The 60,948-nt window shown below is 28.1% G+C and overlaps 2 protein-coding genes across 5 annotated transcripts; one reads left to right on the top strand and one right to left on the bottom strand.

Annotated features, from left to right (window-relative positions):
• Window positions 1-954: 954 nt before the first annotated feature.
• On the bottom strand, window positions 955-11,924 carry EMC6 (ER membrane protein complex subunit 6). Of its 2 annotated transcripts, XM_075370463.1 has the most exons (5): window positions 11,787-11,924; window positions 10,972-11,132; window positions 9,268-9,360; window positions 6,908-6,927; window positions 955-1,134 (listed from the first exon to the last, which is right to left on the bottom strand). In XM_075370463.1, exons 1-5 carry the CDS (start codon window positions 11,821-11,823, stop codon window positions 1,104-1,106), a joined length of 342 nt encoding a protein of 113 aa, XP_075226578.1. In that variant the 5' UTR covers window positions 11,824-11,924; the 3' UTR covers window positions 955-1,103. The 2 variants fall into 2 exon arrangements, with proteins under 2 accessions (XP_075226578.1, XP_075226579.1); XM_075370464.1 differs by lacking the exon at window positions 6,908-6,927.
• A 92-nt stretch (window positions 11,925-12,016) lies between these two features.
• LOC142327421 (NADPH-dependent diflavin oxidoreductase 1) lies at window positions 12,017-45,601 on the top strand. 3 transcript variants are annotated; one of them, XR_012756983.1, is made up of 10 exons: window positions 12,017-12,244; window positions 14,664-14,846; window positions 22,240-22,491; window positions 26,062-26,209; window positions 28,471-28,725; window positions 31,429-31,683; window positions 35,146-35,307; window positions 39,059-39,285; window positions 41,403-41,699; window positions 44,920-45,601. XR_012756983.1 is itself a non-coding variant. In XM_075370461.1 (9 exons), the coding sequence occupies exons 1-9, from the start codon at window positions 12,156-12,158 to the stop codon at window positions 41,629-41,631; spliced, it is 1,800 nt and encodes a 599-aa protein (XP_075226576.1). In that variant the 5' UTR covers window positions 12,017-12,155; the 3' UTR covers window positions 41,632-41,735. The 3 variants fall into 3 exon arrangements, 2 of the variants coding, with proteins under 2 accessions (XP_075226576.1, XP_075226577.1); XM_075370461.1 differs by lacking the exon at window positions 44,920-45,601 and having other exon boundaries at window positions 41,403-41,735; XM_075370462.1 differs by lacking the exons at window positions 12,017-12,244; window positions 44,920-45,601 and adding an exon at window positions 14,501-14,539 and having other exon boundaries at window positions 41,403-41,735.
• The last annotated feature ends 15,347 nt before the right edge of the window (window positions 45,602-60,948 follow it).

Raw genomic sequence — 60,948 nt, 5'->3', positions numbered from 1 at the left:
CAGTCACACTCAGTTTTATAATATAATAAGTTTATAATATTAAGCTGTTTTCATACTTCTCTAATACTGTATAATAAAGGTTAAATTTAAAGAGACCAATTATCAAAGGTCTACTTAACCTTTAAAGAATCCAGTAAGATGGCAGGTACTGTATGTAAATAAACTTCTTTAACATCTTAAATTTTTAGAGAAAGTATACAGAGAGAATCAAAAGTATGGAAACCCTCTCAACTTTAAAACCATTCCAGATTGTTAACTTTCAAGATAAGGTTAACTACTTTAGATGAGAAATAGAATTTCAGCCCCTTCTTGGGGATTGGCCCAGAGGTTGTAACTCAAATATTTTAAATATTAACACCCTTTGTGTGATATATTATTTTAAGGTCTCTTTAAGACAAGAAAAATTCTATAAATAAAAGGTTTATTCGATGTTTGTAGCCAAAATGGCTGCATGATAATCTTCATTAAAAAAAAATATGAAGTATTTTGATATTCTGAGTCTGTTACAATGTCTACTTCTGTTAGCTAATATTTTTTCTTGTCGTATTAGAACAACAGAAACAAGGTATGGAGATTTATTAGTTAAGCATTAATCATTATTAAATTAAATCATGAATAAATATAATTTTGTTGAGTAGGATTCATTTCAGCATTTTTTTTGCATTATTTTTCGCTTTTGCATTATCATCGTCCGAAATAAAAAGGCTTTAAATAAAAATAAAAAAATTAACTAACTACAAACAGTCTTTTCAGCATACCATTTCACCAGAAATAGTCATTTCACCAGAAATAGTCATTTCACCAGAAATTTCAATTGAAAAATCCTTTTTAATTTTTTTTCATTGAAATTATTCTTTAGATGCACATAAACTATCATGATAGTTCTCGAAGGACTGCACTCTTGGGGAATAGTGACAACAGGATTTAAGGAAGGAAGAGTAACATTTTTCATAATTTAAAGTAGTAAATATTTTATTTGATATTCAATTTTACCCTAAATATAAGTAATATTAACATAATTTAATAAATTCAAATAACAATCTGATACAAAGTACATGAAACAATATTTACATATTTTTGGTGTATTTAATATAAAAGAAATGTTAATAAACATGTACCATACCATAAAGGAATCTGAAATTTAAATTAAGGAATTTTGTTACTACAATAATAATGTAATAAAAAAAAAATACTCTGCACAACCTTCTTCTAGGAAGGTATACAGTCTAAAATTTTGTTACTAATTACTCTTCTTGTGATTAATGAAGTCAGAGCTGCTATCTTTTTTCTTTTTACTAAGTACATGATTACTGATTAGGATTCATTTCAGCATTTTTTTTTTCTTGGAGGGCAAAAAACGCTTTCGCGTTGTCATTGTCTGGAATAAAAAGGTTTTATATATATATATATATATAAAAAATAATTAACTACAAAGTATTTTCAGCATACACAGTCATTTCACCAAAAATTTCAATTGAAATATCCTTTTAATTTTTTTTCATTGAAATTATTCTTTAGATGCAGATAAAACATCTAAAGAATTTTTTTTTGTTAAACAAAAAAACCCTAAATAAACTAATATATGAAAATTCATTATCACTAAATATATTCATCCCACACTAAATATACACCATACATTTCTCACAGTGAGGCGATCCATTCATTGCTGTTTATAGAGCTAAATTTAAAAAAAAGCTTTAAATTCTTCCATATTTAGCATAGATATAGCCAGATTATTCAGGTATTGTATTTGATCAAATTAAATCATCTGTATGTAGTAAACTTTACACAAGAACAAATTCTGTTTTTTCAAGAACAAGGGAGTAACAATGAGTTAATTCAAAGTGGTCCACAAACATTAAGAAAATTCTCTCATCGGGTAGAGTGGAATTAAGAGGCCCAACTCAGCATGTATATTGCCAAAAATATAAGGCACATTCAAAAAATAATGTTAGGCTATTGAAAAATTGCAATTTATTTCTTAATGCTGTTATTTAAAGAAAGATCACAAAAATTAAACAACTTTCTCTACATTGTTTCTTCTGATATTAAGAAACTGGTTGTAGAACTAAACCACTTTTTGTATACTCTATAAAATAATACTCATGTAAAGATAGGCTACGTTGTACACCATCTGATATTATGAACATCATCATTATACTGTTCATTGGCAATGAAATGCTTCAAATGCAGTAAAAGATTAAAGTTATTGTTAACTCTGGGTTACAGGGGGTATAGTTTTGTTCCAGCGAATTATACATCTTTAAGGTTTCAAAATAGAATGTAGCATTTATTTCTTTACTATGTGTCACAAAGGAAAATCAGAGGGAGTCTGATTTAACAAAAAATTAAATTCACACAATCTTGAAGGTTGAAATTCTTCGCTTATATTTCTACTTTTTTAGTAAATATTAAAGAAATTGTGCTCAAAAATATTTATATTTATGTGCTGTACCAAATTATCATTATCAATAGTAGCTGCTCACTGTTGGTCACACATCTTCATCACACATGTATTCCTGTCAATAAAATTGTCCACTCTCTTTTTTATCATGCAATCACTCAAGATTTTCATTTATATCCTAGAATTCATAAATCTGTGGATGAATCTTTTGCTGATTTCATATTTCTTTATTTCAGAAAGGCAGATAACAGACTGTATTTCACACTGTAGCCAAGTGGCTACATGTGAACATTCCATTAGCTTTTCAATAGTGCTTCATATAAAAATAGCTCTTCCATTCTTTTTAAACAATGCATCAGGAAATTTACAGAGTAAAAAAATTCAGTGCCATCTTTGTAAATTATTCTGTTTATTTAGATGTGTACAGAATATATCTTCACATTTATGTTAATAATATTATTATCTTAATTTTAGTTTTATCTCAGTATTTAATAGAAAAACTTTCTACCAATTAACAGTGTAAAAACTATGATCTCTGCTTCTTTTGCTTTCCTAAATGTGTGTATTTTTATTACAGACAAAGAGACATACCTTAACAATGACCCTTTTAGTAGGATTTTGTATTTTACTACATCTATTTCGTTATTGCTCTATATTTAATTTCATAATGTATAGATAAAATTTATTGTTCATATAAGATAGTTAAATATATGACAGTTATAACATATTTTTACTAAGAAATAACTTTTAAACCTCCACACATACTCACAAACAAAATCATTTTTTTTTTTATATCCCCTAAGCTTCAATATTATACACAACATAGGAGAATAGAAGATTTTCATATTTAAGGTCTTAATTAATCTGAAATTTTTGCTTATCATAAGTTTACAGTTTAATATAAATTAAACTTAAATTGATACGAGCAGTTGGACCAATCAAGAAATGAAAAATGAATCTGTTAACATACAAACTATAGACAGTGCATCTTACGAGGAATCTGACATACTTCACTCCTTTTATCAAAATAATAAAAAAAGTTCACATAGATCTGGAAACATTTCATTAGCGAGTTATGGCTAGCAAAAGATTTCACCTGGAATTCAGCTTCCCTGGTGAGATGAGATCATACTGAAATTTTTAGGGCATTAATTAAGGGGCAAAATGAATAATTTCCTATGGTTCTTGACCTGAAAAATTGAATAAAATAGGTTCCAGAACTGTATCTCCATTAGTTTTCATGATATTCAAAGTAAAACTAAAAAATTTGCTGTCAAAAAGCGTTTTTTTTTTTAGATTTGCAAAACAATAACTTTGTTAAATGACTAATAAATGTATAAAATTTATTAACAAAACTTATAGAGAATTTAATTCTAAAAATAGTGATAAATCCAATAAAAATCAAATAAACATTAAAAAAAATCATATTTTACTTTTCTGGGGTGAAAAACGCATGTTTAAATACGATGTATTTGTTTTAAAAAACTAAATGTTAAAAATTAACTAAAAATAAAACAATCTTTAAAAATAATTAAAATATATCTTAAAATAAGAAAATTAAGATAATAAAATTACCATTTGCTTTATGGAAAATGCTATAAATAGCTTAAACACAGTAATTTAGATATAAACAGATAGCTCTAAAAAATCGTAAAGCATAAGATAACTTTGTTTCATTATCCCCTAAAATTGTTTGTATGTTAGCCCCTAGGTGAAACTTGTGATGTATTCTGCATAACAGGTACAATCCACAAGCATGTGATGCACTGTTAGTTGGCAGTCACAGCAAGCACAAACGGGTGTATCTGTTCCTCATCCATGAGTGAGCCTCATATTTTATTTAAGAAGGAATAGAATAAAAATAAATGAAATTACTTATTTTGAAAATCTTTGCAATCTATTAATTTGTTTAAAAAAGACGGTTAACAATAAACACAGTATATATTTTGTTAATTAAATACGTACAAAACCGTTTTAAAATATTCTACAAAAACAGGATTTCAAGAATACTGTATTAATTGAAGTTCTTTAAGTTTACTGAAAACCTAAAGTTGGCAACACTGTTCTTTTCAGAAACAAAATTTGAATTGAAGTTATTGTACAGTTGTTCAACAATTAACTATTAATCATAACAAATCTCTTATCTGATTTGTGTAGTGTACATGCATTTTTTATGAATTTGTATAAAGTATTTGTCCTTTTTTTAAAAATTGAGATGCTATTCAAATTTTGAAATCAAGAATATGCAGATAATATTTTCATTTATGGTTTTACTAATGGAAATACAGGCTGCAAAACGTGAATATGAACAAAGATTACCAAATAGCAGAATACCTACTCACGAAAAATTTTCCTTAGTTCAATAACTTATGAACTAATGGATCTTTCTCAGTGGTTGCTTGTTCCATTGAACATCTTGTAGAACATCCTATAATTGAACAAGAAAATGTCATTCAAATAGTACAGCAAAGTCCTCAACTCAGTACTCGCCAAATTTCAAATTGAACAGGCATATCTCGTACACTCTGGAGAACACTAAAGAAAGAGAACTTTTATCTTTATCATTTGGAAACTGTTTGAAATCTTCAATTGGGTGACAGTGAATTAAGATTAAATTTTTGTCGATTGGTACAAGAAAATTAAACTATTGCCCATTACATTTTATTCACCGATGTATCTATTTTTACAAGAAACAGAATACAAAATCTGAAGAATAGTCAAGGTGGTCAATTGAAAATCCAAATCCAATTAAAAAGTCAAACTTTCAAACTTGATTTTTGATAAATATATAATATGGTATGATTGGAGACCAGTTAATTGGACCACTTATTTTTTTAAACCGGATTTCTGGTATTGTGTATAAAGATTTTTTATAAAATCATTTTCCAGTTCTGCTAGAAGAACTCTTGAAAAACGGCAGCAAATGATATTCCAACCTGACGATGCACCAACTCATTATTCTATAGATGTTAAGACAGCATTTAAACTTAAGTTTTCCAAGTGAATGGATTGGTCAAGGTGGACCAATTAACTGGCTTCCTATTCTCCGATTTTAATACCTTGGACTGTTACCTTTGGGATCATTTAAAGGAACTTTTTTATGCAAAAAAAGTAAATTCAAATGAAAAATTATTGAACTGAATTTTAAACGTTTTTGAATATCTTCAGAACGACCATAATACTATTAAAAAAGCTTCCTTTGATGTTATACGTCACACTAGATTTTGCATAAACTATCAAGGAGATCATTTTGAACAGTATCTATAAGATATGATAATTAAATTTAAAAAAATTAAATACAACAATTTTTTTTTAATATACTGAAAAATAAGCCATTTCCAACATGTAAGTCATTTCATTTATTTTTTATTGTTTCTTCTTCAATAAAATATGATTTTTAGAAAACATTTATTTGATTTATTTACATCACTATTTTTAGCGTTAAATTCGCTATAAATTTTACACATTTAAAAATAAAAAAGTTATTGTATTGCAAACCTAAAAAAAAAAACAATTTTTAGAGTTTGTTTCATTTTTACTATAGATACCATGAAAACTACAGGAGACAGAGTTCTGGAATCTATTTTATTCAATCTTTCAGGTCAAAAACCAAACAAAACCATTAATTTCACCCCTAATTAATGTCCTAAAAATTTCAGGACGAGCTCATTTCACCGGGGGAAGCTGAATTCCAGGCAAAATTTTTCGCTAGCCATAACGAAGCGTTTCCAGAACTATGCTTATGTGAACTTTTTTCATTATTTTTATGAGAGGAATATACCTGTGAAGTATGTCAGTTTCCTCGTGGGCCATTCTGTATATATCAGTTATATTAAATAGAACATTTCTAACATTTTATTAGTGTATTTTCTAACAGCTTTTGCATTTGACATCAGCTGCTGACTGGTTCAAGGGATGTGCGTTGCGGTTATCACACTTTGTGTTACATTTTTGCAATTTACTAAAATAAAGAATGCTCTGTGGCAATCAAAGTGAAAAAAATTAAATAAATATATGTTTGTAAGATCCATTATACTGATGCTATCACACCAGATAAAGTTTATTGCTATTTGTTAACTTCATTAGTATATTATGTTCCTGAGAAAAGAAAAGCAACACATTACAGTACAAATTGCTTTGTAGCAAAATAGTATATGCAGAAAGAGAAAATGTTCTTATTTATCACTAACATAATTAAATTCTGCTTTAACCAGAGAGAAAGAACTGCTATGTTTGTGCTGTTACATGACACCAACTAAATAATCTTCTTAAATGAAAAACATACTGTTTGGAAGTAACATGTTTTACTCATTACAGTTTTTGTTTTAATCCAAGAAGATATTTAAATAAATTATTACTAACAGCATCATGAAACAGCCAGAAAGTAATCATACATTTTTGGTATTGTAAAAAATAATTTTTGTCAGTTTTAATTTTTACAGCTGGAAAAGTAATGTGAAATACATATATTATGACCCAATGAAAGCATATAAAAAAGGATACGTCCAAAATAAAACAAATGTCTGAAGCAAGTATATTAAGGAAAAGTATTAAATTAAATATTATAAGTAACAAAATTAAACTACACTTTAAATTAATAATACTTATCTATATTATATAACTTATTAAAAATAATATTACTTTAATTTTCCAAATCTCTTTTCTTCTATGTGATTCCTTATTTGTGTTTCATTAAGACGGTTCTTCATGCAGGAAAGATGTATTTACATTAAAACAAGTAAAATATCTTTTCTTAACTGGACATACAAATCATTCTAAGTCTCCAATAATCCATTCTCTATATATAATTAATTGAGTTTGCTTCTGAAGCTTACATAATTCTCATTTAATTGTATAAAATTTAATTTTATACAATTTTTTCAACTTTGAGATACAATTCCTCTCATCTTAAGTAGGTGTCCTTGCTTTCTTCCAAAACACAACTGTTTCTTTTAATTCTAACCATGCACTCTTTTATCACAAATAAAATACGAGGTGTGATCAAAAAATACGGTGAATAATTTTTTATTAAAAAAAGTAATAGGGTTACATAGAATTCGATTTAATCTCCTTCAAAGTACTGTCCTTGGCTAGCAATGCACTTATCCCAATGTTGACTCCATGACTGGAGGCATTTCTGGAAGGCGTCTTTCAGCTGCTCGGTCATGGCCCTCTCAATGTCAGCAGTGGTGTCAAAACGTTTTCCTTTAAGCACAGTTTTAAATTTTGGAAAGAGCCAAAAGTCACATGGTGCTAAATCCGGTGAGTATGGTGGATGTGGACAGACAGGAACACTTTTTTCGGCCAAAAATTCACAAATGAGAAGCGAGGTGTGACACGGTGCGTTGTCGTGGTGAAGAACTCACCACTCAAGAGAAGCTCATTTTCGTTTATAAATCGGTCATACCACTTGTGGGCAGTCTTCAAAGTTACCTCATTATCGCCGTACACTGATTCTAACATTTTGTGATATTCTTTGGCATTGGCACTCTTTTGCAACTTAAAACAAAACTTAATGTTAATGCGTTGTTCAAAATCCATGTTGTGCGACAGACACGATAAACACAACCTCACTCTAGCGGCTCTGGCAGCTGACCGGCAAGCTCGAACGTGTTACAACTTGTCCCTGCCTGTCTCAGTTGATCACGCTATTGGACAAATTACAGTATATGGATGTAGCGTCGGCAGTTGCCGCTATAAAAATTCATTCACCGTATTTTTTGATCACACCTCGTGTATATATATATATATATATATATATATATGTACAGTATATGGATGTAGCGTCAGCAGTTGCCGCTATAAAAATTCATTCACCATATTTTTTGATCACATCTCGTATATATATGAGGTCTGTAAATAAAGTATTGGAACTGGTGTTCAGAAAAACTTTTTATTTACTATCCAATTATTATACATGGACTCTACTACCTTCAAAATAGTTCCTGTTGGAAGGCACGCAATGCTTCAAATGGTTTTCCCACTCTTCATAGCACGGTTGGAACTCAGAAACTGGAATACCCTTCATATGGTCATTGTACATTTTTTTTGTATGTTTTCTACTGTTCCAAAATGGTGTCCTTTGAGATGTTTTTTTGAAGTCAGGAACAGGAAAAAGTCACACGGACTCAATTCAGATGAATAAGGTGGTTGAGGAACTACAGGAACGTTTTTCTTTGCCAAAAACTCATTAATTGAGAGTGACAAGGTGCATTGACATGATGCAGCATCCAGTTGTTTTTGATGGCTGGTCTTATGTAGGCAAATCTTTTCTGCAGTCTTTCAAAAATTTCTCAGAGGAAGGGAAAATTTTTTCACTTTATTCTTTCATGGTAGAAAATCTTCCTAAGGACAGTACAGATAAAATTCTGACTAAATAAGGGCCACCCTAAAACATATTTTTAAATAACAAAATGTAAAATATGTTTTAATTATATTTAAAATCTGGTTCTAGATTTGTGTTTTGTTTACTATGATCATTCTAAAATATTTTCAAATAGCCTTCTTTTCTGTTTGATATTGGCGACAGTAATTTTTATAGAATTTAATTTTAAATTTGATTCAGTTATTCATTTATAAAAGATAAAAATTCAAATATCCATAATCAAAATTGTTTGAATTAATTAATATGGTACAGATTTTTATATTTGTCTAAATAATCCATAAATAATAATGATACTGAGATAAATTTATCCTTATAAGGTTACAGTAGTACTGTACTACTTCTAAGAGGTCCTGTCTGTAGATCTTACCCTTAGCATACATATATTCTATATGATCATTAGCCCTGTTGATAAAACAATGTGATAAAGCAGGTTTCTTTACAACTTTTTTCATCAAAATTTAATTATGATAAAGGATACAAATAAACCACCAAAGAATCCATTAGTAAGAAGTGTTTTCCGACTTATAAAATATTTCTTCCACTGTGGCCCTGCTTTCATCAAAAGAAGTCCCTAAAACAAAACAATATCTGCAATTATATAATTGTATAATGGCTATAAGTAGTTAAAATGTAAATTCAAATATAATTTATTACTTACCTACCATCCAAAATTTATTATCTTCTTTAAGATAGAATGTGTATTTAAATTTCAAATAACAAGTTTATTAAGCAGATACCAGATAACTCTTGAACAATAATATAATGAACGATACCTATTCCTTTAAAACTTATTATAATCATCTCATAAACTAATATTTTTAAATAGTGGAATTTGGTGCAAATTTATTAAATGTGAATTGAAATTTAACAGTTTTGATAAAAACCCTTTTGAAATACATTCATTGTCAGTAGTTTTATTTAATCTGATATTGACTTTTGAAAGTTAAAATTTAAATAACTGAAAAAAGGGTTATTTTTTATGGCTTTGAAGCAAGTTTCATTTTTTTTCAAAGTTTATCTTATTTTAACTTTTTTAATTTTTTTTAACAGAAAATATAAACAACATAAAAAAAACCGGAATGCTCCCGGTACAGAAAAAATGCTAATGCCAAAGTCTCTTAATGGGTTAATAAAAATAAAAAAGGGAATGCTGTAGTGTGTATTTGTGAAATATGGTTACAGAAAAATTAAATCAGGTTAATTTTATAATTATACTGTACTATAAAAATCCAATATTATTTAATTATTAAAAAAGAAAACTATCTAAAACATATGCTAAAAAAAATCCATTTATTCTTAAAAAATAAAAATAAATAAATGTCCATCTCATCAAATTAATCAATGAAATTCTTTCTGTATAATTCAACACAACACTCAGCTTACGAGAAAGAATCCTATATACTTTTGATGCAATTTTTAATAAATTACCAAACCATTTCAAAAACCTTCCCATCAATTTGTTAAAAATATAATTACAAAAATTTTCTTAAAATTAAAATCTGTAGATGTATTTTTAAACAATAATAATAATAATTAAAAAAAGGTGATATTTTCCAGTATTCATTTCATCATGTATGTAAATATGTGCTCAAAATAATTTCTAATAGCGTCTTCTAAACTGTGAATTATTTTATAGTCAATTTTAATATATTTATGTTATCTATTTAATATTTATTTATTTACTATTTATTTATCTAACTTATATATTTATCCTACTTTTTTTAAGTAAATAATATGCACTTTAATCATATCAAATCTTTATCTTATAATATATGTTTTTATCATTTTTCTGATTAATGATGTGAACTCTCAATATACTGATCAGAATAAAAGATTTATTTTATTTATTTATCTTCAGATTGTTTAGGCAGGCAACATAATTTATAAAATTATAACAGTATTATTGAAGCAACCCCTTTGTAAAATAAAACATAAATTAACAGAGAATACTACGTTTTAGGAGAATAAGGGTTACATAAAAGAAAAATAAGGGTTGAATTGAAAACTCTATTTTTGGGGCTTAGTTAAAAGCTATTAAATTCTATATATATATGTAGGTGGTAATTTTATTATAAGAAAAAGAAAACATTGTTGCTTTATTGCAAAAAACTGTTACCATTACCACATTATTACTAAAAAAAAATTATTATTACAGAACCTATGAATAATATTATAGACTTACCCATAAACCAATTACAGCAAACACATAAAACCCGAATCCATAAAACCCAGTAAATCCAAGTAATCCAGCTGTTCCTCCAGATAGTGCTGCCATTGATGTTCTACAGTATTCAACCACTGCTGCATTATTGCGTACTGCACTTTCACTGTAAGCCACTAATTCTGTAAATTAATTCACAAATTGATGACAATAAAATGTTATTTAGTTCACACTAATTTATACAAAACCATTGTATTAATAATTGAAGTAAACCATAAACTTAACGGTAATTAGTTACGAAATTTTTTCGATATGCATTTCCAAGGAAGACAACTTTTTAAAGACTTTAAATATTTCCACACCCAACATAAAACTACAAGATTAATTAAATCACACAGTACTTTGAGGAGAAAGTTATTTGTACTGTTTTGATACAGTTATTTCAGTTCAATCAAAAGTCAAATACTAATAAAACTGGATAACAATTCAATAATACTTACAAGTTCAGCATAAATAGAAACTGGCTTACCCTATGCTGTCAGTTATTAAACTGTTAGCTAAAATTAATAATTGCAGGCATATAGACTCAGATTATTTTAGTAATTTGGACATTTAAATTTATAATACTGTTGGATATTTCTAATGAAAATTCAAAATTTTGTTGATAATGGCCTCTAATTAGCCTCTAATCAAAACAAATTGATTATAACCTCAAAAACTGAATAGATTTACCAAAGGATCTTTCGATTAATTTTCTTTCTTCTTTAGGATTTAAAATTCCCATAGTTTCTAACATTATCTGAATAAAGGAAATTAATAAAAAATATGAAGCATACCTCCTGATTTTTCCAGTTTCGTTTTAACCCTTCCCATTTTCGTAAAGAGAATTAAGCAATCGAATACAGACTATAGAGTTAATGACATGACAGTTGCAACTAGATGGTTTGGATAATCGTTTGCATAGATATCGTTTTTCCGTTTATCGACATATACAGACAGTAGTGTTTCGATAATTATTGGGTCGACTGTTACGAAAAGTGTTTGGTGATGTAGGTTTAAAATTTTCAACTATTGCTGGCACTGTATGGTTATGTGTTATTTTACTGAGTTTTATTTCGTAAAGGTTTTATTATTTACATTACTGTGTTTTTTGTCAAACATTTTCAGTTCTCTCCGTTAGTGGTGTTCTCGAGTAGATAAGTAAAATGCAAGAAAGGAAATTTTTGATATTGTATGGAAGCCAAACGGGAACTGCACAGGAAATAGCCGAAAAGATATGGAGAGAAGCAAAGTGGTACATATATGTTAATGACGTGCATTGCTTCTTAAGTTTTTTTTATCTTAACCGATTATAACTAGTTTATTTAAGATACCACCCAGTACAGTTAAGATATTTGAGTTATTTTATATCTAATCACCTAAAACATATTACCCTAGTTGCAAGGGTAATTTTCATGACTGTACAGCTTATTGTGTAGGCATTCTGTTTTAAATCTTTGGCAGGAAGTTGTTATTAAAACATTCTGTTATGATATTTTTTTAGTTTTCTAAGCAATAGGGATTTTTTGGAAATTCCTTCTTATGGGAGCCCAGAAACTGGTTTTCTATTTTGTTTTATCTTGTTATTTAATTGTATAGATAATGAGTTACTAATATAATATTTATGATGTGAAAGTACACAATAACTTGTCTTTTTTACTGCATAATATTTTTCTGCATACCTGATCAAGTTAATTCACCAGAGCTTTTCATGAACACCTATTGATAAGAGACATTTTATACTTTTTATGTAAAACCTCATCATTTACTGGTAAAATAAACAATTACATTTATGTAATTTCTGAATAATTAAGAAAGAAAGCATCTAAAACTAAAGTAATTTTCAAGTATATCACCAATATTCAAGAAAAATACTAGTCATTGTTACTGCAAAGCCAAATTGTGTATAGTTGTCAAAAGAAACTGCAAATAAAAAAGTAGCCAGAGTATTACAAGACAAAAACTTGGGTAGAGGGTAACAAATGTTTTGTAGTTTACAGTGTGACTTAACTGCAAATGTCAACAGCTGAAGTTCGCTAAAACCGGACTAGTGGTGGAGGGGAGCAAATGAATAAATGTCAAATTTATTATTCTTTTATGGTGAAATTCTGTTTATTTAGTATGCTACACTATCTGTACAGAAAAAAATCACTGATCATTGCATGTTAAGGATTTTTTTAACTTTTAAGTGGTTAGACACTATTATCTTTGAGTTTTGGATCGGTAGATGAAGAGAACAGGCTGTAACTCTCCAAGTTGCCACTTAACTGTGCCAACTAACATTTGTTAGAATGTTGCAGGCCTACTGATTTCTTTCAACATAAAATATAAGTCTTCATATATACTTCTATGTGTTTTTATATTTATTTATGATTGTAAAAATAAATAAATATATATATATATATATATATACACAAAAATTTAATTATTCTAATTTATACTAATTTTTAATTTTACTTTAGTAATAACTTATAGTTAAAATAAAATAGTTGGAAAATTAAATTAAAAATTTTGATTGAATTATTACAAGTAAAAAATTAAAAGTATTACCTGGGTATAATTTGCCACTATATGATTTGTTTAACATCATTTAAACACTTATTCAATCAAGGTTATATATTATAATGCAATTGTTTGTGATATGTCTAACTGACATGATATAAATTATTTAAGTTAACAAAAAATCACAAAAAATACCACATAATTCTACTGCACTCTTAATTGCATATCTTCATCATCATCTTCTGAGAAGCATGAAGTATCACCTCCCAAATTGATGATGAAATTTGTTCATCTATAGGCCCATGCATCTCTTGATACTCATCGTAGGTTTTTTATCACATTTGCAACATTTTTTTTTTAACGTCGATCAAAGATTTTACGTACTGCTTTTCAATTGTTAGTTGTCATGAAATTCAGATTGCAGCTGTACCCAGTTTTTCACTTGTGTCCCTATCTTCTCAATTGGATTCAAGTCAAGATGATGTCATGTTAAATGAATATAATAGGGCTTTCCATTAGTGTTTTATCTTTCTTAATGGTTTTCAAGTGTTTTTTTTTTGTTTTATTATTTTATATTTGTGTTGATGATGAATTTGGTGCGTTATTTTCTTTAGCATTGTGATAACATGCATTATCCAATATTACTACACTATTTTCTGGAAAATTAGGCATTCATATTTCTCTTATTCACTTTGAAACTACACTGTTATGTTCACCTGTTCTAACAACTCTTTATTCATGTGGAAACTTAAAATTTCTTACTCTTGTCTTTCAATATATTTCCACCTAGACATTGTGTATAAATTGATGAAAATTAGTAGTTTGTTTTTTAAAAAAAAACAACATAATTCATTATTAGTAATTGTTTTATAAGAGGGATTACATAACAATAGTAAAATAAAATCACTATATGAGAAATTAAATTTTGCATGATGCACAAGCTAGGCTAACATTTAAAGATGCTCATGGTTGTAAGTGTCCTTGCAGGTTGAGCAGTAAAGAGCGGTGTACGACATTCATCTGCATGCCAGTTCTCCTTGTACAAGGTGTATGTATCTCATTTTATCAAAAGTCTTAGCTAACAGTATATTTTCTTTTCTTTTTTGGTGATTAATCTACCAACAGTATTATTAGATGTTTTCACTAAGTACTTTTGTTCATTTTCTTTTCAGCTATCACTTTAATGCTAGAGTAAGAGCAATGGATGAGTATCCAATAACAGAATTGCTATTTGAACGCTTAGTTATTTTTGTTTGTTCTACGACTGGACAAGGAGACCAGCCAGACAATATGAAAAAATTTTGGAAGTTTTTATTAAGAAAAAATTTACCTTCTAATTCCCTACAGAATGTAAAGTATGATCAGATATTGATGTTTATATACTTATTATTATACATTATTTAATAATTTAAGAAATTGCATTCTAATAGCAGGTTTTATTAATTTATCAAGCATTAATAAAAAAAAAAATTATTAGTTATTGCTTTTGTCCTTCGTTTCTGTTCATAGAATTCTTCTTTTTCAGAATATCTTATTTTTGTTTTTTATTTGATAAATTAATAAATAAAATAAAAAACATCAGAATAACTGATATCTACACTTATAGTTATATGTAATAACTGTATATGTGGTAAAACTGTTGAGATAGTTGTTTTCTGTCTCAGTCACTGAAGTAAAATCAATTATTCTGCTATTATTATCTGATGGTAGATAATGAAACTGTTTTTTTAAGTACAATACATTATTTTGTAATATAGTATATTTTAAAATAAAAATTGTAAAAATTGAACAGTGAAAGTTATTATGAAGCCAAATTTTATTTGTTCATTATTATTTATACCTTTTCCATCACTGGTTTTTATTACACATATTTTTTGAGTGTGTTAAATTTTTCACTATTGATTCTTAAATTGAATTGTTTTCTTGTCTAGAAAATATACACTTATTTTTTCTGATTGTTTAGCAAAATTAAATTTTTGTTGATGTTCTGTTGATTGTATGTCACCCAATTTTCATATTGTTGGTTATTTGTTGAATTATCTATATGTACTTGTTTTTCATTGCTAATTTTTGAGTTATTTATAAAATAAAGCTATTGCCATCATTAATTTTATATTATCATGTTGAGATTAGATAACACTGTTATGTATTATATCTGGTTTCTTGTTATTATTAACAACACTCGTTATTATTATGGCTACCACACTCTATAATAAACAAATCAGTTTTGAGCACATTATAATAATTAACAGAATTAAATAGTTTTCATAGAAATCTTATACATATTTTGGAAATAGAAGATAATAATACATTTTACATTTTGGATTTCATAAAAAAAAAAATAATTAAAAGCAAATAAATACTGGGCATTTATGAAAAATCAATATTGCCAGTAGTAATGTTAAGCATTAAATCAATATGTCTGTACCAGGAAAAAACAACTTAGTATAATATATGATTTATAGAGCCTTAAACTGTGCAGATTGCAGTACTAAGTTAAATGCAGAATCTTATTTAATAAAATACATAGTAAATTAAAATGGTTGTAATTTTAATATATAAATATAAAAGTAAATAAAACAAAAATTAATAAATTCCCAGTCATTTTTACATATCCCTTTAAATGAAAACACCAACATATAATAAAAAAATTAACTAAAAAAAAAACTAATGAGAGAAGTAATAATTATAAATCTAATTATAATATTTATAATAAAGCAGGCTTATATAAATAGAATATGAGGAGTAAGATTTTGAAAAAGAATGACAACTGGAACTAGAAAAAACACATTGAATTTTGATGATCAAATGACAGAAAATAAATTTCCATTCTAGAAAGTGTGACTAGAACGGAAAATTAGTGAAAAATTTAAATCCCATACATCAGATAACATACATATAATAAAAAATAGTGATGAAAAAAATTAATGAACAAATTAATTTTGAAATGATGACTAACTTAGGAGGAAAATAAATTGAACTATTTACATTTAGAATTATATTTTATTTTGATAGTATATAGTTTCAAAGAATAGGTCCATTTTCTAATACCAGATTATAATAGTAGCAGAATAATCCATTCTACTATAGCTACCCTAAAGAAGCAAATATATCTATAAAAGTGCTTGATGAAATGAAAGATAAAAAGGTTGCTGTTATTATTATTATTATTATTATTATTTTCTTTTTTATATATACTATTTTTGCATGCAAATTAATCTGAACATAGATGTTATTCAATAAAGAGTAATTATATTTAGAAAAAAATCATACCTGTACAATCTGTGAATACCAAGTAAATTAATATGTCCTGAAGATAATAATTATTATTATATTTTCTGCTAAGAACACTATGACTTCTATGTAAAGTACTCTTTCCCTTTCTTAGCTTCATTCTTTTATTATATGTTGATGAATTTTGGAATAACTCCATTGTTAAAACTTATTGTACTGGTACTTACTTTTGCAAACACATGAGGTCTTTTAAATCAAAAACAAGATTCTAATTATGCAACGCATTTAGTAAAAGAACTTACTACCGCAGTAAGTTAATACCACAGTTTAAATGGAAGAATTGATGAAATTAATTCATAATTGTATTAAAGGAAGAAGAATGAACATTTTAGAAAATTTATAGATCTTCGAATTAAAAGTAACAATAAAATGGATCGTAATGAACAGATCAACAATCTAGCGAATGTCCTTTTCAAGAACATCTATTTTCTGAAAACAGGAAATAGATAAATAAAATTAAAGATAAGTAGAACCATTAATAACAAATAAACAAGAAGGCTGAGTAAGGCAGACATCAAATAAAGAAAGGAGCGTTGACTAAAAGCTACATAAAGATTAACAGAAATTTAAAATTTATAGTTTATTATTTCAACATAGAAATAATATAAATAATTATTATTATTAATTATAAATTATTATTAATCTCTCCTTTATTCTTAATCAATTCATGTACATGTTTTGACATCAATTGAATAAGTGTATTACACATTTTTTTATTTCTTCATCATGAAACCATATCGATATTATTCCTTTAATGAAGTCAATTTTTATGTTACAATTGATTTTTGAGATTTGATTTTTGACTGTTACCAAAGAATTTCTGTTGGGTTTTAATCTAGGGAATTGCATGGCTACAGAGCAGTACTCGCTTTGACAAATTTTTCCACTTTTTTTTTGGCATGGTGCCAAATCTTATTGGAACACTCCGTCACCTTATGGGAATTTGTTTTGAAACTGTGTCACAACCCTTTCCTTCAGAACCTTGATATATCCATCAATTTTCAACATAACATTTACTGAAAGTAATGAGCAAGGTCCTTCAAATGTGAAGTAACCCCAACAATGTTTTTTTTTGGGGATATTTAACTGGTTGTTTGGATATTAACCCTTTGCCCCTAAACATAAATATGTGATTAATTAGAAAATAACATTTTTCCATTCTTATTTGGTCCAGTTAGCATGTGATTTAGCCCGTAAGAGCCTTTTTGCACATTGCTGGTGTTAAAAGCTGTTTTTTATCTGGCTGATGAGCTTTCTCTGTTGCCACAAGAACTCAGCATCTATCAATTATCATGTGCAAATCTATTTCACTGAGTGCTAATTCTCAGTCCACAGCAGTTAATATTGGATCAAATTTACTTTTTTTAAAATTAATAACCAATCCTGAGTTTTTCTGTTATGACCACATTTGCCTTACCTTAGAGATGAAAAAAAACCAGTTTCTTTAAATTGTTTTAAAATAGGATTCACTGTCCCTAGTCCAACACTGCACTCAGAAGCTATTTGTTGTTGTTGTCATAGCGGTATGTTCAGAAAAAGAAACTTTTGTAACGCTTTCTTGTATTTATGTCCATTATTATTTATTCAAGACATATAACAAACAATACAAGAATATGATTTTGTAATAAAAAATGAAATAATTTTCATGTTACAAAACAGTTTTCATAAAAAAAAAATGACACGGGCAACTTAAAGAAAGAGTGTAATCAAGCAGCGTAGCCACATGCATATATATACTCAGGATGTATCACAAAGTTCTCCTGGGACTTTCATAACCAATTCTATTCATGAAAATAGTGGAAAAAGTTCATACAAACATATGTCCTAAAATGCTTTGTTTACAAGTTATGGCTGGTGAAAGAATTTGCTTGGATTTCTGCTAACCCGGTGAAATGAGGTCATAATAATATTTTTAGGATGTCAAGTAAGGAGCAAAATTAGTATTTTTTTACAATTTTTGACATGAAAAATTAAATAAAATAGGTTCCAGAACCGTATTTGCAGTAGTTTTAAGAAATTCAGGTTAAAACCAATAAAACCCACCGGGTTGGTCTAGTGCTGAATGTGTCTTCCCAATTTGAAAGTCAAAATGGGAAGACACCCATTTTGACTTAAGTTCCAGCATTAGAACTGCTGGGACTTAAGTTCCCAGCAGTTCTGGGTGTCATTTTGACACCCAGTTCCAGCATTCAAGTCCTAGTAAATCCAGTTACACAGATTTGAATACTAGAATGTGGATACCAGTGTTCTTTGGTGGTTGGGTTTCAGTTAATCACACATCTCAAGAATGGTCGAACTGAGAATGTACAAGACTACAACTTCATTTACACTCTTACATATCATCCTCATTCATCCTCTGAAGTATTATCTGAATGGTAGTTACCGGAGGCTAGACAGGAAAATGAAAGAAAAGGTTAAAACCAATAAATTGGGGGAAAAAATCTGTTTTTTTTTTTTTTTTTATGTTTTATCTATAATAACATTGTTAAATGTGTAGTAAACACATAAAGCTTGTAGAAAATTTAATTCTGAAGAAAATGGTGTAAGATATGTTAAACAAAATTTAGAGATTTGAATTTTATTTAGAAACTACATTACTACATTTGTGAGAAAAGTACTTATTTAATGTAAACAAAAACCAAATTCTCTTTTGGTGGTGCAAAAGATTTGTAAAAATAAAATTTACTGTTAAAAAGTTAAAAAAATGGAAATTACACAACTGTAAAATAAAAATAAATAAATAAAAATTACTTATTTTTTTATTAAGACAGAAATACAATAAATTATTTAACAGTGCAATAAAATAACAACAACTGATTAACAATGTGCAATACTGTATTAGTGTTTAAATCATTCTGTAAGGTACATTAAGTATATCGGGTACTGTGAATTGTGCTGTCATTAGAGAAGGTTTTCTGTGGATTTTAGTTTGAATGTGATCAGTTTGCCATTGAAGTAATGCCATACTTATTTACCACAGAGGAATACACTGATATGGTATTCATTTTTGATGTGTGTAGTGGTAATGCAACAGTTGCAGTAGAATATGAAATATTTCCTGAATTGCAGCATTCCAATTCCTAAAACAATTAGAGCAACTTTTAAAATATTCAGGAAACATATTCATTACCTAGTATTAGTACAAGCTACAAACAATTTGTCCAAAATGATGCTGTTATTGATGAAACTATTAGCAGTTCAGTGCAGTCCAGGTGTCAGTACATGATATCTTTCTAAGTGGATCAGAGTTTTACATTGGATGGTTTGGAGGACACTTAAACGAAAGTTTTTTCGTATCATACAGCCAGTTCAACATCTATACCCAGGAGACTGTCTGCTTTGCTTGGAATTCTGGTAGAATACAAACTGACAACTCTACAAGTATGTTTTATTTACCAATGAGGCAATTTTACTCAAGATGGCGTTAACAACTTACGCAGTTGGTATACACGAGCAGAAGTAAATCCTCATGAAACTGTAGAAGGCAATTTTCAACACCAATTTAGCATCAATGTATGGTGCAGCCTTTTTCACAATCAACTGTTTGGTCCATTACCTGGCCGCTTAAATGGTGAAATCTACTTGCACTTTCTTCAAGAAGAATTGCAGCAGCTACATGATGTTCCTGTAGTGCTAAGAAGCAAAGTATACTTCCAGCACGATGGTGTGCAATCCCAGTACACTTGTGCCATTTGTACTACTAAAGTCATCATTTCCCTAAGAAATGGATCAGTTGTGGAGGACCACATTTCTGGCCACCAAGATCACCTGATCTAATATCTTTAGATCTTTGTGTCTGGGGATGGATGAAAAATATTGTATGCAAAACAAAAATATATTCTCATGAGGAATTAATTGTCCACATTATGGATGTGGCTGAGCAACTTATAGACAGCCTTGAAGACTAAAAAAAGAACAAAAGTAGTACAGAAACATGATAAGAAATGTGTTGAAAATGACAAGCTTATTTTGGAATATTTATTATAAACTGGTACGTATAATGCACTTTGGTCTAGTGCACTTCCTAAATAAAATTTGAGTTTTTCTAACCTTTCTTTATTTTATTCAGCATATCTTAAACTATTTTGTTCAGAATTAAATTCTGTACAAGTTTTGTTTAAAGTTTTATGTGATTATTACTCATTTAACAAAGCTATTGAGCATCAAACATAAATACAGAGATTTTACCCCAATTTTTTGGTTTTCACACTATATTTCTCAAAAATTACTGCAGATAAGGTATTGGGATCTATTTTATTTGATTTTTCAGGTCAAAAATCATAAGAAATCATTAATTTTGCCCCTTAATTAACATCTTAAAAATTTCAGTATGATCTTATTTCACCGTGGTAGCTGAAATTTGAGCGAAATCTTTCACTAGCCTTATCTTGCAAATGAAGAAGCACTTTAGAACATATGTTTATATAAACATTTTTGATTATCTTCATGAGTAGAATAGGTTTTCAAAATATATATATATATATATATTATTTGATTAATATTATGAATACCACTCATAATTAAGCTTTTAATGTTTAATATTATTTAAATCAATAAATATTTTTAAACAGGATAATATAAGACAGATATTCTTACTGTAATGAGTCATTCTTATTTTTTTCCCAAAATACATAAATTTTTTTATAAGTAATTTTGAGTTTTTAAAAATTATTGTTTGTCTTATAAAATAACAATTATTTTAAAAATCATGTAGTCATTCAAATACTTTCACGTAATTATATTATATTATTAATGTTTGTTACAAACGGTGTACTTAGCTTGATAACATTTTGGTATACCAAAGTTTTTGTGTTCATGCTGGTTAGCAATGAATATTATTAAAAATAATAAAATTGGAAGTAAGAAATCAAACCAAATTAAATAGATGTATAATGTTATTTCATATTGATAAACTTTTACCAAATGTTTTCAGTTGCTCCTGTGAATTTTCATGTGAAGTATGTAAACACAAAACATTGATGATGTGTTGTTTGTTTATGTGTGAATAGATACAATTCAAACCTAGCTCATTTTATGACTACATTCTAAACGCATGTTTGCCATTCTCAAAAAATCCACCTGCAGTAACTTAAGTTGACTAGTTAAGAAAAGCGGTACTGGTTGCTACACTGTTGATGACATCAAAATCAACAAAATGTTATGAGTTTTTAAAAATTTTGTGTTTATTAAATTTAATTCGGTTTGTAATTTCAAATAAAATTCTTACAAAATTTAATCATACCTTAATAACAAGATTTGTCAATTGACATTTGAATTTTTAAATGCTGAACTTGGTGTTAATTTTCATTCTTGGTGTGTGCGAAGTATTCATTTGTCGTATCACTCATTTCATTCTGCCTTTTTAAATTAGGGTTGATGTGTCTCAATTTTTCCTTTAATATTTACACGAATTAAATTTTATGTTACCTTTATTATTGTTTATTTTTGTTATAGATTTGGTGTTCTGGGGCTTGGCGATTCATCATATGTTAAGTTCAATCATGTCGGTAAGAAACTGTATCGACGATTATTAAATCTTGGAGGTCAGCCTATTTGTGATTTGGGCCTGGCAGATGATCAACATGATCTAGGTGCTGATGCTTTGATTGATCCTTGGATTAATTCTTTATGGAACATATTATTAAAAATATTTCCTTTGGAACCTGGTGTTCAACCAGTGGATACCACATCACTCTTACCTGCGCGGTAAAGTGGATTTTAATTAATTTTTTAATTTTATTTGCTCTGGCCTGAATTAGTTATTGTTAATCATGAGTGAATATTATAACCCAAAAGTTATCAAAGTTTCATCATTGCCACTTATATTTTTAGAATATTGAACATTAGAAGTTAGCAGAAAGTTAAAAAAATAAGATATATATATATATATTTTCAATATTAATTGAAACTTAAACCACAAAACACAGTAAACAGATAAGTAAACTCACCAAATTAACACCTATAAACGATTTTCGCAGGATCTCACATCAACATTTGGTATTCAATACTACAATTACATCAAAATCAATTAATTTAAAAAATTTTTAAATTTAGAAACGCCTGCATTACTGTTAATAATCCTGAAACTTTATTATAGACAAACATTCAAATATTATTGGTGTTAATTTGGTAAGGTTTCTTATTTGATTACTGTGTTTTGGTGGTTAAGCTCATTCACACATATTGCAGGATGTAGCGTCAATATTCTGCTTTCAGCTCTGTAAGGGTATGAGGGTGATGTTTAAACATATTTTCATTCAGATATCCCCAGTGAAAGAAATCATAAATGTTGAAATTGGATAACCACCCCACATCATCCCTCAGAGAGACCAGACATCCAGAAAAAATCTCTCTCAAAACTTTGAATTAATTTCGGGTAGTGTGAGCCGCAGCTTTATCCTGTTGGAACCACAAGTTCCCCAACTCCTTTTCTTCAACAATATCTTCCATTCTGGGCTGCAGAAAATTTTTCAACATTGACATGTAATGTTCAGAATTCACGATCATGGTCACACCATCCTCCTCAAAGAAGTACAAGCCTATCATGCTAAATTGTGTTGTGGCATACCACACCATTGGTTTCGGGAATGTAGCAATATTTTGTATTCAGGAGATATTTTCAGCCCAGTAGCAGAATATGTGTTTACTTATTCCCAGCACCACTTAAGTGAAATTGTGCCTCATCGCTACTGAAGAAAGCTGCTTTAGGAGTGTAAGCATTTGCTCACACAGATTTTGGCATTTGGCATAGTCGGCTGGGCTCAATTCTTGAAACATCATTATTTTGAAAGGTTCAAAATTGAAATCGAAAAGCGATTCTTCCTCAAACTGTGGTCTGATATCTCCAAGGCAACAGCATGCCTCCAAGCAGAACTTCTTGGCGATTGCTGCTCTCACCATATGGACATTTTCTGATGGACCTTTTTCTTTAAAAAAAGGTTATAATACTTCAGAGGTTGAATGAGGATGATATGTATGAGTATAAATGAAGTGTAGTCTTAGACAGTCTCAGTTTGACCATTCTTGAGATGTGTGGTTAATTGAAACCCAACCACAAAAAGAACACCAGTATCCACGATCTAGTATTAAAATTTCTGGTGGACCTGTGTCAGCCATGTGTAACTGTTCTTCGTGTGCTACCAGTTTCCTTCAACTGCCTATTCCACGACCAACTTGTGTTCACATTAGGAATGGTATTGTTGTGCAGAATATTGAACTGTCATCGAAAAGCTCTTCGTGCTGCAATCAGAGATTGTTTACAGAATACATGTGCATAGCAAAGCCACAATGTGCTCCAAGCCAGATCATGTTGGCCATTAAAATGGGGTCACCGACAATACAGAGGGAGACTACATGAACCTGCCTACCCCCACCACTGCCCAAGCATTGACACATCCAAACTGTTTAGTCATTTTGCCACACCCTGTATATATATATATGTATATATATATATATTGCATATCTTTTAAAAATTATATTGGTTTAGTACTTTATTATGTACATTTAAAATTACAATTAAAAACATTTAAATTTACAATTGTATTTCATTGATCGTGGTTGATATATTCAAAATATCATGGTTAGAAATCTGAACAACGTAGTCATATCTGAAACATGTAATATGGAAAGGAAATAAGATCAGAAAAAGGTTCAAATTCAAAGAACAAAATTTGCTAAATTTTATAAAATGAAATGTAAAAAAATAGATAATAAGTAAATGAGAGTTCCCGATCTCTTATTATAGAACAACAGATTCAAGTTTTAAAAAATGTTGATGAAATTTTGTCAGCTGCATTGTCATTTGTTTACTTCAGTGTTTTAAGTTATTCTGAAATCCATAAATCACTTATATAAATTATACAAAAAAGGGTTTAATTTTGTGCACTTTTTGTGAATATATATATTTTTATTAGAATATTAAAGAAAAGTGAACAAATCAAATGATTCCAAAACACTTAATATCAATGAAGCAGTTTTGTAACAAATGAAGGCTGTCGTATAACAACAGTGACTAGCTGGTGTTCAGATATGTTCAGCAGAATTGCAAGTTCATGTTGGTAATTTATTTCAATTCAAAGAATTAAAATTGGTACAGGTTGCTTATGTTGATTCAGTAGTTATGGAATAGTAAACTGAACAATGTATGGAGAAATTCAGTATGTAGATCATGAAAGTGTTAGTTTCTGTGATAATGAACTATAACCTATCAAATTAATGATGTAGGTGACTAATTAGTAGGCAATACCAAAAAAGAAACTCATAAATCACATGTCTAAGAAGTAGTCAATCTGAGTCTGTTCAACACTATATGTTTATCGGTACACTTACACTTAATATTGCACTACATCTACAACTTTGTTGGGCCTGGCAAATCTCAGTAGCAGTAACTGCATTTACCTGTATACTCATACTCAGTCCCGGCAGTAGCTGGAAACTGGTTGGAGAAATATACAGTTAACCCATGAAGTGCATGGAGGTGATCTGATAGCGAAGAATAAAAAAAATTAATTAAATTGTGAAACCGATAAATTAAATGATCCTAAAAAGGACTCATAAATGTAAATTGTAATTACAGTAAATATTTCTTTGTGCTAAATGAAAAAGCAGGATGAAGTGAGTAAACAATCAGAAAATTAAAAAAAATTCCATATTTTCAAATAAGGTAACAGTAGAAAATATTTTTTTATTAGATAAATGTGTTAAACAAGCTTATAAAAATAAGTATTGTACTCCTTTCTTTCCCTTTTTTGATTGTAATTATTTTTTTAATTAATCTCTTTTTCTTGATTTTTCATAAAAAGGATTATAAAAATTATGCAATTAATTTTTGATACAGTTCTCAAAAATTTCTCATTTTGAATAACTTGAATATATACAGTAACATAGTAAGTTTAACTCTACTATAAACTGTTAATAATTTTTTCAGCGAAAAAATTACTTAAAATTGAAAACATTCACAACAAAGTACATCTGTTTAAAGCAAAAATTTACAATCAAAAAATTGAGATTGGCAAATGTGTACAGTAAAATTATGTTCTTTTTTTGGATGATTAATTTGATTGAATTGAATATTATTCTTTGCTTCTTTTTGTTTTTTCTACTCTTTTAATTTCAGCCTATTTACTATACAAGTCATCCTAACCTATCCATTTTATATTTTATAATCTTTGTCTCTTCTGCAGAGCTTTATCCTCTATATATCATAGAGCTTAATTAACACAACTAAAAATTGCTAGTGTAATTCAATTCTGTTTTCCTTGATATTATTGTTTTTAGTTGGGATGTAAATATTATTTCTTCTGAATCAACTGAAAGTTCAAAGAGCATAGTTGAATTTTTGAAGTGGGAAAATACTGCTCCAGAAAATTCTTGCATTGCATCTGTAATCTCAAATGAACGAATAACATCAGCAAATCATTTTCAGGTACATATTTTTTTTGTTACCTTTCTTTTTTTTTTTGCTTTTAATGATTTGTTTTTATTTTTGTTTGGTGCTTTATTCTCTTTTTATTTGCTTTTTGGAAAGGTGGCCATAATAATTTTTATTGAACTTGTGGAAGGATTTACTTAAGCTCAAAGAAATAAATGTAATAGAAGATAAAAAAATCTGATGTGGACATCACATGACTTCCTTGTATGTCCATTAAATTACATATACATATTTTTTGTTGCACTTCATTTAAACTTATTTCATTTGAAAATGAGATATGATCCTCCCAATTCTTTAATAAAGTGGACAGTTACACAGAAAAATGGCACTACAAATTTCCTTAGCATTTTATATTAGTTTGTATATTAATTTTAGGGCTTATTACTGCAGTTAAGAAAAAGTCCAAAATCCAAATGTTTGAAAATTGAAACCCCGCTTTATTTGGAGGTCTGACTGTATACACATTTTTGGCCCAGTTGATTACAATCAAAAGGGGAATTGCACAACTGGATGTTACAACAGTCCTAAATACAATATTTCAACATTCTACAGGTAATCATTTTTGAGTTATGTGAGATACATATATATATACACACATACAGATGTCACACCAAAACTAGTCATAATGGATAGTTCCATTGAAATCTGAAAACTGACATTTTTTGCAATTACAATACTTCCTTTACTTTGTACAAGGAAGTAAAAACAGTGCCATATTTGTAATAAAAATAAGACTTTATACTTTTAAATCAACTAGAATTTGTACTGGTTGAACTACAAAGGAGAAACAGGAATATTTAATATTGTTAGTTTTTATTTTATATCAGAAGATTTCTTTAGAAATAAAAGTTATCATGGTAGCATTGTTATATTTAAAAATTCGAATTACGTGACCTTACCCCAATCATCCCTACCACATCTAACCTGTTGGCCATAATGATAGTTATGTATTCCTCATAATGTTAAGTCATACAGGCTGGTTGTAGACCATTTGGACTGTAATGAGGTATGAAATCATTTCCATATGACAAGAAGAATAGTTGTGGATCAGTAAGGGCACTAATGAGATTTCCTATTGATACGTGCAAGAGTAAAAATAAAACACATCATGTTGATTATTTCTATATCATTACTGTGCTCTTGTTCCCTTCTAATTAAATTACTCTTTGTAACAATAGACCTGAAGAACTATTACAAACTAACAAATCCAATTAAACTACATATTTTCAGATAATTCTGGCCATTTTAACCCTTGATCTATAAAATTAAACCAAATTTTGGATTTTTCCCAACTACTGAACATTATCACTAGCTGCTTGTGTTCTCCTCCAGGCTTATTCAACTACAACCTTCTCTACAAATCCTTCACCGATTGTGAAACCAAAATAGCATGGTAAGGATCCTAACCTTTACATAATTTTTAAAAAATGATTGAATAAAGTGATTAGTAAACTGTGTACTAGACTATTTACCATCTCTCTTGCTATGCCTCCATCATTCCTTGCATAGTTTACTTAACTATTCTGTTGTGTCTACTTATTGCTTTTTTATCATAAAAATATTTACATGAAAGAGTCTTCAAATTAGTTTGGCACATCTGACAAAACATAAAGCATTTTCAGACATTGTAAAATAGAACCTAAAAGCTAAAATTGGTATTGGTTGTTTACAAAGTAAAGTCCTACTATAGTAAATCTAGCTAATCAGCCAAAAATATTTGCACTACATATTATAATGCTTGTTCAAAAAAACCATACTGCTTTACCCGTTTACTAAAGAAAGTAAAAAAATATTTTTTTAATAATCATGGTGTAAAGTTTAAGTGACTATAAATTGGAAGCTTCACAGAGGCATTAAATTTTTTACTGTAATATTTTGTTTAATTTTCTTCTTTTTTTGTAACATAAATGGCAATTATTTTCATTTAATAATTTTATTAATTAAAAAATACATTAAATTTTGTAATATTAGAAACAGAACCAGGTCTGGGTCTCTGTTAAAAAGGAATGAACTTAAAATACTCAACAATATTTTCAAAATAAAAAAAATTGTCTTGTTTATGGGTTGATTCCTTTATAGGGAGTGTGTAAAATGGTGAGTACTGTTCAGTAAAATTAAAATAATTCAGGGTTGTTTCCTTTCTGCTTAATGTATCCAATTCAGCTTTCAGTTAGCTTAACTAATTAGGGTAATGTTTAATATGTATCCATGTTTTTTCATATCCTTAGATTATTATATTTTATTTATTATTCTAGGATGTAAGATTGCTGAAACTTAGGATCAAGGATATTTCTTACAAACCTGGTGATGTAGCAGTTATTAGACCAAATAATAGACCTACTGCTGTAACACAGTTATTTAATATGTTATCAGAAAATGTATGTAAACAACATCTAGTGAGAGATACACTACTGCAGGTAGTTCAGAAAGATGAAGACATGCCTGTACCATTTGCATTACAACAACCTATAACTTTAGAAAAATGTGCAACAGAATATTGGGATTTAAATGTATGTATCTTAATTTTTGTTTATACTTTTTTATTACTTTATTAAATTTACTTGACTTACTACTGAAGAATAGCTGTACTGATTTGTCATAATAAAAACCAGTCTGTATTATTTACTTTTGTAATCTTAAAAAAAAAAAATTCTGTTACTACTAAAAATTAAATAAGGCCAAATTTTTAATCTGTGAAAAAATTTTTAAAAAACAGTAAATTTGTTTTAACATTTATGGATAATTTTGAAATACATTTTTTAACTGAACATAATTTCTACAAGAACTTTTTTATCCTTTTATTCTCCTAGGACGTTTTTCTGTTTAATATCAATAACAGCTAATTAGATATTTCTTCATTTTTATTAAAAGAAAATTGGCTTTCGATTTTTTTTTTTTTAATTTTAGGCCCTTAGTGCATATTTTATACTTTTATATGAAAACTGCTTTTATTCACAAAATAATTGTAAGTTAATTGTCTTGTGATGTTATTAAAGTGTAATTATTAATAATAATTAATAATTTTTTATGTTCTGTGCCATACTGTAACATAACTGTGTACAGAAAAGAACCTCTACAGCTTCAGAGGGTCCATAGCAACCAAACGCGTATACATGTGCTTTTTGTTGTGTGCAGCAGTTCTTATTGTTACCATCAGCTATCATGTAGTATTTGACATACATAAAAATTTTCCATTAATAAACTAAACATAGTCAGTCATCTTAGTTTATTTATTCTCTTATATTAGTTTATACATAAAATTGGGAGTTGGTTTGAAAAATGTTTAATCAAATTTTACAGCATGTTGTACAGACAGCTTGTGCATAGGTACAAGCAGCAGCAAGATTTTTCTAAACATTTTAAACCATTGTTAAATGAGATGGATGAATGGAACTGTTGTTTAATGTGCTGTTTTTAACTTACACAAAAGTAGATTATTTTGGAAATTGATGTCAACTGAAATATTATATTCTCAAAAAAAAAAGAAAAGCATTTGTTTATGAATGTTTCTAACTAGGTATAAATGCATTTGGAGATTTGATCTTCAAACCACTTCTGGTTTATCACATGGAGACATCTCATCCCTTAACAGGTTCCTCCAAATCAGATTTGCCTGTAATATGAAAATCCAGTAGAAAGTTCTAGATAATTATAAATATATTCAACAACTTGTTTGTCAATAATTTTTCTGTTTCTGTACAATTTTATAATATAAAACATTTTTAAATGAAGGCGTAATGCACTAAATCATTTTCAAAAGTATAGTGTATTTGAAATGTGCATTCTAGTTAATATGATTTTTCAACCCTATATTTATCATACAGCTGATCAACCATTTATTAGCAGCATTTGATCCAAATTATCTTTGTTGTATATTTTCTCAAGTAATTAATGCTGTTGACAATTAACAAGTGGCAATCAAGAAATTTTGGAAGAATTACAACATTATGAATGCTTATTATAAAGCGTGGAGAGTGTCGTCATAACACTGACTAACTTATCATGTGAAAAACTGTATGATTCTAGACACTACCACAAAATTTAGAACAATCATCACTTGTGAAGCTCCCAGTCAAGACTAACTCATCAAATGCCACAATAATTAAGTTTTACTGAAGTAGAAGTTTGGTGAAGTAAACTGTATGAGATGGTATCAGAAAGTCAACTTGACTAGGTCTACAAAAAGGTATAATCTTATTTAAAGTTGGTCTCTTCAGGAATGTATAAAGTGATCCAATACTTCTTACATGTCTCAAAAGCTCCAGCTAATTCCTTTACTTAATGGCTATTCATTGAAGCCTGCAATTATGTTTTGATGTCTTCTGATATGTCAAGGGAGCAGCAATTTGTGTTCAGTTTTACTTTGGATATCAAAGCAAAATCTCTGAGGGCTAATGAGGATTGTGGGATGACTACCATGTTTTCCTTTTTAAAACCTACTTTGAGAGAGTTGTTAATGGGCTTTGATGTCTTAGCAAAACAGTCAGTTCTGATTTCTCCAGAGTTTGGACTTTTTCATCATATGTTTTCTCTCAAGCATCTAAGCACCTCAGATCATAATAAAAGTTAGAATTCACCATAACACCAGGTGGAACAAATTATAGTGAATGATACACTTTATGTTAAAAAACAACTAATGCATACTTTAGATTTACTACACAGTTAAGCATACTGATGATGAATGGTTGGACTGTTGGCCCATGGCAGTGACGTGCTTGTCTCTTGAGTTACATGCACAAACGAAAATTTCATTACCTATTATAATTATAGAAATGAAATTAATTTGTACAGTGTTAATGTGGTGCCGTGTTTGGTTAAGTGATAGTACATAGGATAAATCTTGCATCAGTATGATGCGTATATGATTACTTGACAGGCCGATTGATTGTTGATCAATCATTGATTGGTTGCAATCATGTCAGGTAATGCTTGGATTGTTTGATGAAGGTCTCTCATTGTAAGTAAAAAACTTTTTTCTACATTTTCTGGTAAATCTACATTTTCTACATTTATATCAGTTGACCTCCTGATTTAAATCCAAACCAATTTAAAAATCTTAGGTTTAAATATTATTAAAAGATAAAATAAGAAATATTCTTATTTTTCACAAGCTGTACATTTGTATTTATGATATTCTGGTAGTTGTATAAGTATTTTTTAATATAATATATCTTTTGGTAAGATATGATAAAATTTATTTTGATTTTGTACAGGCTGTTCCTAGAAGATTTGTGTTCCAGTTACTTTCAAAATTGACTCCAAGTGATATGGAAAGAGAAAAACTTGAAGAATTTTCTAGTGCTGCTGGTCAGGAAGATCTTTATAATTATTGCAATCGTCCACGCCGAAATGTATTAGAAGTATTATCTGATTTTCCTTTTGCGTCAGCCAATATTCCTTTAGAGTATTTATTTGAAATATTCCAGCCTATAAGGCCACGTTTATTTTCTATTGCTTCATCTCCAAAAGTAAGTCTTCGGTTATTTTGACTAAATCAAAACATTCACTTAAATTTAGATAAAAATACATTCACATATTCACTGCTAAATTTTTTCCTAGTTACCTGCGATACTAGTTTTTTTTTAATAAATTGTATTGGTATACAGCATTAGCTTAGAAAAAAAAATATGGCAGCTTCAGTTTTTCTCAAAAAAGTTTTATTTGTTCATTAATATTGATTATGTTACCTTTAAAGTACTCCTTTTCAGATATAATACATTTGTGCCAGTGTTTTATCCAATCTTTGATGCACCTCTGGAACGCAATTTCTGATATGGAATTAAGCTCCTTCAGTGATTCTGTCTTTATTTCTTCAATGTTGGGAAAACATCATCTTTCATGGTTCTTTTCAGCTTGGGGAATAGGTAGAAGTCACATGGGGTCATGTCCAGTGAATACACGGAGGCTAAGGCATCATAACGGTTTTGTTTTTGGCCAAAAATTCACAAACAGTTAGGGAAGTGTGAGCAGATTCAATATTGTGGTGCAATTGCCATAAATTGTTTCGCCACAAATCAGTATTGAGAATCACCAAAAGCAACATTCAACATTTTCAATGTGGTGCTACACTTTATTCCATTCTTAAAGCGAGATTTTAATGGAAATTTGTTGTTCCATTTTTTCCACAAGTTTAAAATTGTTGACCATACTAAAACACATGTGTATCCTTTTCAACTGCCAACAATAAAATAAGAATCCAATATGATTAACAATGTAAACATGTGTTAGGGACAAATGTACCAACACAGTAAAAAAGAATTGTGACTGTTGGACTGATACAGCTTGGGAAATTAAAAAATTCCATTTAATTTTTTATCTAACCTTGTCTAGCTAGGTTTTATTAAGTCTACAAGTTTCATAACCTTGAAAATATACTACAGCACCATGTGTGTGTCATTAGCAAGTGACTCTTACAATAAAACTCTTACAATAAGTAACTCCTACAATTATATAACCTGCCTGTCACATTGCTTCTTGACATATATTTTTCCATTTATTCTAGGTTACTTTTCTATGGTTTTTAAAATCCATGATTTAATATTCTGTCGGAATAGTGTTAGGCAGTCATCTTAGGTTACAATTTACTGGAATTATAATTTTCAAAAAAAATTCTATATATTTACATTGAAATTTTTTCTATTCTGGGTAATAGTTTTCTATTTTGCAATAAAAATTATAAAACTATTAGATGATAAATAAATGGTAATTAATTTTCATCTTTTATAGTATATTTAGGCATTCTCTTAGTTAAGAGAAGATAGATTTTATTATAGCACGTAACTATGATTAAGATTACAGTTCATAATAATTAATACATTTACAAAACTTTTACTAACTAATAAAGTTTGTCACAAGTAGCTCCTATTTTATTGTAAAAATGGTAAATTAATTTTATTATATTTTATAAAATTTTATAAACTATTTTCTGGGTTGTCAAAAAAAATCTAGCCTTTACCAAAAAATTTTTAAAACTATTATTTTGAAATACTTAAATTCTAAGAAATGATTGTACATTGTGTATTAAACATTTTTAACATATTTTGAAAGAAATAGTTGTTAAAAGTATAGTTATTTATCTAATATACATATCAGTTCTTCATCAGAGTAAATTTTTCTTTTCGCATGAGCTGCTGGTTCCAGAAGTGGAAGACTGTAATTCCATTCTGAAAGAAATAAAAATAAAAAAAATAAAATAAAAAGTTGCAATATTGATATTATAAAATTATAAGCATTTTTAGTATGCTAATAATGTCATTTTCCATTTTTTTGATTAAACTAAATTTTTTAATTTTAAAAGTTCTCAAATGTAAAGAAAAGACTAAACCAATACATATGCATACGCAATATGAAATGAAAATTAAAATAAAATAAGCAAAAAATAAAGGCATATTGTATTATACTTCGCAAACGTTTTTTCAAGAAACTTTTCTTCTCAACTTTTCGCAAAGTTGAGAATTATGGATTAGGGCCTAAAGAAAAATGTCAAACACAAATTTCATAAAATGATAACAAAATTATGATTGCATAATTTTGTAAGTAGCCTAGTTTATTTACAAAATTTTTATATATTATTGTAATGTAATTCCAATACTAAAAAATAATTTTTTTAGTTTTGTTTATTTTCAAAGAATTGTTAAGAAAGAAAAAAGTATTTTTTAAATATTTTTTAGTATTAATAAGTTAATATTAAGCATTTTTAAAAAGAATAAATAGAATTTGAAATAATTCTACTAGCCTGATTTTCGGTAAAACAGTCTCTAAGAGGTTGTAAAAAAAACTATTTATCTTGAACAAAACTGTAATGAGTATAAAACAACCAAAAAAAAGTCAAAACAAACTATGTAACCAAACCAAAGAACCAATCCTCCATGCTAATACACAATAACAAAATCCTTACCGGATGCTGACAAAGAGTAGGAGGAAAAAAAGTCTTACTCTTGACAGTAGGCAGTGTCGTATGCACAGAGCAATCCCATGGAAGTGAATGCTACTAAGAGCAAGTAAGTAATAAGTAGTATTGCTCTAAGTAGTGAATCCCATGGCATCATAAGTAGTGAATGTGTTAATAAATTTCTAGTTTTATATTTAGACTATTAAGTTTTGGTCATTGTGAATTAATTTTTGGTCATTGTTATTCATTACTGTTTTATGAGGCATGTCTAGAAAGTAAGTGCTACCTGCGAATATCCCAAACACCATATCTCCATTTACCCAACTACTTATCTCCATTCAATGCACACATGTGCGCATGCATGCACACACACATACACACACACACACACACACACACACACACATACATGACCAGACAGGAGATTGTCTTCTTTTTAAAAGGTTGTTACTTTGTGATGAAATGTAGGTTTGCCACATGATTCCAGAATGTTAATAACAATCATTGTAATGACAAAGTGCTGGTTTATCAAAAGCCAAGAAATTCAAGAAAATTCTTGCTGCCAAAAAAATCATGTGCAGTGTTGCGTATGGGATGAATGGCTTATTGAAAATCATATGGTCTTCATGCTACAGGGGACAGCAGTCTGTTTGGGAGCATACTGTATTGTCCTGAGAAGTTTGGAAATGCTTTATCTTGTATTTACTGTTAAATAAATAAGGATACTATTTTATTTGATGATCTTTAAATTACATAGAATGTAATTTAATTACTGAATTTTATTTTTGTTCATTGTTGACATATTTATTTTGTATTATTATTATTTTAGCTAACTGTAATATTTTCCTGAAGTATAACATTGATAAATCCATCATGGTAATCAATAATACCAACTCATTTGAAACAAACACTAATTGTTTTAGGTTACTATTATTAAATGCTATATACTGTGGAGAATAGTTGCTATAGTCTAGTTTATTCCAGTTAATTGCAATAATATTAAGAACATGTCCTAATAAATTCATTGTTTTTTCAATAGTTTCATAAAGAAGAACTTCATTTGTTGATCGCAGTTGTAAGTTATAAAACGAAATTAATGGCACCACGTTTAGGATTGTGTTCTAATTATTTAGCATCTTTAAATCATGCGAATTCATTACCAGTTAGTGTGAGGACTGGCTCTTTTTCATTTCCACAAAAGGTAAGTATGTATTTTACTCCTTTTGTAAAGAAAAAGTCTTGATGTAGGTTCAAACATTCTGAAACTTGAGATGAATAATTTATGTTAGTGAAATTAATATATGATAGAATTTTTATAACCTCTTTTGTTTATAACCTAAACATGATATGTAATTAAGAACTGTCTTTAATAAACATATTTTATATGTTTACAAAGAATGAATAAAAATCAATAATATAAACAAACATTGTTTGAAAAATATTGCCTGAAAAAATTATGTGAAAGATTTAAATTTTTAAAGAAGTGTACATAAAATAATTTTTTCAAATTTTTTGATAAAATTCAACTAGTAAAAAAAAAATACACTTCTCTCTGGAGGGGAGGGGGTAGAGCCTTTGTTTGAAATTTAAAAATTAATATATTAAATAATAAAGTTTTGAAAAATATATTAACTTTTTATTGCATAAAAAATTAGCAATGAAATGGCAAAATACATTTTTTACCAGAGTAAAAAAACTCATTTGGGTTTGGGATTTGAAAAACTGTTTGAGTAAAAGTCCTATTAAAGAAGAGGCTTTATGATAAATAAAAACCACCTTTTATCAGGAAACCACCTTTCCCATTCTTTCCCAACATCCTTTTCACGTTAAGAAGAAGCTTAGAAATTCACTTTTAGAAAAAGTTTATTGGGCATTCTGTAAATTTTATTTCATGGACTCTATTATCTCAAATCTCTCTCCTTTTAATGGAAATTTAATTTTAGAAATAAAGGAGTCAAAAAGAATATGGTGTGTGAGGGATGACACTGAGTAAAATTTTGTGCTGGGACAGCACAAAATGAGCTGGGACATTGTTTTGGTAAAGGAGCAAAGAGTTGTCACACCAAAGTTGAGATCTTTTCTTCCTCACAGTTTCACAGAGATAGAAAACTCCTGGGTAGTAGTGGTAACTGACTGTCCGCCCTGCAGATATACACTCATAATGAACAACATCTTTGATTTTAGCTTGCCTTTTTCAGTCTGTGACAATTTTTCGATCCATGATCCTGTGTGATGAGTGAAACTTTGTTTCTACATACCGTGCACTCATTACTGGGTATTATTATCATTTGAATGATTCAAATTTCCTGACATTGATACATAATTGTCTTTCTGCTCTCATGAAAGGAGAGTTTTCAGAACGAACTTGGCAGTAATGCAATGCATTCCTAATTTTTTCAGCTAGGATTTCATGAAAATGAACTTAGCGAAATCATGCTTTCTTCTGCTGAACTGGCAAATGTTGATTTGACCTCACCAAATTAATGTGTCTATGTTGTCAATTTTCTTCCTGACAGGTGTTGAAGATTCTCAACAACTTTTAAAACTTTGGACATTCGTAGCATTGTGTGCAGCTCAGATAGTCCTCCGTAAATCTCTTAAATAATTTTGTGTGTTCCGTGAAATTTTTGCCAAGCTTAACATAAAGTTTTGCTGTAACTTGTGTAAATTACTTGTTACAAAAATCGCCAAAGGCACTCAACAACAGCTACTTTGAATGAATGCAATGAAAAAATTGATAGTCATGGACTATATAAAGTCTTATGTGACATTACTATGACTCGTGAATTAATTACTGTGATTCTCAGTAATGATAACTACACTTTTTAGCATACAAGATAAGTGAAAAGAACTGCAGTTATTTTTTTTAATAAACTTCATTTCTTTTGAATTGAGTTTAGGTTTTTCATAAAACTTACTTAAAAATGTTGCCTAATTTCAGTTTATTATCTTTAATATTTTGACATTTTATATTTTTTATAAACATGCAACAATTTAATTAACTTTTAACTATCATGTAACTTAAATAACATGTAACAATTTATGAAACTGTTTATAACTTTTTCAATTAAAATTCTTAAAAAAATAGGAAGCATTGATAGTTTTTTGTCATTGTGCTTCATTCTAGTTTGGTTGGTTTTCACTTTTGTTATTTGGACAATGTAAATTTTTTAATAATTATTTAATTTTAGATATGGCTTGTAATATTTATTTTTCAAAAGAGTTCAATAATGAAAACTTGTTAATTTATCCTCCAGTAAAATTTTACTACATGTACTTGCTTGTACAGCAAGTTGACGTTAGCATACCTCTGGTGAGACAATTTTTTTTTCATGGTCTTATTCAGGAACCATTGTACAAATGAGTTTTGGATTTTTATTAACTTACATAAGAGAATACATTTAAATGGATACAAAAATGTCACAGAGGTTTTGTTTTCTGTCATTAGATACTGATTCAAGACAAGAATTGATGTAATAAATCTTTCAGCATCAGTTTCACCTTCACTTTTAACCCAAGGTAATAAAGTTCAATTGCTAAAATATTTACTTCCTAGATCAGCTTAAATATATGCACCCTTCTGATACATAAGAAAGCTGTTTTAGCTAATATATCTTTGGCATATGATCCATATGGTCTAGCCACCTTTTATATAACTGGTAGATTTTCAACTCCTGACATTTTTCTAATGACATTAAAATCCATTTGATCAAGTCAAGTACAGCCAAAAATAGATCTAGAGAATTTCATTTGAGAATTTTTGATCCTTCTCATAATAATATTACCTCTCAAAATCTGTTTTTGCAAAAATTGAGAAGAATTGTTATAGTAAATTTATTAAGCCACATTTGTATCTTTGAATTGGTCCAGCCTTTCATTATTTTTCTGACAATGTTACAGAAATGCCCTATCGACTGCTCATCCCAAAACATCGTACAGTGCACAGGGCTTACCATAAAGTGCTATCATTTTTTGTTTTATTATCATTAATATTGTTTTATTATCATTAACAATGATGTTTGAATTGTAATGTTCCTTCCAAATCTAGGATAGTAAGCTGATGATCATTGGTAAAAAACAAAATATTAATAAAATTGATCTTTTTGTTTGCTTATTCAAGCCATTACAGGAAAGGGATCCATCTATGTTCAAAGAGCATTGTCAAAATATTTATAAAAAAAGTGTAGATGATTTTATTATGTCTTATTATGCGATTAATAAAAATGTCTTCTCTAGAAGTTTTCAGATTTAAAAATTATCCATATGTCTTTATATATATTAAAAATGGCCTTTAATAAATGAAGCAGATAAACTTACTTTCTTAAAACATTTTCACTTTTTTCCTCTTTGCTCTGACACACACACTAGTAAATTTACTAGTGCTGTGTGAAAATTGATTTCCTGCCTTCTGTCAGTGATTGTTTTCAAAACAAACAAGAATCCTTTTAAAATCATTTAAGTTTGTATTCATCAAAATTTACTTTCTTAATCTTGATTTTTTTATATTAGGATTTATTACTCAATCATCATATTTTTTACAATTGTTTGTAAGTATAAATAACTGAAATTCTACAGCAAATCAGTCCTTAATACACTATAGAAAGCATGCTACAACAGTCATAATCTTCTTCTTGTATTTGTTTATTCTTGGAGTATTTAGCTCTAGGTATTTAAACTGTGTAAATAGCATGTTAAAACCATGTTTTATCTCTTTTTCTTTTGTGAATAACCTTCAGTTATGATGACACATGAACTATTAAAAAAGGTGAAAGTATTAAAAGTAAACATTAAATAACTTATTTGACAAGGCCTCTTTAATGTAACTTGATACTGTATTTATGTTTTCATTGTTATTTTGTTTAAATTTGATGTTTTTTATATTGCCGATTTTCTTTGATATCTTATTTGTCTGTTATTTTGACCATTAAATAAAATAAAATATTGTTTTTTAGTCTCTACCTATAATAATGGTTGGTCCTGGCACTGGAATTGCACCTTTTAGAAGTTTTGTTTGGGATAAGACTGTAGAGGGAGAAGCTAACAGTGAATATTTACATTTATTTTTTGGATGTCGCAATAAGGAAGCTGATTTCCACTGTAGAAGTGAATGGGAAAGGCTTCAAAGCGAAGGAAAAATTTCTTTCTACACAGCATTCTCCAGAGATCAGTCTCATAAAGTGTAAGTATGTCTCAATTGTTTTAAGTTTAGTAGTTCTAAGACAATTACTTATTTTTTAATTTAACTGAATTTTTTACCAAATTAAGCTTTGCTGTTAAATTAATAAATTTAAAATTAAAATGAAGTTTGAAATTGTCAATTGTAATTGATGGTGGAATGTTCAATTAGTGCAAAAAAAAATTCACATCAGAAATACTGTAAGCACTACTTTCAGGGCTAGATGTTACTTATTGATGACTGTTGAAGAGCTTGTCCATTGCATTCCTGGTATATATTTTTCAAATATTTTTTGTAAATAAGGTGTTGAGGGGAAAACTATAAAAAAAATAATATTATTGTCAACATTAAACTGCTGAGAGACAGACTGGAACAGTGTATATCAGAGTACGTCCTGCAGTAATGAAAGGAAAGACTATGTGTTCAGTCTTCATAGCATTGGCTTGGGGGAAAAAATTCCCTCTTTCTGCACCTCTTCATATCTCATACAAAAGAATAGTGTATCTTCCATCAAAGTAATTTTTATCATTGTACTCTTCTATTATTAACAGTAGTAATTTGCAGATTTTTCTAATGTGTGCAGTGTATGAAGGCTATTCCAAAAGTGATCCCGATTGGCAAAAAAGTAAAGAAAAGATTTTGTTATAATCACATTGAATCTATTACATTTTCATAATCATCACCTATATTCAAACGCTGCTCTCCATTAGCTTGTGATAGAAAGTCATAAATGCTATCCGCAAATTCATCATTGGTTTCAAAACTTTGTAGTGAGTTAGACTTTCATGTTAATGATGATGGGGTAGCCGTTTGTTGCCAAGTTTAGTATATAGGGGAATGATTGAAAGTGGCCAAGTGAAAGGCTTAAAAAGCATTTGTGGAGTACAAATCTAGAAAAACTTGTAGAGTGGGAATTTTTTTCAGTGTCTTACGGTATATTTCTGACATTATTGTAATCTCAGGTTCCATAAATTCTTATCAGCAAAGTTCCTTTAGTACTTTGATACTTCTTTTCAGTTTTTTAAATAAATTCACAGAGGAAAAAATATCCAAATTCAAATTTCTGGAACATATCTCACAATGCTTTCAGCCATAATATTACTTACCATAAACATGACTAACACAGATGATAGCATTACACTTTCAAATGCAATGTAAAATATACTCACAGAAGGTGTGAATAATAATAATCATAGGTTCCAAGCTTCATTGATTGCTGCTTTACCAGTATCAAATATATACACTGTAGATTGTGATGTAATAGTATTATAGATTACTGGTAGATGCAATCAGTTTTAGAATAGACCTATAATGTTTATAGTAACGGTTTTTTTATTATGGTAAAATGCATACCCATTTCTTTAACAGTAACTTTTTTAACTTGGGTGTATTAAATTTAGGTAAATACAATTTATATAAAATCAAAACTTCTTTTGTATATAAATTTAAAATAATTTTTTTAGTTTGTTTTTTTTAATTAAAAATTTTGTTTGAACATTAAAGCACAGATATCTGATAGAAAATTTGCATTTATGAACCGTTCATAATTTTTTTTTTTTGGGGGGGGAAGTTTTGATAGCTTAATGTTTTCAATTTTAATCATGTAATTAATTCAATTCATTTTGGTAGCTTTAATGTGATTCAAGATATCTGAGAACTATTGCTTTACAATACAGTGACTTTTCAACAGTGAATAATAGAAAATATGCCCAGAATAAATATTCTTCATAGTATATTACAATGATACCTATTACAATAATACCTATCTGAAGTTGCTTTTTATATTTATATTTATGTTTTTAAACTACTAACTCAGATGTATAATTGAAAATTACAGGTATGTTAATTTATGAACCGTTCATAATTTTTTTTTTGGGGGAAATTTTGATAGCTTAATGTTTTCAATTTTAATCGTGTAATTAATTCAATTCATTTTGGTAGCTTTAATGTGATTCAAGATATCTGAGAACTATTACTTTACAATACAGTGAATTTTAGAAAATATGCCCAGAATAAATATTCTTCATAGTATATTACAATAATACCTTTCTGAAGTTGCTTTTTATATTTATATTCATGTTTTTAAACTACTAACTCAGATGTATAATTGAAAATTACAGGTATGTTCAACACATTATTGAAAAAGAAGAAGTTAATTTATGGAAATTATTATCTCGCAAAGATGTACACATATATGTAGCAGGCAACGCTAATAATATGCCAAATTCTGTAAGAGAAGCATTTAAAAATATATATTGTAAAAAAAGTGGTTTGACTAACGATGAATGTGAAGGTATTTTTGAAAAATTGGAGTTATTAGGACAATATCAAACAGAAACATGGGCTTAAGTTTAATGATCATTTTAATTGTAGCTATGTAGTTCATTTATTGTTTTTAATGGTGCTGTTAAACATAGGTAAGTGATTTTTAGAAAAAAATTATTTTTATCAAATTGTGAATTTATTTATTACTACCATCTTCCTCTGTTTTCAACAGAAAAATTACTCCAACCATCCATTTCACTTTATGTAATTAAAAAATGGCTCGTTTTAATTAAAAGCTTTTATTTAACTCGCTTTAGGAATAATCAAATCTTGCAGCTGCTATATCTTTTGATCTGTCATATGAAAATCAATGAAATTTGGTACACGTATGTGTAACTTTGATGAAAATACAACACCTACAGTGTTGGAATATGCAATGCTGGGTGGGATATATCCCACCCACATGCTTCCAAGCGCTACCCCTACGCTAAATTCACGCATTTAGTTGAAAATTTTCATTTCTCATGAACTATCATATGAAAATGATTGAAACTTGGTACACGTATGTAACTTCGATGTGTAAAAATAAATATTTTTTACTTTTTTTAGTCTTAAAAAAAATTACAAAAATATATTTGATTATATGAAAAATTATTTTTTAAAAAAGCTTTTATTTAACTAATATTAATGTTAACATTAATAAAAAAAGGAAACAAATTAGAAAAACCCTATAAAAACTAAAATTCTCAATGAGATTTAATTCTTATTTTTTAAACAAAAAAATATAATATATTAACAAATATAAAAATGCACTGAAAAGTAAAAAATAAATTATATAAATATCTAATAAATAACCAATAAATAAATGTAATAATTATTAAATTTAAAAATTAAAAGTAATTAAAATATTTAGTTAAACAAAAGCGTGGCGCAGTTTTTACAATAATGTTTTCAAATAAGTATTTATAGACATTTGCTGCTCTATTTTTTAAAATATATTTTTGTTTAATGAGATTGTTTGGTATATGTATATACTTTATTTATCTGTAATAACATAACTCAAGTCTTAATTCTTTGATGGTTCAAATTTGCACCGAGATGACCTTTAAGGGTTAATAAGATTAAAAATAAAAATAAAATTTAGAAATCTTGCACAAAGTTATTGCATTTTGTCGGTAATTGGAAAAATTATTAATTATTATCATTATTATTTATAATTGTAATCGTAATTATGAATTCATTAAATAAAAATTCATAATTAATTAAAATGAAACTTTTAACAGAAAGATTGTGTTCAATTTGGCTTAGATTACAAGCAGAATTCGAAGATGAACTTCAATTATGTGAGAACATGTACAAAGAAAGGGAGTGGGTGTATTTTTCCAGATTGTTACTTGCAGCTAGTCAATCTCAACTGGAGAGGTTCCAGCAGACCTTTCTGCCTCCTCGCATCATTATTGAAAATGAAAATGAAGATTAATTGTAAAAATAAATGTTATGTTGTTTTAAATAAATTATAAAAACTGCAACCATGCTTTTATTTAACTAAATATTTTCATTACTTTTAATTTTAAAATTTAATAATTATTACATTTATTTATTGGTTATTTATTAGATATATATAATTTATTTTTTACTTTTCAGTGCATTTTTATACTTGTTAATATATTATATTTTTTTGTTTAAAATTCTCAATTTGATTTAATTCTTATTTTTTACTTTTTAGAGGGATTTTCTAATTTGTTTCCTTTTTTATTAATGTTAATATTAATATTAGTTAAATAAAAGCTTTTTTAAAAAATAATTTTTTATGTCTAATCAAATATATTTTTGTAATTTTTTTGTTTTTCTTTTTTTCGATTACGTAAAGAAAATTATTTAGTGTAGTAATAATTATTGTTTTTAATGGTAAAAAAATCTATTTATCTATCAGAAGATACGTAATTATTTGTATTTTGAAATGAAAGTTTGAAATCATTTACCTGTATGATGTTTGGAAGAAATAAACTAATTGAAGAGATTTTATAAAAATCATACAATACATAATGATTTATGCAATTGAGTGCAGTGGAGTGGTAGCATCTCTGTTCATATCTAAAAGATTGCGGTTTTGAATTCTGCCCAGATTTGGCAATTTTTATACGCTACAAATTTCCATACTTCATTCCAGTTAATAGTTCTTAAAAGATATATATTAAAATTCTACTGAGGCACTTGCCTATTTGAAAAAGGATCATTTAATTATTTTGTTACTCAGAGACACATTACATTAATCCATCCCACTGAATCATCATGCCTCTTCCTCATATCCTTATGCCACCTACCTAAAAATGATTCAGTTGGGAAATTTTTCTTGATACCCTTCCAGATTAAGTAAGAGATAAAAAGATATAAATATTTTTATTTGCCTTTTCCCAAGAAAACAGTCAAAAGTGAGAAGCATCTTCTTGAATCAGTGAAAATATGTCAGAATGAGCCCTATGCCATCTTTAAAAGAATTAGAAAAGAAATTCTTGAGAATATTTGTGGTAAAATAGAAATGTTATGATGGGTTATTTATTTTTGCCAGAGAATACTATGTAATTTGAATTGTAGCTAATTAATTAGTTGCTTATTTTATTTTAATTTTTCGTCCTTTATTTTTTTTTTAAACTATTTCAATTCCAGGGTTTTGGTTTTTATATATTTATGTAAAATTAATAATTTTAAAATTATGTAAAATTTTTATCTATTTATGTGGATATGGTGTGCTGTTTGTTAATAAGAAGTAAATGGTGTTTTTGTATATTTTTTAAGCTTCTGTAAATTGATCTTTTTGAATAAATGCATTTGTCAAAAAATAAAAAAAAAAGTTGCCTTACCAAACATATCAGCATTTCACAAATATAATTTTTTTCATAAAAAGCTTACAATATGGATTAAATTAATAGGAAAAAAGTTAAAAATTCAAAAATTAAATTTCTTTCTGTATTAACAGAAACAAATACAAAAGATTGCAAATCCTAAGACGAGAGTTGGTTGATTACAAAGCAAAGAAATTTAGTTTTTCATTTTGTGTCTTCTTTGGGAATGAGGTAGGTACCCATTTATTATCAAATAAAGAACTAAGAAAACCTACGCATATTATTAATTAAATATTTTTTTAAATTTACTTGTAATTTTCCCTAGCCCATTAAAAATATTTTCACATACCATGAATAACATGTATAGGTTTCCTGCAACTGTTTTACCAGTAATTTGATTCTTCTTTTCTTTTGTTCTCATTTAAGATATGTAAAACTTCTTCATTCTTCTTAGTCTTTGTCTACTTCTTCTCCTGGTGGAGGTCGGTGATGGAATGCTTTCACTGTTCTGTTTATGGTCTTTTTATAGATGCCTGCCAGTGGTGGGGATGCAGCACTGCTGTGTGGTGGGAGAGTTGCACAGTCAGCTGGCTTGGTGGGAAGGAATGTGTGTGCAGGCGCATAGGTGGACTGCAAGTCCCCCTGACATCTACCAGCTAGCGTTACACTTGCCGGTAGTAAGCACAGCATGTGATGACATAATTTACTTTGATTATTGGATTTCAGTTGATGACACTGTCCTAGGGATGTTGACAGCTAAATAAAAAAAAAAACTGGATTCTGTTTATGTGGACTCTTATAAATAATTAGGCATTTAGTTTGTGATGAAAGAGTATAGTAGTGCAATAAAACAGGTTAACCAATAGGGTAATTATAGTTATAAAATTATGTCAATTTCTGTTTTAATAATGATAAAAACATCATAGATTGTTTTTATCATAGATTGTTAGCCACATTGTCTAGTGTCTATCTAGTAGGGTGTATGTTGTAAGTAAATATTATGTTAACATAACATATAAAAAAACACAGTTTTAGCTAGACCTTTACTGATAGAAAAGTAAGATTAGTGTCCTTAGAACTTTACATTGAAAAATTGTAAGATTTGAACAGTAATATACTTTATGATGCAGTTTTCAAAAATTAACCAGCCTTATTTATCCATGGATTTAGAATATTAAAAAAATAATTAAAAAAAAACAAAAACTGACTTCCAAAACAATTGTACTAAAATGTTAAAAATAATTATGTTTTTATTTATTGACTAAAGTAAAAGTACTTACAACAAATAACTATTATTGAAGATGGTGCCAGCCAACACAAGTTAAACAAAAAAAACCTATACTCTATATAATAGAAATCCTACTTTAAACATTGCAAAATTGGTAACAGAAGTTTTACTACAATAAAATGAGATCTAAAAAAATGTAATATAAACATAAAATGCGACATATAAAAACATGATATAGTAATACTTTATAGATATGTTGGTAGATTTATTATCACCGAGTATATATGCCTTTGTGAACTCAAGGTAAGATATGATCGTGAGATGCTCTCTTGTATGCTCTTGAGATCACATTTTACATGTGGGAATCTCGTTTAGCCAGTCTAGCAGTCAGTTGAGGTAATAACTTTATGTAACTTTTTGTTTAATTTGTGTTGGCTGGCACTGACTTCAAAAATAGTTATTTGTTGTAAATACTTTTACTTCAGTTAATAAATAAAAATATAATTATTTGTAACATTTTAGTACTATTATTTTGGGAAGTTGCTTTTTATTCTTTTTTGTTTAATTATTTTATTTCACAATATTTAGTGGTATCTAGTACCATATATATACACTTTTGTGTTCAATAATTAAATAGTTAAATAAAGTAATAATAAAAAATCATAAATTTTAGAAAGATTTTATATATATAAATGTAAACATAAATTCAGCCTAATGAATCTGCAGAATTTGATGGGGTCATTCTTATAATATTTAAGTTAATAAGACATTGATAAGAAATTTTTAATAAATCAGATAATCAATACAGTACTGTATTGACATATGACAGCATGTTAAAGATTTTAAATAATATAATTTTTAAAAAACTTTTTTGACTGAACAAATATTTACTCTAAAAATTTTAACGTATCATGTATTTTAATATATAAAAGTAAAAAAGAAATTTTAAATCTACTGAAGAGTAAGCTCAAATGAAGAGCTATAAATGAAGAGTAAGCTCAAAAGTGCTTTGAAAATGAAAAAAAAAGTAAGGAAGAGTGTTCTTTAATTCTGTACTTTGAGGAGTGGGTGAATAAGTTTAATATATTTATATTATACTTAATGCCTTGCCAGTCTTTGATGGAATATTCCAACATGGCTGATGCACGATTAGGGCTTTTGTCAGAATATTCCAATATAGAATTTCTGTAACCTATTAGAAAGTGTAAAGAAATATTTATTATATGCATAGGAAGTTGAATAGTTAAAAGTGATTTATTTTAATAAATAAATTTATCAATATTGAATGAATTAATGAACTGTGATAATTTTAACTGATGATAAATCACAGTGAACTTGATTTATGTACAAGAATTAATGATTATTCCTTTCCTGTCCTGTATGCTTTGAAATAAAACTATTTAAATGAAAACAACAATTAACTAAATGAATATTTACATCATATATATATAACATATTATTTGATGGTATGTATAATTATCTGAAATATTTACTTCTAAATCTTCCCCTTTAGTTATAATGTTTTAAATATAAAATGTAATCTAAATATACAAATAATTTTATAGAAACTGATTTTCTTTTAATGACATCTGGTAAGTTGGAAATTAATGAAAGTCACATTCAGTACTACCTGTTTGAAGGTTTGTTACGATAACTTCTTTTTTTTTTATAAAAAAAGAATAATACAAAAATGAATCAATTTAAATTTAGGCTACTGTTAATTTGCCTATCTATAAATTAATTAGTCATTTTTAATTACAGTTATTCAACCTTTTGTAGTAATGCATCTTGCATTAATTATAATGCAAGATGCCTTAAATTTTAGTTGAGAAACAAATTCTATTTTCTAAAAGTAATAATAAGATGATTGAGGGAAATGATTTGACACCTGTTTCATCATCAAAACTGGTAAGCCATTCTGGCGTTAATAAGAGAACCAACTGGCATAAACTAGATTGCGTTATTACTTTGCTCCTGTAGTCAGCCAAAAATAAATAAATCAACACAAACTTGTATTTTGAGTGTATCACAAAGTTCTCCTGGGATGGCAATTTAATAACTAATTCTACTCAGGTCATATAAACATATGTCCTAAAATGCTTTATTTGTGAATCAACAGCTAGTGAAAGATTTCACTTGGATTTCAGCTACCCTGGTAAAGTGAGATCATAGTGATATTTTTAAGGTGTTAATTAAGGAGCAAAATTTGTTATTTCTTATGGTTTTTTTACTTGAAAAATCTAATAAAATAGGTCTCGCAACTCTATCTGCAGTAATTTTTGAGAAATTTGGGGGGTACAACCCGGTTTTTTTATTTTTGATGTGCAATAACTTTGTTAAATGGATAATAGACACATAAGACTTTTAAACAAAACTTAATTTTAAACAAAAGTGTTTAAGATAAGATGAATAAAACAATGAAAGGTTAGAGAAATTTAAATTTTAGTTAGAAACAGTACACTACAACATATTTCTTGGCACGCTTCTGTTGCTCTTTTAGCATTTCAGGGCTTCCCTTAAGTTGCTCAGGTGAATCCATAATGCAGACAGTTAATTCCTTATGAGAAGGTATTTTTTTCTATACTATTTTTTCATCCATTCCCATACACAAAAATCTAAAGGTATTAGATCAGGCAATCTTGTCGGTCAGGAATTTGGACCTATACGACCAATCCAGGAAATAATGATTTAAATGAGTGGAAAAGGCACAATTGTGTTGGGAGATGCGTCATTGTGCTGGAAGTATATTTTGCGTCTCAGTGCTAGAGGAACATCCCTCGATGGTAAACCAGACACATTTGTAGAATTGTCTAATTGTATTTGATCAGTTGCAGAACTCTGGATACTCTCTTGGGTGTAGTTGTTGAATTGGCTGTTAATGATAAGGATAAAACTTGTTTTGTTTAACTGTCCTCCAAACCATTGAATGCAAAACCTCACCAGAGTTTGAATATTCTAAGATCCGCTTAGGAAGACATTGTGTACTGTCTTGAAAGAGGGGTTGAGATATACCCACTCTTGGAGAGAAATATTGATACTGCTGGTTCCAACATGATAGTGCAACATCACAATATGCACATTAAACTTATGATTTCGTTTACAAATTCTTTGGTGATCTTGTTATTGGTTGTGGTGTATAGCCACCAAGATCTCCAGATTTGACTTCAAATTTTTTTTTTATGAAATTCTTATTCCATTAACTGCATTAACAGTTTACTAATAATTAAGTTAATTATTTACTAGGGAAAATATTTTTTTTTGTTATAAATATGCATTATCAACTTAATTACTTAAGTAATATTTAGTTACGCTGTATTTTAAACAATATGATTACTAATAACGTATGAAATTATAAAGGATGCAGCATATTCTTTCTTTTTTTTTTTTTTTTTGTCTTCAGTCATTTGACTAGTTTGATGCAGCTCTCCAAGATTCCCTATCTAGTGCTAGTCGTTTCATTTCAGTATACCCTCTACATCCTACATCCCTAACAATTTGTTTTACATATTCCAAACGTCGCCTGCCTACACAATTTTTTCCTTCTACCTGTCCTTCCAATATTAAAGCGACTATTCCAGGATGCCTTAGTATGTGGCCTATAAGTCTGTCTCTTCTTTTAACTATATTTTTCCAAATGCTTCTTTCTTCATCTATTTGCCGCAATACCTCTTCATTTGTCACTTTATCCACCCATCTGATTTTTAACATTCTCCTATAGCACCACATTTCAAAAGCTTCTAATATTTTCTTCTCAGATACTCCGATTGTCCAAGTTTCACTTCCATATAAAGCGACACTCCAAACATATAATTTCAAAACTTTTTTCCTGACATTTAAATTAATTTTTGATGCAAACAAATTATATTTCTTACTGAAGGCTCGTTTCGCTTGTGCTATTCAGCATTTTATATCACTCCTGCTTCGTCCATCTTTAGTAATTCTACTTCTGAAATAACAAAATTCTTCTACCTCCATAATCTTTTCTCCTCCTATTTTCACATTCAGTGGTCCATCTTTGTTATTTCTACTACATTTCATTACTTTTGTTTTGTTCTTGTTTATTTTCATGCGATAGTTCTTGCGTAGGACTTCATCTATGCCGTTCATTGTTTCTTCTAAATCCTTTTTACTCTCGGCTAGAATTACTATATCATCAGCAAATCGTAGCATCTTTATCTTTCCACCTTGTACTGTTACTCCGAATCTAAATTGTTCTTTAACATCATTAACTGCTAGTTCCATGTAAAGATTAAAAAGTAACGGAGATAGGGAACATCCTTGTCGGACTCCCTTTCTTTTTACGGCTTCTTTCTTATGTTCATCAATTATTACTGTTGCTGTTTGGTTCCTGTACATGTTAGCAATTGTTCTTCTATCTCTGTATTTGAACCCTAATTTTTTTTAAATGCTGAACATTTTATTCCAGTCTACGTTATCGAATGTCTTTTCTAGGTCTATAAACGCCAAGTATGTTGGTTTGTTTTTCTTTAATCTTCCTTCTACTATTAATCTGAGGCCTAAAATTGCTTCCCTTGTCCCTATACTTTCCTGAAACCAAATTGGTCTTCTCCTAACACTTCCTCCACTCTCCTCTCAATTCTTCTGTATAGAATTCTAGTTAAGATTTTTGATGCATGACTAGTTAAATTAATTGTTCTGTATTCTTCACATTTATCTGCCCCTGCTTTCTTTGGTATCATGACTATAACACTTTTTTTGAAGTCTGATAGAAATTCCCCTTTTTCATAAATATTACACACCAGTTTGTATAATCTATCAATCGCTTCCTCACCTGCACTGTGCAGTAATTCTACAGGTATTCCGTCTATTCCAGGAGCCTTTCTGCCTAAATAAATATTCTTTATGAACCTCAAAATTCATAAAAAAAAATTCATTATAAAAGATTCATTATATTTATGAAAATACCACTCGTCCTTTTATTCACATTTAATAGTATTTGCTTGAAATTGTGAATAGTAGCTGTAATCCAAAAATAGAGAATATTTTTATTTCATTAAAAATGTTGAGAATTTTCTTTTGTAAACCCCTTAGAAGTTGTTATAGAAATAAATAAGGTAATGATATTTTCACTTCTTTAGGGTAACTATGATAATTTAAAAAATTATTTGCTAGACAGTGTTTTCGTTTAAAGCTTCATTAAATGGAGATTATTTTCATATTTTGAATTACTTAACTAAAGTGTGTTTAAAGAAAATACTAGTTAATGGATTGTTGTTGTTACAAGTACAAATACTTCACAATAAATAAACAGAAACCGTGATTTCATTTTCAACCCCTATCTTGTGCTGTTTTCCTTTGGTAGTGGCAAATGAAGTGTGTGTGCATATATACACAAAATACACGCAGAGGGATAAAAGGAAAGTATTGGTGTGAGTACTTGTCTCTTCATCCACAAGTGCTAAAGAAGATTTTAATTATTAATATATGTACTTCCATACTTCTGTTACTTCATAAATAATTCTTCTTGAATTTAAACTGAGCATTATTTCGTTATCAAGCCACAGAATGTTTACTTCTTTTGTGTCGTTTGATGTCATTCTTATTTTTTTTTATTAAAATTGATTCTTGGTATATGCATTATTATAAATTTGCACTATAGTGTAAGTTGTAAAAGAAAATACTTCTTTTGAAGATTTATGTCACCACTTGAAAGGAAAAAAAAGATTAGTTTTATATTCTAATTAACTTTGTTATTTTCCGTATTATTCTTAAATTTCAATTTTTTTTAGAAAAGTGGGAATTATGAAAAAATATTTTAAAAAGTAACAATTTATTAGTAACAAGAGTTATTTTGTTGGCCTGGCAGCTGGTGAAAATTCATATTGTGGACAACCAGCTGTAGAACACAAAAATTTAGGAAGTGTTTCCAGACCTATATTTATATGAAGAACATTTTCATTATTTTGATGAAAGTAATACACCTTTGGCAGAAATCTCCTAAAACATTCTGTATATCACACTTCATTAACTTTCATGCAAATACAAAAAAAAAACCAGCAATGAATTCCACTCAGCGTCACCATGAAAGGTATGTAACTTTGATTACTGTTGGCTTTGGCCTCCACATACTATTACTTATGAAGAAAATTAAGTGGAACATTAAAATACTTAAGTATGCAAATAAAGAATTTTATAAAAAATTATTTTACTCTTTTGGTAAAATTCTGAAATATGGGACCCATAGTGACTTTATTTTCCCCTTTCCAAAATAAAGGTTTTTTAATCATGTGTTGTTTGTTAAAGTTCAGTTAACTTGTATTCATGATGGAAATCTATTTAAACATGAAATCTTATGTTGTGTTTTGGCGAAAGTTCAGGGAAAAATTTGAAAAGGAAGCATCAGTGACAAGTGTTGTTGAAAAGTTAGTTAAAAGATCTTCTGAAACAGGTTTGGTGTTAGACAAAAACATGCTCGATACAGGTCAGTTTTAATGATGTAGGTCATACAGGACATTTGCGCAGTTGCACAAAATCTCATAAATCTTTGCAGAGACTAAGCTGGGAAAAGAAAATTTCACTAGGTTCAGCCCACACTGGAGTGCTGAAATGTTTTCCATATCAAATGCAGGTTTTCCATGAGCTAACTAATGCTGATTTTGTTAAAAGGGTTTACTACTGTCAATTCTGTTCTTGATATATCAGAACTGTACGTAAAAAATTTCCCTTATTTTTAATAATTTGGTAGTAACTGTCATTAAAGAATAACTCTTTTTTTAACTAAATTAGATCTTTTAACAAAATTTAAAATACATTCTTAGTGGTCAGATCTATTAAAATTTTACTGGATAAAAATATATGCAGCAGTACTGTTTTCTACAAGACTATTGCATTTTAAGGTAATATTAAAAATAAACAGTGTTAGTTTAGAATTAAAATGCAGAACTAATTTTGGTCCTGCGCACAAATTTCTTTTATTTCATTAGAAAAACATTATTTTCTCATGGGGAAATCTGTAAACTTTCCAATTTATTAACAGGAATAAATGCTATCCAGTGTGAAATAATTTTTATGAAAAATATCAAGTTTTTCATTAATATCAATGAAGTTTTGAAGTGATTATATCAACAACCCTGGTATGCTCTTCACATACTTTACAGTGGTTAATAGTTCCAATGCTTAGTAGAGTTGTTCATAAAAAAGTTGTTACTAGTGTTGCTTTTTTCAACCTGTCGGCTTTGTGACTTTCATGAATATCATATATATCAGCAATATATTACATTTTATAATAGTGTTAGCTTTCCTTTTGTAATTGTTATAAAAGTTTTTATTCATTTAGGATGTTTTATTTTTGAAATTAATGTTTGAAATGCATTTTTAATGACATTATTAAGTTAATATGATTTTTGGATTTAGGTAATTGTAAATGATTAAAACGTCATATGATTATAACATACTTTGTCAAGGTAAAAAGAAAATAAAACATTCACAAAATACATCCATCTAAATGAAAGATCACATTAGTATTGTCAATACTGCATTTCTAATAACCACATTTGAACAAAAAATCTGCCACACAAAAAGTTCCTTTTGATAAATATTATGTAAAAAAATGATTAAGCTTTTTTACATGGTTCAAATCATAATTTAACTATGGTCAACTGGTGAACCAGGTTAACTAATGAACTCTTGAAACCTCATTTTGAACCAAATTTGATAATTTGGTTTTGGTTTGGTATTCTCAGAACAGATAAAAAAAACCACAGTGTATGCTTACTACTGAGGACAGAAATGTGGGTAATACAAGATTCATCTCTTTTGGTTAAACCATACTTTTGTCATCAAAGATGGATACAAATTTTATTGTCTTGATGAAGCTTTATGGTCAACCAATTTTTCAGACATTTGGGAGACTTGTAATTATTAAGTCAAATATGGAGTCAATTGTTTTGATCAAATGGGTCTTGTATGTCTTCTTGAAAAACAGAGCAGTAGACATTATACATATTTTAAAGTTTTATGAATTTGGCAAATATTAATTCCTATGTTGTTTTAAGTAGAATAAGAACATAAGAAAGACTACAAATTACCAGGAATTTATATCACCTAAGCTGAAAGAGCGTAAAGTTTACTCTCGAATGATCACGGATAACTATAATTCTTACAGTTCTAAAAAAAAATAAAATCATCCTGTGGGTCTGATGGTTGTAAAAAGAGAACTATATGCAAGGTTTGTCCATACATAAAAAAACTGCTGCATTCAGTTTAACAGGCCTTTTTTATTTGGAACACCATAGGGAAGTTTTGAAAAACTGCAATAAAAATTATTGATATTTATAAGAATTATTGTAAATGTAAAACTTTTAAAAAATTTTAATTTTTTGAAACTCTTTTTATCCGTATATTGCTAACTGGTAATGAATATTTTATAAAAAGGAAAATTTTACTTGTAGTAAAATAGCATATTTCACATTATGTCAGATATGGTATTAAAATAAAAAAATGTACACTTTATACATGCAAAGAATAGTACTAAAAAAAAAAAATAAAATAAAAATGATAATAAAGCACATTAAATCTAATTACTTGACCTATTTTTCATTTTCAATTAAGACAGTAAAAATTAATAAATTTCTATGATGCTAATTTATGACATTATCTACTCGAAGATTAATCTTTTACCAGCACATTTACAATCTCATGCCTCAATTTTTTTCATCATAGGTAGTTAAAATTTAATATCCCAGCCAGTTTTACATTTGTAATCTGTTTCTATGTTTAGAGAATTGCATCGTGCATCTTATATTCAGTTCAAAAAAAAAATAATTAATTGTAGCAGCGTGAAGATTAAAAAATTATTATTGCCATTTAAATGAACCAAAACCTCAACTAAAATCATTTAATTTGCTACATTTATTTCAATTTTAATTTTTGTTATATATTTATGATGAAGGGGGTATCCTTCAAATAAGCTCTTTCTTTTTCTGTTAAGCCTCTGGAACCACTTTAAATTATTTCTTCAGAGGATGATATGTATGAATGCAAATGAAGTGTGGTCTTGTACAGTCTCAGGTTGACCATTCCTGAGATATGTGACTAATTGAAATCCTACCACCAAAGAACACCGGTATCCATGATCTAGTATTCAAATCTTTTTAAAAGCCTTTACTAGGATTTGAACCTTAGAACTCTTGATTTTGATATCGGCTAATTTGTGTTGAACAATAAAAAGCCACTAAAAATATTACATAAGAATGAACAAATATTCAAACTTATGATCTATCTATCTTTATGTTGAAAACAACAGCTGTACTCTACGCCACACGCAACTTTAGCTACTGGAAAATTAAAATGGCTTGTATCTAAAAAAATCAAAATAGAACTGCAGACTAATAATAGCAATAGTGTGGACTATTTAATGATTAATTTAATAACCACATAAATGAAAGCAATAATTATTTGTTACCTGTTTCAGTCAGTGAATGAATGCACAATAATTAACAAATTCAATCATCTGTACACTTTCTAACTGAAAGCAATAAAATTGTGCCAATTTTATTCAGCACATTCACACCCTGCATCTAATTTTGCACAAAGGAAGTAATTTATTTTGAAAGATTTGTTAAAAAAAAAATTTTCTAATGTATTCTACTGCCAATTAACATAGAACAAATGGATTAGAAGATTTTAACAGAAAATCTTAGTGACCAACAATCCAGGACCCATTTTTCGACTTAGAAATACCATAGATGTTTCTTTCCATATAAAGAAATAAAGATAAATTACTTGTCATTAGCTTATTTAATATTTTTACTTATAGAACTTTATTTAAAATAAATCTGCAAGTACTCCTCCACTATCCACACAGTTTTTATGTTACCAACTATGTTTAGATATTCTCTTTCATGTTGAAAGATCAAAGCTATAAAAACAATGTCTGACAGCAGTTTTCAAATGCACATTCCTTGGTTGCAAATGGATGTTCTTTGACTATGCCCCAAAAGGGAGTTGTCACATTTTAAGTCTTGACTAATAGGTGGCCACTGAATTTCATAGTCCATACCAATTTACACTCTTGGAAATGTTTATTTAAAAGTCTTTTACCAACACTATAATGAGCTGAAGCTTCATCTTGATATAAACTGGCAGATAATTCCATATCAATCAATCAGACTTGAGGAATAAAATAACTTATGACATAAAAACGGTTGACATTTCCATCTGATAGTGGATGAAAAATCTTATACATACATATTCGTATAAAGATTGCAAGTCCATGTTCAGGAAGCTACAAAACCTAAAGAAAAGTTGGTTCCCATCTCACAACATCCCCTTCTAAGAGGAATTTCTAAATTCTTCGGAAATTCGCTATATTTTAAAATAGTAACAATAATACATTAGATAGTTAATATTAGGAATGAAAAGTGTGTTATTCCACAGATAAAAAAGAATATTAGTGTTTACCTGATTCAAGTGAAATGGTAGAAATCTTTGAACAGATTAAATCATTATAAGAACAAAATTAATGAATAAACATGAGACCACAGGGACTAAATTAGCTGTATAATTAAAATTATGTCTCATAGAAAAAAACTCTTACCACCTAATATATCTAAATCACATGCATTATAGTTGAAGAAAGACCTAGATAGTTACAAAAAAAGGCATATCCCTTCTCTTGAAAATCACATCATTATATATGTAAATAATAATATATACAAGTATATTATTTTTATAAATGATAGTTGAAAAACAGACTTATGAGGAATCTCAAACCCAAGACTAAACGCTCTACTCACCCTACAAACTGACCGGCCTGTGTAAGTTAAATATTAAAAAAAAGTATAATAATTTAGTAAATACATTATTGATTGTATATTTTTTTTACTTTAATTATTTATAGGTAACTTTTAGACAGTCGTTAGCTATATGTAGTTTTAATGTTTCCATTCGTTATTGTGTATTTTTACACGAAGTTTACTTGTTAAAAACCTTTGCGCCGTTATTCTCTCTAGTTAAAACGAATTCGTAACGTACGAAATAAGAGTAGTAAACAAAGGATCGAAGTCAACCGAATACACGCGCAGATTTCCGAAGTTACTCAGTACACAGTTAGTGACCGCTTATTAAGTACGCGTTTAATTATTTGTCTATTTTGTATTAAAATTATTCTTACAAAGTCAAATACATATATCTGTATCTGTTTAAGGTAATATATGTCATTTATTTAATTTATAATTTACTATGTATTTTGAATTATATGAATGATTTTCCACAAAAGTAATTCGTATTACGAACGCAATTTTTTGTGAAGTAAAAAAAAAAATATTTTCGAGTTCAACTTTAACTTCACTTTGTACATAGAACTTGTTCACTATATAAATAAAATAGTGTTATGCAATTGTAAGAAAGAGCTTAATACACAAAAAACGTATACTAAAACGCCAATATTACTGAAGGAAACAATTGTACCATTTGTATCGGGATATGCCAAGAATTGAACGAAATCAGTTTATAAAAACGTAAAGTAAACATTAGTATTGAGTATTAGTCAAGTGTGATACAAAGATCACTTAGCTAAGTAATAGTATAGTATGTATAGTATAAAATGACTAAGCTATTAATAAATTATAATTTGTAAGCTATAGGCCTATTATTATGTTTATAGTAATGAACATCATCTGCAATACTATTTAAATATAACCCAAATGAAATATTATTTAACCTTTATTCACATAAACTGGTCATTCATTTTATGACTCACCAGGGAGTATAATAATAATCTATTAATACAAGCATAAACTATTCATTTTTACATTGTATGTATAGTAACAAATATTTATAAGTACACAAAATATTTTTAAAGAAATTATTGTTTGAATTTAAACAAAATGATAATAAATTTAATTACTGAAGTAATTTTTGTTATTTATGAAAATAGTTAAACCCACTGTATTGCAGAATATTCTGTTTCTGAATCAACCTAATGTTACAACAAAAGAGTAACGTAATGTCCTGCACAGTGGCTGTCTACCCATGCAAGCTTTTATTTTCATCATACGCACTGTACAAGTCTTTCTGTGGCTAACCTAATGTTACAACAAAAGAGTAACGTAATGTCCTGCACAGTGGCTGTCTACCCATGCAAGCTTTTATTTTCATCATACGCACTGTACAAGTCTTTCTGTGGCTATGATATAAATAAAGCATCTCTGACGGTCTTTTTGGTGAGAAGAGTGAAGGTGTGGCTTGCAATTCAGAATATTACCTACATTTTAAAGAGCTTTACAAGCTGATATGCAATTGTATATTTTGTACAATGAAGAAGGCAGAAGGAAACCACTTCGCTTATAACTATTCATAATGAGCCTGGTGTTGTTATTAATAGAAATACCTGTGCTGTCTTTGTTAGTCGTATGTTATAAACTGTTAGGTTATGAAATTAAACATACATACAATCAGATATTTTTATTTATAAAACGATATAAATCATCAACAACAAACATTAAATAAAATATTTCCACCAGATATTTCTTCTCTCAGTTTTGTTAATTATCTGTATTATAAAAATTTTTACTTAGAAACGTTTCATTTTTTTAAAGAAAATTTAACTAAAATAATGCATAACTAAATAACTAAAATAACCTGTTGTTTTACATATTGGTATCAGCTGGTATTTTTTCTGGCAGTTCTTAGATTTTAGGAAGTTTCATATTTAGGATGTGATCAAAAGAATGTTACATTATGACTGAATTAAATTTTTTTATGATTTAATTTTTTAAATTGTAATAAATATGTAAATATAGTTCATATTTAGTTGATAAAAATGTTGACTGAGTTCTGTAAGTTGTTATGGAGAATTTTGATCGATTCATTTTATCTTTGTTAAAGCTGCATAATTTTTTTCAATATAGAACACTGTTTTCCTCACTAATTGGTTCACTACTGGTTTGAGGGAAATAATTACAAAAACATTTGATAACAAAGAACAAAAATATACATAAACAAAGATTTACAAAAATATATATCAAAAATTTAAATAATTTGAGTACTCTGCACTCTGTATAATAAAAAAAAGGAAAATTAAGCGTCATATAAAAACCAAAATTACCAATTATTATTACATGCCCGAAATATCTAGAAAACTAACTTCTCCTATCAGTACATTTCACTTTGCTATAATTTATAGACAGATGGAAGGAAAGTTATAATAAAGGCAGACTAGTAAAAAAATTGTACTTGCAAATTTTTCATATAAATTTACTAGTTACATTTTATTGAATGCTTTTATTATTATGAATTTTTTTCTGACAAAAAAAATTCTAGAAATAAAGGTTTAGTGTTTACAAAACATTAATAAAAAAGCATGTATGACTGGAAATAAAAAGATTTACTAGAAGAAGAATACTGTTTATTGTAAGTATTGAAAATTTTTATTCAATTTTTTCATCCAGTGTAAGTCATGTGTGTACTACACATATATGTTTAAAAAAATATGTATAATTTTATATCTTTCTTCTTTACAGATTGCACTTTGAAATGATTACATTATTTATTGAAATTTTTTCCTTGTGAAAAAATTTAATAATTATGTTAAATGTGAATGTATTTGTATTGTAAAAGGTTGGATATAATAATATTTTTATGCCAGTTTTATTTCATTCACTAAATTTTATTGTTTTCATAACAATTTTGATAGGATGTATATGTATTATATTTTTGGATCAATGAATAATACTGTGTGATTGGTAAAATGTTCTACTCTAATTCAGCGTGTATTTTTTAATGAATACATTTTTTTTGGAAATACCTCTATTATCAATTTTAAAAAAATTATTATTGAATCTTTAAAATTACATGTGTTATAAATATAAAACATTTATACATTTTCCTAAATATATCTATATTCACAAAAGCATTAGTGCATGAGAAAATTTTCCATTTAAATTTGATAGATTCATAGCTTATTTTGGTACTTATGTATTAACGCCACTGCAGCTACAGCTTTATTTAAAACAAAGTAGTCAATCAAATTTCAGTGGAGAATGAACAGTCTCTTTATTAATTTTAATAAATGGTTATTTATATTTATTTATTTTATAAATATAATTTAACCAAACTTAACCTACGCTTGCTTCGCTCGTTAACCTTGACTAATTAACAGGAGTGTTTTGATTATTTAAATAATAAATAATTGCAATAATTACTGAATTTATTAAATAAATACTCAAAAAATTATGGTGTTAATTAGTCAAGGTTAGCAAGCGTAGGTTAAGTTTGGTTAAATTATATTTATATAATATAAATAACCATTTATTAAAATTAATAAAGAGACTGTTCATTTTCCACTGAAATCCAATTGACTACTTTGTTTTTAAATAAAGCTGTAGCTGCGATGGTGTTAATATGTAAGTACCCTTATTTTTAATCGATTCATAACATACTTATTTTTGGTTACATAACATATTTATAGTATTTAAAATTCAGAGCTTTATAAGAAAGAAACTGATGATAGTTAAAAAAAAAATATTTAATTAATGTGGTAAGATATATTTCTTATGTTTTACTGTTCAGGTGGATTCATTGATTTAATATCATAAAGTAATAAAGTAGATGGATTCACAAGTAGTCATAGGTTTGAGTTCAGACCAGGCTAGTCATTTTTCACATATTAAACAATTCATAAAAAATACACGTGTCTGTAATTGGGTGTTTATCTTATAACTGTTAAAATAAAATAGATTAAAGATATGTTAAACAAATCATAGATGTCTGTATATAGACTGAACAACTTAGATAATTAGCAATCATTTCTGAGAATATTGTTAACTGAACCCAAATGATTAAATTTTATCAGTATCATGGATATTCATATTCAGTTAAAAGTAAAACCAATTCTTTAACTGGATTTAAACCATAAATAAATATTATAATAATAGAACCTTACCGAGTGAGATATGATTGGCAATGATAGATACTAACAGCTCACCAAATCTGTAGGTATCAATTGATTTTTGTATCCAGTCAATATTGTACAAACTTCTGTATTGTAAAATCATTAAAATAATAATTTATCTTGATCACAAGTAAATTATATCTATCAGTGATGGCTTGTAATTTGTTGACTCCACACTTTGTCCCAACATAATAATTCCAATCTAGTTTTGATGATTCAACTTGATCATTCAACGTCACTTTTTAACTCTTCAGTTTAAATTCTATTCATAGCAAAATGTTGATAAGAGATTAATGATTAATGAAAGATTTAACTCGCTTACAAATTATTTCCACCGACTATTCAATGATACACTAAATAATTTATCATCTTTTCAAGCCTGATTGAATCTTTCTTATTCAACGATTCAAGGTTAC

This window comes from Lycorma delicatula, chromosome 7 (genome assembly GCF_047948215.1).
Source record: "Lycorma delicatula isolate Av1 chromosome 7, ASM4794821v1, whole genome shotgun sequence".
NCBI classification, from domain to species: domain Eukaryota; kingdom Metazoa; phylum Arthropoda; class Insecta; order Hemiptera; family Fulgoridae; genus Lycorma; species Lycorma delicatula.
This window is presented reverse-complemented; position numbering and strand designations above follow the sequence as displayed.

Excerpts from the sequence above, each read along its gene's own strand:
- EMC6 (XM_075370463.1), bottom strand. The coding sequence starts at position 11,823 with ATGGGAAGGGTTAAAACGAAACTGGAAAAATCAGGAG. Across the intron at positions 9,361-10,971 it reads TTGCTGTAATTGGTTTATGG|GGACTTCTTTTGATGAAAGC; the intron begins GTAAGTCTATAA and ends GTTTTGTTTTAG. Across the intron at positions 1,135-6,907 it reads ACATTTGTTTTATTTTGGAC|ATTCCTTTATGGTATGGTAC; the intron begins GTATCCTTTTTT and ends TTTAAATTTCAG.
- LOC142327421 (XM_075370461.1), top strand. The coding sequence starts at position 12,156 with ATGCAAGAAAGGAAATTTTTGATATTGTATGGAAGCCAAACGGGAACT. Across the intron at positions 22,492-26,061 it reads ACATCACTCTTACCTGCGCG|TTGGGATGTAAATATTATTT; the intron begins GTAAAGTGGATT and ends TATTGTTTTTAG. Across the intron at positions 35,308-39,058 it reads CTTTTTCATTTCCACAAAAG|TCTCTACCTATAATAATGGT; the intron begins GTAAGTATGTAT and ends ATTGTTTTTTAG.